This window comes from Magallana gigas, chromosome 1 (assembly GCF_963853765.1).
Source record: "Magallana gigas chromosome 1, xbMagGiga1.1, whole genome shotgun sequence".
In the NCBI taxonomy this organism is placed as follows: domain Eukaryota; kingdom Metazoa; phylum Mollusca; class Bivalvia; order Ostreida; family Ostreidae; genus Magallana; species Magallana gigas.
In genome coordinates this window covers 40567991-40640079 of record NC_088853.1, presented here as the reverse complement: position 1 = coordinate 40640079, position 72089 = coordinate 40567991, and the positions used below count along the sequence as shown (strand labels likewise).

At 31.4% G+C, this 72089-nt stretch overlaps 4 protein-coding genes across 5 annotated transcripts; 1 reads left to right on the top strand and 3 right to left on the bottom strand.

The window, feature by feature from the left end:
* Positions 1 to 15032: 15032 nt before the first annotated feature.
* On the bottom strand, positions 15033 to 29951 carry LOC136269723 (IgGFc-binding protein-like). Of its 2 annotated transcripts, none has more exons than XM_066079311.1 (5): positions 29794 to 29951; positions 27261 to 27421; positions 26383 to 26446; positions 23316 to 23381; positions 15033 to 17348 (listed from the first exon to the last, which is right to left on the bottom strand). In XM_066079311.1, the coding sequence occupies exons 2-5, from the start codon at positions 27360 to 27362 to the stop codon at positions 16099 to 16101; spliced, it is 1482 nt and encodes a 493-aa protein (XP_065935383.1). In that variant the 5' UTR covers positions 27363 to 27421; positions 29794 to 29951; the 3' UTR covers positions 15033 to 16098. The 2 variants fall into 2 exon arrangements, with proteins under 2 accessions (XP_065935383.1, XP_065935391.1); XM_066079319.1 differs by lacking the exon at positions 29794 to 29951 and adding an exon at positions 29642 to 29702.
* A 13509-nt stretch (positions 29952 to 43460) lies between these two features.
* LOC105340230 (IgGFc-binding protein-like) lies at positions 43461 to 47879 on the bottom strand. Its single transcript, XM_066067168.1, has 5 exons — positions 47768 to 47879; positions 47547 to 47606; positions 46452 to 46596; positions 46292 to 46363; positions 43461 to 45839 (listed from the first exon to the last, which is right to left on the bottom strand). Exons 1-5 carry the CDS (start codon positions 47798 to 47800, stop codon positions 44599 to 44601), a joined length of 1551 nt encoding a protein of 516 aa, XP_065923240.1. The 5' UTR covers positions 47801 to 47879; the 3' UTR covers positions 43461 to 44598.
* An 8013-nt stretch (positions 47880 to 55892) lies between these two features.
* On the bottom strand, positions 55893 to 58141 carry LOC117688307 (IgGFc-binding protein-like). Its single transcript, XM_066079309.1, has 3 exons — positions 57796 to 58141; positions 57434 to 57512; positions 55893 to 57176 (listed from the first exon to the last, which is right to left on the bottom strand). Exons 2-3 carry the CDS (start codon positions 57441 to 57443, stop codon positions 55933 to 55935), a joined length of 1254 nt encoding a protein of 417 aa, XP_065935381.1. The 5' UTR covers positions 57444 to 57512; positions 57796 to 58141; the 3' UTR covers positions 55893 to 55932.
* Positions 58142 to 63072: 4931 nt separating this feature from the next.
* LOC105340014 (IgGFc-binding protein) lies at positions 63073 to 71709 on the top strand. Its single transcript, XM_066067164.1, has 6 exons — positions 63073 to 63181; positions 64535 to 64570; positions 67244 to 67401; positions 68237 to 68299; positions 69216 to 69275; positions 70056 to 71709. Exons 3-6 carry the CDS (start codon positions 67257 to 67259, stop codon positions 71291 to 71293), a joined length of 1506 nt encoding a protein of 501 aa, XP_065923236.1. The 5' UTR covers positions 63073 to 63181; positions 64535 to 64570; positions 67244 to 67256; the 3' UTR covers positions 71294 to 71709.
* Positions 71710 to 72089: the final 380 nt, after the last annotated feature.

Genomic DNA, 72089 nt, shown 5'->3' with positions numbered 1-72089 from the left:
TGATAACAAATAAAGCAATACTATTGAAGTGGTATACACATTGTCTTAAAATAATGTTTATCATTATTATGTCGGGGAATGGGACCTTCCACAACCCTGAAATTCAATTGTCTTAAATTCACACAATAAATCAACCGTAAAAAGGCATCAGAACCCCCACCTTCCTTCCGGAAAACAAAATCAACTCTCGTTCGAAAAATGTCTGCACGGAAGCACATATCAAAACATATAAATTAAAACATCTTTCTCCGTATGCAATGATAGATCAGGTGTTCGGTAAATTCATTGATTAATCTTCAAAAATTAATCTGTCTCATTTATTATGAACCAAACATACCTCTTTTTAGTGATAAGAAAATGCAACAGGCCGTCAAAAAAATAACATTATTTATTTCTCAAATAATTTTTTTTTCATTTCATAATAAAAAAAAATTCATCTATATTCCATATATCTTTCACCTTTTTCGTAGTCCATTTTTTCGTGATTTTTTAAGCATGCACCTATAGGGATTGAACCTTGATTTTTTTAACCGTATAATGTCATTTTTATTTACTTCCTAGCTATCTCCGTTATCAATGTTGACCTCTCAAAATATATTAAGTGAACTTTTCAAGTTCAAATAGGATTGGCACACGGCTTGAGATATTTATTGATTACTCTCATTAATTGATTATGAGTGGTCTATGGATAAGAATTTCTCCACAAATAGATTTTCCTAGACGACGAAACCTTGCAGGAATAGCAATTCAACAATAGGGCAATTCAGAAATCGCTTCAGTCATTTTAAATTTGAATAGCAATTCAAAACGATTCAGAACCCATGTTGCTTATGTGATAAGTTAAAGCTATGCATTACAGGATAAAATAACAGGACATTTAAAGTACTTAATATCAAACATAACGGGAGTCTTTTGATAAGATAAATAGCTTTAGAACTGGTGGGACATCAACATCACATAAACAATTTGCGCCCCCCCCCTTTCCCTTAAAAACGATAGATATTAAAAAAAAAACATGTAATATGTATGTAACAAAGATTTGCTCAATTCTAAAACAATGCTTTATTGTAATATTTGTAAAAAAAAAAAATATTGCTTATTTGTGTTGTTTCTCTTTTGTTCCTTGTAGTTTTTTTTTATGTATTTACTTTTCTTTTTTTCTCTTTTTTTTATAAATTTTAATTTTTACATATTTTTTTCTGTAGGCTGAATGTACGTTTTAGGCATAGGTGCCCTTCCCTCCTATAAGGTGTGTACATGTAATTACCCATCCCCATTGATATGTTTGACCACATCCTTTATACAAAGAATTTTAAACTGTTTATTTGTTCTCATATGTATTTCTTATTTACAAAATATCGTAGCTGTTAAAGAAATCCGTCATTCCTTTTCACGATTGAATCGATATGACAGTAGGAATCTCGCAGTTTAAACTAAAATGTACTTCTTACGCATGCATGTAGCAGAAAGTACATATACAACTTCTCTGTACCATGGGAAGCATGGCGCAAGTTTGCGTTGACGTTGACGTAAACTTTAAACTTCCCTGTTCTTTGTTGAAGTTTTTCTAGCAGATTACAAGAACGAATGATGTGGACGCGTGTGATTGCGGGTTTTTTGTTTGTTTGACAAAGCGTGCGCGATACTCAAAACGAATATACAAACTCAACGTATGAGAAAATTATACATTTGAAGAAATATCTGTTAGATGAACATTTGTCGTTTAGGACATGTAACAGAAAGAGCCAATAGTGAAAAGCTATGACAAATATATATTAGATCAAACTGGACCATTAATGTAAGACCAAACCATACTTTTTAATATCATATAAAACTCTTTTTAACGAATTTGTTCAGGGAGTGTTTAAAATTTTTTAACAGCTTTAAAGTTTCTGAAAGAAAACATTTAAGGGACAGACCATTTATCTCCTGAATTGGGTAGTTAAACTTAGTTATAATTGTAGCATATTGTTAAAATAAGAAAAAACAAAAACAATAAACACATTATACTAAGAATCTCCTCTTCTAGATTACTTATCAAAGTTATCTCCATTTACAGACAGAAACGATCAAAGATTAAATGTTATAGTCCCTTAAAAATTGTAATATTGTAACATACGAGTTAAATGGTAATCATGCATAGTTCTGCTTCTATAGTCTATCATAAATGCACAAAAAGGTTTAAACAAAAGGTAAAAAAGGTTACTGCACATGATAAATGATTTTTTTGATAAAAGAGAAACTGTACACAACACGTTTAATCAAGAAGCATAGAGTTGCCAGAAAATCGTAGCATATTGTAAAAAATAATTTAAAAAATTGGATAACCCCCCCCCCTCCCCCCCCCAAAAAAAAAAAAAACAATAAAAACATTATTCTAAGAATCTTCTCTTCTAGATTACTTATCAAAGATATCTCCATTTACAGACAGAAGCGATCAAAGATTAAATGTTATACATGTAGTCCCTTGAAAACTGTATAATTGTAACATACGAGTTAAATGGTAATCATGTACATTTCTGCTTCTATATTCTATCGTAAATTCACAAAAAAGGTTTAAACAAAAGGTAAAAGGGGTTACTGCACATGATAAATGACTTCGTGTGATAAAAGAAACTGTAAACAACACGTTTAATCAAGAAGCATAGAGTTTCCAGAAAATCCGTATGCCTTGTAATAAGTAACTCCAGAAAAGACCAAACCGAAGCGTTCTCCGTTTACCGTAGAGGCCGTGAGTTCTCCCTCAACAACACGTATTGATCGGACGTTGTACGTAACGTTACCATTCGAGACATTTTCTTCAAAAACCACATCGCCCGCGTTTATTTCTGAACTATTTATACGCAGCGAGTCTTTTGAAAAATGCTTCATCATAATAGATACATACATGTAATTATGATCATATCCAGAAGGCACGACAATCTTATAATAATCGAGATACTGGTTCAATCCAGGGATGATTGTCATAGAGGGATCACCCAATGTTGAACTTCTTGATTGTAATCCAAATGCTGTTACTAACAAGGGTACGTCTGATTCTATGAAACAGGTCTGGCTGCTTGATATTCTGGTGTTGAAAAAATTAAATTTCATCAAGGTTAACGCTTGACTAACACTGCCAATTTTATATGTCATGTTCGAGTTTTCTATCGCTGTTATGCGAATGATAGTGTCTCGTTCATCTGAATTTGGGGGTACTAAGTATGTTTTGTCTACACTTGCAATCGGTGGTAGTTGTTCAATAAGATGATCACATGCGCCTGAACCCCCAAGGTTAACACAGTCATTGCCAGAAAATGCTGCTATTGGGACCGACGATTCAATAAACGTGCCCGTTAAATCGGTACTATGCTCAATCTGATACGTTTCAAAGCGATTAAGCGAGAGATTGAACACGTCGCCGCTGTGAAATGTTTTCCCTTCAATTATGAGAGGCACATTTCGTTTCATCTTAAAGGTTATTGATATCGTGGAATTATCTTCAATTGCTGACAACGCAACCTGACTGGTCCGAGTAGCTTCTGGTTCAGCCGATATCACAACATATCTGGTCGACAGTTTATGCAATGGAATATGGGTTGTACTTCCGACAGTGCCATATGCATCATCGTGACTAATAACAAAAACATAACTGGAAGTTTCAATCAAAACTGACTTTACTTCCTTCCGAAAGCTCTGAAGTTCAAAATCAGATGGAAGTATTATATGCTGACTTAATGGTATATTGACATTTCTATCAATTTGGCTCTTTATTGACGCGTCTAAATGTGAAGATGTTGTTATGTTCATGTCAACTCCGTTTTCGGAAGTTACATATACATTTTTTGTAGTAACTTTGATATTTTTGGTAAATAAAACTATAAAACCCTTTCCTCTGCTTCCTGCAAAAATTAAGCATACATTTCATATTTTCTAGAATAATATATCGCGCCAAACACTAGCATTTCTTTAAGCAAACATAATTTGGAATATTTATAATATATATTACATGTAATTAGCGTATTTCGAACTTTTTTTTGGAGGCGTATGAACCTTATTAGAATAACAACTTTTGTTTTATGATTCAGTTGTATTTTTGATAAGAAAATGTTATACAACCAAAAAAAAAAAAAAGAACTTGTTATCCTTTAGAATTACATTTGATTATAACAACCAATCTTTCATTTATACATGTTTGAAGGGTTCATTTTTTTTCTAAATTCTAAATATGTTTCCAATAATACCAGCATACTAAAATTAGATATGTGCTGACCATTTAATATTTGTTTCATTAACAGAAAGACATAACGTTACCTTACAAAAAAGTGTTAAGTAATGTATATTTACCAATGGTCATATTTTGACTAGATATAGGATGCGGGGTTGATTCTATCGGTGAGCTAACCGTTGGATCTGGTCCTTTAAAATCAAATCGTTATAATTCAGAAAGCTGTAAAAACTCTCAACAAAGTCTTGTATTTTTTTCCGTTTGTCATACATTCACTTTGAAGATCATTAAAAAAAATTAGATTTAAGGATTGCTAATCAATTTTTTTTAACAATGATGCATTTACAGAGACTTAGAAATAAAAAAAATGCATCACAAATATAAAATGCCTTGTTTAATACCATCAGCATCCTTTTGGATATACTGATACGTGTACCACAAGTTTAACTCATATCCTTGATGTACAAACCATTGTCTTTCGTTTGAAGAAGGAATACCGTAGCAAGGGCAGCTGCAGAAACGAGCAAGAGACCAATCATAAGACCAATCGGCCATATTCTCCTGTTAGAGTCTTCAACTTCTGGGATAATGACAATGTCAGTTTTAATTATATACTGAAATCAAAACAGACAAACTGTCATGTTAAGATCATTATTGTAAGCAAATACTGTCTGACGGACATGTTGTACACTTTAGATAATAAATGGTTGACTGTAAGTCATTTTTGAGCAATGGCAAGTATTCAATCATACAATTAAATTTTTTGATAAAAAAATTGTCATAAAATGATTACAATACAAATCGCCAAACTAATTTCTTTTTAAGGAAAGATGACTGAGATAGATAGATATATATGAAGCAAGGCTGGGTCTCGTCGGAAATGATATTGGCAAATTCGTCACCGTTTTAATGGGGAAATCGTTTATAAAGTTGACCTTTTACCACCTTTTTAGACTCATATAACAAAATGACTGAATTTTGTGGAGTACATTATTCTGAACAAATTATCTTCATATTGCTTTTCAAAACTGTTCTACTTTTAAGATATATTTTATTAAACTGTTATACAACTAGCACCCTATAGCCCTCAATGAATAAATTGTGAGACAATTAACATTATTTTGCTTGGTTAAATTACTGTATGATCTTTGAGATATTAGAAAATATTATTCAGTAAAGAACTATAAAAATACTTCATACCCAAAATTTGAAGGGCCAGCATTTGTTTCTTGATTTCAAATTACAATTTTTGTTAAATTATTTTTTGTTTTGCGTTTTAACAAAATATTTAGTACAAATAGATAGATAAAGAAAAGCGTGAAAAATCAACACTTCGTAAATCTCAGTTTCTGGTTACAGGCATACATGTAGTTCTGCGCTTTCCGCGACATTATTTTTCAGATCGTCATTCACAAGTTTAGTCTTTGGTCACTATCCCCGAAAAGTTTAGTGTTATACATGTATCTACAATATTTTAAGACGAGTATTGACGACAAAATACCCCTATGCAATTGACTAAAACATCATTATCTGAAACATTGAAGTGACTTAATCACTGACAATATTGCAATATGGTTGACGAAATTATATACCAAATCTGAAAATTTCATGACAATTGGTAGAGTAGTTTTCAAGAATTCGGTTGCATCATAAATGACTGATAAAAGAAATAGAGGAAAACCAAAAAAAATATTAAGATGTTATTCCGCAGGAAACTTGGGACCTTGATAATCGTAATAAGAATACTAATTATTCCATATGCATATTACACCCTGTTTAAATATTAGTTATGCAGCCAACCAACACAATTACTTTCAATACTGAATAGAGCCTTATCGACAAAAAGAAAAGTTAAAACGAATCCACGAAGGATCACTGAATTATTTATTGCACTATAGGTTTGCTTGAGTGATGATTATCTATGCTAAGAAAAAGATTATATACATATAATGGTAATCAAAATTTAGCATCGCACTGACTGGAAAATATTTCGTAAACAACGAACTCAAACATTTTCTTTGAGTTAACTTGCGTTATATACATGTATGCATCTGAAAACCCAACTACTTATTTACGATCATTGTAAAATACCTTAAAGTTCTTTGGAGTCGAAGACTTTTTTAATGGTAGTTCATACAGGAATTTGTTGTGCTAAAACAAAAAAACATAAACCAAATATATTTAAACTTTTTTTTTTTATTTTTAAAAGGTTTTTCAGAACATAAATATCAAAAAAAAAAAATTACAAAGGTAATAAAGGAATATAAACTAACAACTTACAGCTCTAATCGTGAAAAATGATCCGAGTCCCATTGTTGTCGTTTTTAAAAGTTAAGGCAACAATTCAACCTTGATTTAATACCACAGCCTTCAGCCAAAAAGCGAAATATTTTCCGATGTATGCAATGAAAAAATAACACACTTTCTTTATATACTTGACATATCAGGAAGCATGCCTTACCTGCCATGTGCCAAGTAATATATTTTGAGCTGCCTGATATATTAATTCCCTGATATACTGAGTGGCTTTTTTCTTCCTGATTTCTAAGACTCCCTTCATTAGAATTGCTTATAATGTTTACTGTTAAATATTTTTAATGTGGTTTTTTTTTTTAAATAATAACATTAGTATTTTCAGATGACGGTTTGATTTCAAATTTTTAAGAACGTGTAACAAATTTGTTTTGTGCTATAATGTTATCATCAGCTTAAAAGTACATCACACAAAACTACGTAAAAGTAGACTGTGATTTACTATGATTCCTGTTCGTAATTCTACGTTTTGTGGAATTCTAATCAACATTTGGTGTTGTAAAAGTACTTTTACGACAAACTAAATGCGGAATTACTAAAGATTTTATGCAAAGGCTGAATTAAATAAAAATAATTGACAACCCCCCCCCCCCCCCACACACACACCAAAAATTACAACAACAAAAACAAATCTCAATTAAAAAGTATTCTAAACCACAAATATCCAATGATAAAAAAAAAATCCTGACGTAGGTTTTAGCATATCATCATTGTTCCTTGGGAACCAATATCCATTGCTTTCTTGGGTAACACTTGCCCACGAGTCTACACCCCAACGAACCTATATACAAACATTTTAATTTTCATTAAAATCATCCTGATTACACTACTAACGGAGCTACGTCCTCAAAAAACCAGAACAATTTTGGCTACCTACTAATATTAACCCTTACGAATACAAATGACTCCACAGTAAATCTTCTTTTAGTATCTGTATATTATCGTACTTGTTGTTTTTGAATTATTTCTCCAGCGATCAAATATATTTCAACATTTGTTGATACTGTCCGGAGGTAATGTGTTGAACCCAAAGGCATAGGTTTCAAATAGAGCAAAAAGTTCTTGCAGATTGAAAAAATTAATGAAGCATTATCTCATCACTTTGTACCAGGAAGTACATCTCTAAGTTAATAATGAGTTTATAATAAGTTTAACAATGTATAACGGAGTGACTTATATAGTGACTGATTTAGAGGCAAACAAATACGATGTCAAGATAATAAACAAATGTTTGTAAATCTGCAAACGAGGAATATCTTTCATGGTTTTGACTTCCCAAAAATTTACGTGTTCCAAAATCGATATCCTATTTCAATTTAACCATTATGATCACCATACAGGCAAGATTAAACAGTTTTAGATATATCTTCAATCATCGCATATTTGTAGATAAGTTTAGAAAAACCAATCGATAAATGACGTTTTTCTGACACAGCTGTTTTTGAAAACTGATCTGCGTCCAATTTTTTGCTGTTTTCAGTGTTACTATAAGTTTGATGAGTACAACGTAAAATGCAATTCTGTAAAAATATCCTAACTTTCAGCCCAAATAATCGATATTTGCAATGAAAAGATAACACAGATTTTTTTTTATAATTAACATATCAGGAAGAGTGTTTAACTTTTCATGTACAAAGCAATACATTTTTATCAGCCAGTATAATCAAATGCTTGATATATTGACTTCCGGAGCTTGAAGGACAATTTTTCTTTTAGTTTCGTTTAAACCCCCCATCAAGCAGTGTTTATCTTGCTAGTGCCTGTATGTATGGAACGGCCTGGGTTTTTAGTGTCCAATTATTTTCTTTTCTTATACCAGAAAGTACACAGCTTATTATTTATCTCTTTTCATTTTCAAAAGTCACTGCATAAATGAAAGGCGTATATTTTGATTCATTAATATCAAATATTATACCGGAAAGAATCTTTTTAACTTCCAAAAAACGTACACGTTCCAAATCGATATTCCCCTTCGATTCCAAAACCATCTCAATTCAAATCCATTTTGTATGCAACGGTTAGAAAAGTTTTACATTGCACTTCGACTGTTTTATAGAAAAAAAAGAAACAAAAGGTGTTTGTTGATAAGTTTTGAATAAATAAATCATTAAAAGCCATAAAGCTTTATTTTTTTTTTTTAAAAACAATTTTTAAATATCATTTAAAACGTCTCTACCTTAACAATCATAAAAATATATAAGAGTAGAGAAACATTGGATCGACAAGAAAAAAGTGCTTTATACTGATAACCTATTTCTATTGATTTTTATTATCTCTCCCTTTTTAGACTAGGCAACGTTACCCTCTATTAATTATTTTCAGTCGAATTCTCAAACCAGAAGCCGCTTGCAGAACACATGAAATCAGTCTACGCTTTAGAATAGAGTGCAAAAGGTTTTCATGCAATTAAGTAAATATTTCTTTTTTCACACAAACACCCCCCCCCCCCTGGAAAACCACACATTTAATTTCTCTATGTCCTCTATTTATAACCATCTTCTCTACAAGAAAAATCGATCAAAATATTCTAGCTCAGGTTTAATAGTTGCAGCAATAGTGTGAATAAGTTACGTAACTGTAAGCACAACACTGTTGTCAATTCAGTTAGTGGACGAGCTCATTAAAAGGGGTTGAAGGTTAAAACGAAAGACAGCCCAGTCTGTCATATTTGAAAATTTGTAAAATTTATGTAAACTATCTGTCACCTGAATACTGCCGAACTCCATGCATCTAACATAACAAAATGAGCAAATAAGGATACAAATATTACTAAAGGTAACCTGTAGTATGGTTTTAAATTTATTTTATTTTTTTTATATTCGGCGACAGTAAGACTATAACTTTTCACGTGATACTTTAATATGCACTTTATTTGAATTCGGTAAATTGTGAAACCTAGAAATCTAAAACTTACACCCAAGTAATACTTAGCCCAATTCAATTATGTAAAAATGGTATAAAGAAGAATTGTACAGGATAGTTATTAGCACTTTAATAATGACTGACAGACGAAATTGTGACATAAACATCAAGTTTTGTTCGTCAAATAAATGAAGTTCACAGATTTATGTCTCCAATAAGACGACAAAAAAAACTGTTTTAGAACACTTTGATCACACACATAAAAATGATATTGAAAGTTTTATACAATTTCTTTGAAATAATGCCTTTAATAATATACACTGTTTTAACTAAAAAGAAAGTTTGGGGACAACCCCCACGCCCTCTGAAAAATTCAAACTAAACACTTTCCAGCACTCTCTCTCAACTTCCGGCAACAAAAATTATAGTTCGGATCACCATAGTTATAGATCACCCATCCCTCCCCACAAAAAAAAAGGATTTCTGGATTCCTACATGGTATACTCTGTATGCTAATGACAACAAGAGTATTGTTATCAACAATTAATGAGGTTTTGGGTTAATAATGAACAAAACGTAAACGTTAATCAACGAAAATAATATTTTATTTCTAAACACTATATCAATAAAAAAAAAAGGCTACAGAGGTTTGCCTACAAGTAGCGAAATTCACACTTCAAATAATAATGTTTCATTGTATAATTAAAATTAAAAGAATACGTAAGAACAAAACTCATCAGTATTTCGGATATTTTTGTTCAATCATTTCGTCTCTCAAATAGTTTTGAAGTATCTGCCTTCAAGGCCTGAACACTATGTACATTATGGATAAGTTACTTCTCTATTCATAAGCACTTGCTCGTAAATAATTTGTATCATTATTTCACTTCCTTTCTGTCGGCGTTATCAATGTTGACCACTCTCTAAATATACATCAAGTGCACTTTACGTTATACTTTAAAGTCAGAATACTGACACACGGATAGCATTTTTAGATAATGACTTTGACTAATTGATTCTGATTGGTCTATCATATTTGCAATCAATAGATTTACCTAGGTGACATAGACTTTTAAATAAAACGCAGACTTTACAATACAATATGATAGGACTTCAGCAATGATGTCATTCAGTCACTTTTTTTCCAGATCTTGCCAAGTTAAACATTCAGTTGAAAGAGTGGTTTGTATTCATTTTTTAAAAAACCTCAAAGGCTATTGAAATGCGGAAAATAAATGATCCATAAGATATAGTCCACTTTTCTCTATCCAATCGGCAGTCGTTAAATAATGTGATAAGTAATGCCTTTCATCGTTAAGAATTCATAAGGTTCAAAGTAACAGCAATTGTTAACTGGCAGTTGCTTCACAAATTATTTAAAAAATGCGATGTGTATTGTAATGCTAGATAATTAGGGCTTTTCGACTTTCGGTCAATACAACTTATTGTTTTTGTTCTGGTTTTTTAATTATTTTCTCGACAAAGTTTCGTCGGCATTTTTGAAAATTGGAAGACAAAAATAGAAAATTAATGTTTAATTCTTGTAGCAATTGTTTATTTCTCCCCCTTTTTGGACTTCCAGTGTATATATTTCCGGTTTACACACGCAAAATACAAAATATGAAAAGGATTGTTGTATGTTTTTTTGTTTTTGTTTTTTATCAAAAACTAAGAAATGTTAGAATAAGATCCTTTGTTCTATGATATACAAAATCGTAAGCGACAACTTCAATGGGTATTAAAAAGTAAAAATTGAAATAACAACCAAATTTTTAAAATGAGGCATGGGAAATGTTAAACAGGTCATTATTATCATAAATTTTAAGTTTTATTCAAAGATTTGAGAACTTCCGGTTTTTATAAATTGATTAAAAAAATTCGTCTATAGGAGTTCTAATGTTAAACTGAATTCACACGTGGCACGTTTTCTCAAACAGTTGTTAAGTAATTATTTCAATGTTTTATATTTATAATAAGGAACCTAATACGCAGACCGGTAAAGGTTTTGGGATTAAAATTCTAAAAGATAAGGGATCTAGTGGGGTCAACGCTGAAAACAGCCCTTTTGCTGTAGCTTTTTTTTCATTTTTTATCCGATTTTTAAAATCTTTTGGTTTTTCGACAACTTATTGCAGAAAACGAGGGTGACATGGATGCAATGCTCGAGGTGGTTTCTAACTGGTGTAGGAAATGTCGGCTACTGACTATCATACGGGAATGTCTTGACTTAATATCATCCTATAAATATCTTGCTGTTCTATTAGATGAATTTGCTACATTTAAAAATACTATAGAAAATATCGCTAAACCCGGCGAATATGCATTAGGAAGCCTTATTACGAAAATGCATTCAAACAAATCGATAGGACTTTACAAATACGAAAAGATGTTTAAAGCGGAGTTGTGACAATTCATGACTTCTGTAGTGAAGTGTGGGGGCACAAAAAAAATCGAATCCGTACAGCTACGGGCGCTGCGATACTCTCTGGGGGTGCACCGGTTTACTCCGATTTTAGCTATTAAAGGAGATAGTAGCTGGTTTCCTTCATTATATCGCCATCAACCTAACATGTTACGATTGTGGAATCATTTTGTTTCTATGAGTGATGACAGACATGTCAAATTAATTTCCATGTTGGACTTAGAAAAATCAACCAACCAAAACTGGTCACAACATATTAAACTTTTACTCCAATTTATCGATATGTCCAAAAAAAATTAAGTTCATGTTCGTGTGAAAATCATCACGTTCATGGATCACTATCTGACTCCCGATAGGATATACTAATGTATTCCTGGTTGAACCCGAGGAGTTAATACCCGCATAAAATTGCGATAAGCATAACTTGCAGGTTTTACAATATCCCTTTCTAAAAGTTGTAAACATGAAAATTAAAACAAATGGTGCACGCGATTCTATAACCTTTCGAGTTGGCCCAAAACGGCGGAATTATACTAGGTTAAATAATAAAATCTAAATTATCACTGACTTTTATATTCATATATTAAATTCTAAATAAAATATGTTTTTTCTTCCAAAATACACAGCATAAATTCTGTATGTTTTGTTTATCACATACATTTTCGAATTGATGGAAAGTATACATGTATGTATGACCCACAAATAAGCTGAGGGTAGGTTTGTTCATTTATCAATCATGTACACGTAACTGAATGTCCCTGTTTATTTTTGAAAGTGTTCGTATCAACTTACAGACATGAACCTCATTCATGTCTACCAATGGGCTGGTCTTGATTGAATGAAGAATTGAATTGACCGACTTCCATATCAAGCTTGCAATTATGATAATTCTGATACGGGTTTTAATTATGAGAACTGTAAGAATACTGCATCTCATTACATATATAACTGATGTGCAAAGCTGAAAGTTTGGGGGATCCAGGCACCCCAGCACCCTTAAAGATTCAAACTTATTTTGATTCAGACAGTAACCTTACTGAAAATAGGCTTCGAATCCTTCCACCAAAAATTATAAAATTATATATTATCTCTCAATGCACGCACCTCTTCCCTTCCTTGTCTCAAAAACATTTCATGATCTGAACAATATTTTTTGGGGCGAAATGACTTGATGCGAATCATCCTCATTTTTATAAAGCTAGCTGGTGTTAGAAAAGGTAGCACACACACTGCCGCCTGGCGTCATAATGCAGCATTAAATTCATATAACTTCCTATCGTCTTTATCGAAAGTGCTATATGGTTTTCGTGTTTGAATTCACGTTTGTAACAGAGATATAAGTCAGAATCTAAACGAATAAGAAGAAAGTATTGTAATATAGAATTAAGTAAACCATTAAGAATAAAAAAAATCAAAGTGAAATTCGATAAGCATGGATATGAAAACAACAAAGTGACATGCCAGTATAAATGTACTGAAGAATAAAGTATGATAAGAAGAAAAACATGGATACCAGTACTAAAACACGTGCAAATATAAGAGCTTCACGGAATATAAAAAAAAATGAAAGCCACTTCGGATAACCTTTAACCCCATTGTCTAGAAGTTTTGTGGTTTTTTTTTCAATCGCCCCATTTCGAGATAACGATAATTACTGTACATATGATGGCATGGGACAGTTTTTTGATACAATTCATTGTAGCCAAGGGATGCATGTCAACTCTGTAACTAGAATTCCATCAGTTCCCATTCGGCACAAATACCTTTAATTCACTCTTTATCAGGCCAATCACCGATTTCTGAAGAAAATTACAAGTCAAAACCTTTCATAATTTGCTATTCTTTCATGGTTTTTCAGCTTTTTAGACTTCCCCCAGCTAATTCTCTGCAGAAGGTTGAGCTTCCGTACCGTGTGCATGTTGCACTATCACATGTCAGAAACTTACCGGTGTATAGTTTACAATGTCACATCCACCTACTTTTCGTGTTATTTTACCTTCCGTCTGTAACTTGCAATTTCACTGTATAAAGTCAACAAAACAGTCATAGCCCCAGGTTTCGCAATTTACTTCTGATTCTCATGTACCTAACATAAGGGGCCTACATATTGCATATCAATGTCAACAAGAGACACCCTTTTAACTTACGATAATCATTAAAAATCATTTCATGAATTTTAGCAACACTCATAAGCCTTCAAGTACAGCAACTCTCAATTTTACAAAAATATTGACGGGTACTTTATCGGAAACTGTCCCTTGCTACCTACAGACACGGTCGCTTAATTCTTACTAAGTTTATTCTACATCATTTCCAGTGGCTACAGCTTAATGCTGACGTCGAAATATACGCAGAGATAGATAATTTCATATCATATATTTTTATTCAATTTATTATCTCTGGTAAATTAAACTGGTGCGATTTATCAGCATCTATTAACAAGCGTTGACGTTTTTATGCATAATATGCATAACACTTAGCAGCACAGGTATAGAAGTTAAGTTTAAAGTAAATATATATATTAACCGGGAATGGGAGAACAACTCTTGACACCGATGATCACCCTGACGACTTACCCGGCTTTTGCATTAATTCTTTCTACAAATTCTCAAGAGCAGAGAAAGTGAGACTGGAGAAGATGCACATTAAAATTGTCAAAATGTGAGATATTTATTTTCTTATGCGGTATGTTGAGTTATTTATAAGCTGTTTGCATGAGAAAAGAATAATCTAACATATTAACATATATTATCTTGCTTGCTATAAGACGTTTACAAAATCAACATATCTTAACATAATGAAGTCGCATTACATCATAGTGATAGCGAACACATCTTTGGATTGCTCATCGAACGATGGATTCTAACAAAAGTTAGAAAATGTACATTAGATCAAAACAAATTCATTTGAAAATAGGTTTATGATTTTAAATGTCCATGCACGTTGATATTGCTCGCAGTTTGAGAGACTGTATCCTGCATATACGGGAAACATACATCATCATAATGCTGCTAGCTTGGATAATGCAATCCATCAACAATGCTCGTTGCCATCATAAAAATATATATATAAATGGAAATAAGTTCATTATTTTAATAGGAAAATAAAAATTATCAACTTTAATAAATAAAAACAATTTATAGGAAGGTTTGTAAAGTACAAATATTATTCATGAATTATTTTTCCAGTTTTAACGATGATGTACAGGAAATGACGTTCTACATCGGCGGTACATAATTGAAACGTAAATGCGCGGATTTACGGGATGGAATTTACCTGCAATTTGACTTAAAATTAAGAGTAAATACGTCTATGGAAATATGTCACTTTTATTGCTTTAATTTCAGCACATTCATAATATTGTATTTGCTAGAAATAATAAAACTAAAAAACACTATCGTAAATAAAATTTTGATTTTTTTTCTTTTTAATTTAATTCCAAAAAAAAAAAAACGACCAGCAATTACCAGTACAATCTCGTTATTCAAGATTATCAATTTATCATGATTGTAAGGCGACAATTGATAAAAGAATTCATGTTTCTTTTTTAGAGTTTTGGACGACAACGGTCATTTTTTAAAAACCATGCTGAGCTGTGTGTAAAAGCTGATTGATTGCTAAACAAAAATTCAACACAAGTGAACGCTTAGTGCACAATGAATATATAAACACTTATGAATAAAAAACTGAAACTTCCATTAACTGTAGGCAACAATTAAATAATTCAGGTTGGAATGATATATCTGAATCAGATGCAGATTGGAGATACAATGTAACTGTAAATTCAACACTTTACAATTAGTTTTTGAAATAACTGCAACCAAACAAAGAACGCTAAATATAATCATCGCTATAAAATACGAACAACATTAACAAAATATACATGTATGTATAATATAAACACCAAAAAAATAAAGCCAATGCTTCAAAATTAATGCAATCAAATAATAAATATAAAGATAAATGCAAAAAGAACAACGATGAGTTATTGATTCTTAAAATACATGTTGTCGCGTACATTTAAGATAACTTTTCACAAAAATGAAAAAAAATATGAAAAAACAACAACAACAACAAAACTATGGATGCAAATAATTATCTAAAAGATCTTTCAGCTGATCGACTCGTTGTGTGATCTTTTTAAATTTTGTTTTAGTTTTTTCGACATATATGAACAGTTGAATGGTAAGATAAACAATTAGGAAAATGCTGTAATTACACAGTGTGACCTATTAACTTACATTAACATAAGAACAACTAGATAATGAAATAAAAAAAAACCCATAAAAAACACTCAAAGCAGCAAAGAATTTCCGGAAAATCCGTACGCTTCGTAATATGAAACTCCTGCAAACATTAGTCCGAATTTTTCGTCGTCCACTGTGTACGCTGTTAGCTCCCCTGCTGATACTTGAATTGTTCTCACATTGTATGTAAGATTAGCAGCTGTTACGTTTTCTTCAAAAACAATATCAGCTGGTTCTATCACTCTGCCGTTGATGCGGAAAGAATCTTTGAAAGAATGTTTGATCATTATCGATACATAGTCAAAGTCATATCCAGACGGTACGACGATTTTGTAGAAACTTAAATATTGGTTGAAGCCAGGGACAATCGTCATAGATGGATCTCCAAATGTGGAATGTGATGAAGCTAAACCAAAACTTGTGACTAAACTTGGCTGATCAGAAGCAATAAAACAAGTCTGACTGCTCGAAATACGAACGTCAAAATAATCAAGTTTGTTTATAAACAAGGACTGTGTAACGTTCCCGATCACGAAAGTTGTATTTGAGCTTTCCATCGATGTAATACGAATTAAAGTGTCTCTATCATTTGCGTTTGGAGGTACTATGTATATAGTGTCTACACTGTCTATTGGTGGTAACTGTTCACTGAGGTGATCGCAGGCGCCTATATTCTCGAGCTTATTGCAATCATTGCCTGAAAAGGCTGCGATTGGAGCCGATGACTCTATAAATGTCCCTGTTAAATCAGTTTCGTGCGCAATCTGATATGTTTCATAACGATTGAGTGAAAAATTGAATATATCTCCGGAGTAGTACGTGTTCCCTTCAATTTTCAAAGGCAAATTTCTTTTCATCTTAAAAGTTATTGATATTGTTGTGTTGTCGACTGTAGAGGCCACTGCAAGTTGACTTTTGAAAGAAAAAGAACTCAGATCTGGCTCTGTGGATATGACAACATATTTGTTGGAAAGTTTATGTAACGGGATGTGCGTTGTGATCCCTATTGTAAACGATCCCTTGTCATGACTTATAACAAAAACTTCAGCAGATGTTTCGATAAAAATAGATTTTACTTCTTTTTTAAAACTATTCAATTCAAATCCACGTGGTATTACAAAATTTTTGTTCGATGGAATGGTAACGCATTGGTCTATTTGGGTTTTCAGCGTGGGATCCAGATGTGGCGAAGTCGAAATATTTATTTGTACTCCATTTTCAGAAGTAATGAAGATTTTTCTAGTTGAAGGAAAATAATTCTTCATAAACACCACTATGAATTGTGTTCCCCTGCTTCCTGCAATTTTATAAAAAAATATATATAAATTGTTTATATACATTTAAAATTTACTTCTTTCATACAAATAATACACATCTCTTTGCAATTTGTAACGTATCGCCCTCTCTTGAAGAAGAGAATCACCAACCACCATTATATGGTTTTGCTGACAAAATGTCTAATGAGGTAAACATGCAGGAAACTTGTTCATCAAAAATAGAATTAAACTGAAACAAATCAAATGGAAATTATCAATTCCAAAAATGTTACTGACGATCAAATGAGTTTATTGAAATAGGGTATTGAATTTGTACCTTCTAGAGAAAAAGTTGAATTTACACAGTTAATAACAGATCTGCAGACTTGAGAACTTAGGATTCGGTTTCGGGAGTATTTTATCGACAAATAAAATGATTTTTCCTTTCAAGATGTATGAACTGTCAAACATAAACATTCTAAAAGTAATTAGACACCAGAAGAGGGAAGAGACAAGTGAATAAAAACATAAGACAAGTGAAAGAAGACGTTATGCAGGGGTTAAGTAGAACATTTTCAAGTAACATAGTACTTGTTCAGAAAGTAAAGCAAAGAGGGAATTTTTACATGATCAAAGCATAATTCTTAGACCAGCAGACAAACTATCTGGAATAGTAGTATCAGACACCAATAAGTACATCGCATTGAACAGTTGGATAACGAAATGATAAGCAATCCATCATATGAGGAAGTTAAAGAAGCAACCTAATCACTAACAAAATTAAGTGGCTAATAAACAACGTGCATAAAAAGGATCGATCACGTCTGAGTTACGACATTATCTCTTAACTTCAGATATATCTTCAGGAAAACTACAAAAAACAAGTTATAAGAAAAACCTTCCTTTTAGAGCAATAGTAAATGGTCGTCAACATCCAACAGAGAAGCTAGCAGAGTATGTAGTATCGCAATTTTAAGAAAAAACTGATCATTTAAAGGTGTCGTACAAGACACTACATTTTTTTTATGAAAATTATCTTCCGAAAATCAACCATTATCAAATTCCTCGATATCATTTTGTAAAAAGCACTGTATACCAGTATAGCAAGACAAGAAGAGCGAGAAGTAATAGCAAACATTTTAAATCAACAAGAGAAAAAAGGAGTTGACACAAATAACATTTTGGAATTGATGGATGCGCTCCTGGAAAATAACAATTTTAGAATTAACAGAGAGAGAGAGAGAGAGTGAGAGAGAGAGAGAGAGAGAGAGGGGGGGGGGGGTTAGGAACGTATTCTTTTGGAAAAATGTAACAAACAACACATTTTTATGTTAGATATATCTATGACATGTTGGGAATCTGGTCAGTAACATACTTTTTTTTATTTTCATAAAATCGCTTATGATATACATCCGAATATGTTTTTCAATATCCAGCGTACAGTTCCTAGATGTGAATATTTCTCTTGGAGAAGGATTTTTTCTCTACAGACCTTAACATTAAACCTACTGACAAACGTATGCACCTTATTAAAAAATATAGACACCCTGAATCTATAAAAAAAATCTAAACCGTTTTGACTGTGTGTCCGTGTGCGTTGAATCGCTCAACAGATAAGGGATATTTTAAACAACGGGAGAAAATAAAAACCAATTTAAGCTACTGTATATATTCGAACAAGGAAACAAGGAAGTCGAGAATCAACCTCTGAAGGTGGACAAACTCAACCGCAGTGATTTATTGAACTACAAAAAATATCAAAAATATATAACCGTGTTCCGTTTGAGTTAAGTTATTCCAGAGGAAAACATTCGTCAAATTTTATAATAACGTCCATAAATTCTAAGAAATTCAAACCGCTTGAAACTTGCTTTCAAAATGCATCTATAGTGGCATTCAGAAGAGAAAAGCTTGAAAGACATATAAGTTATAGAAAACATAATAACCTCTTCTTTTAGAAACAACACTTATGTGAGTTGGCTGATGCAACAAAATATGTTATGTGTAAATATATGATTTGTTCAAGTCAATTTCAAGAATCTAAGGACAAAATATAAAAGTTAAAAATCGTATCGATTGTAAGTCAAGTAATGTTGTTTATGGGGTGTTTTGCACGTGTATAACTTATAAATAATAGCGACACAAGTTTGCGCAAAAAAAGTTCATGCATTCCGAGTATTACGTGATATTTATAGTTCAAAATATAGTACTTACGATGATTATAATAATAATAATAATAATAATAATAATAATAATAATAATAATAAATGTATTGCTTAATCATATTAACGATGACAATATACTAGTGTCTTCATTTCAACCCATACTGACGAAATACCTTTCTTTCTTGCAAAATGCCGGGGTGATATGGACGTTATCTAATGTTTCTGACAAATGCAATATTTTCCAGTTTGACATTGTAAGCGTTGGGTAATCTGTGTTAGTTTAGGGGAGGTATTAACACAAATTAACTGAAAAGCTGGACTACAAAATACTTGTTCATACAACTGCAACATTCAAGCTAGTCAAGTAAATCTTACACATGGGAAATTAAACATTTGACTTCCAAACGCACACCCAAAAATAGTCTTATCGACCTTTACTTCAATTTATGACATAGGCCATACGATAACAACATTTGATATTTCTTAGATAATGAATGCACTTAATCATCAACATTTGAATTATATCAAGGGAAAAAAAATAACAGAAGACAAACAGACACACAAAACAGCCGTTATTTGTCAGGTTTTCATTTTCTTTTATCACGTTAAGTAATTATGCTTTTCTGTTAACTTTGTCAATAAGTAAATGCTTATATATTGTGTATTTCTAAAGTTATAATTCAAAAACTTTTTAAAACTGATCTGCTTGTGACAGCTTGGCCTAACTTCTCCCTCTTATAAATGATTTTAAAATAATATATATTATATATATTTGATTTAGGATCCGATAGCCAATGCATTTTTTTCTATTTCTTATTTCACATATCAATCTTTATTTTTTATTCACAAATATATATCTTACTTATGTACTTACCTATAGTTACATTTGATCCAGGAATTAAGAACAGTGTTGTTTGGATTTCTGTATTAGTTCTCATGAAATCGGTAGTTGTTTTTGCATAAATAATCTAATTTTGTTATCTTGGTGAAAATGTGTATAACTACTTTTAAATATGCAATGTGTCAGTTTATAATGATCTTATTATTATTTATCTTGAAATAAAAAGCCATGCAATTATCGATTTTATATTCTTATAGACTGCAGAAAGAAAAAAATAATGGCTACACTCTATTTAGGTCTTTCCACCTTTCAGGCGAAAGACTTCTTTTTTTCTTTATGTCTTTTCTTCTTCTTTTTTTCCTATTTAGCTCGAGGTGAATTTCTGTTATAAGGGTTATCCAAAAAAATTTTTTTAAATGTACTTGCTCATTAAAAGTTATGGTGCTAATTGATTCTGTGTCAAAAAACTTCCAAAACTTACAGAGTTATTGACCTTTGAGAAGGAAATTCCTGTTATCGCTACTCCTCTTTAAACATAAGAGATAGAGATTTGGAACTTTTACCGATTGAATATTTTCAATACACTTCTAAATGGCTCTTTAATCTATTCATACTAAATGGATCTTTCTAGCAGTTATTGTCCCTGAAAGTATTTAAAATTCCATAAATTTACTTTTTTTAATTTATCATAGAAACGTCGGACCACTTGGGATGGAAGCGTCTACCTTGGGCAAACAAAATGACTTAAAGGTCAAAGGTCAAGGCCATTTAGATATATGTTAATTACTGAGTATTTAGATCTTTTTAATCTAGGTTTGTACAGAAAATCTTGTTCATGCATGCAGTATGACATCTTAAGACTTTTAAAATATAGCCCATTGGTTCATACCTTTGAATCATTGTAGAGTTATTGTCCCTAGTTTACGAAATGTTCGTTATCGCTACTCCACTGAAACCATCAGAAATAGAGAATTGTAACGTTTACCAATGTCTTCAGTTCACTTTAAGGGTTCTTCAAACCAAACGGATCTGAGGCTCCTTCTACCAATTACATGTATTGCCCCTGAAAGTGTTGCAATTTCGATAAAATCACTTCCAACTTTTTTTACTATCTATCATAGAGATTACGGACCACTTGGATGGGAACGTCTACCTCGTCTAAACAAAATGACATAAAGGTCAAAGGTCACTTTAAAAACTGTTAATTAATGAATTTTCATTCATTTTGAAATACAGAATTATAGTAAGGGTTTCAATAGCTTGCTGGATTGCACAATACGGTATGGAATTTTGTTAGCCAGGTATCACATCAAGTATTGTGGTTACTCAAGTGGAAATTGTTTTTACAGTCAACCCATTCATATTGTACAAACTCAGATAGCCTCTAAAACACGCTCTTCTTTTGTTGTTTTTTCTGTTTATATGCTTGTTGAAAGAATAATCATTTGGAAAGCACATCAGTTTTGTTCAGAGTATATGGAAAAAATCAGAAAAAGTAGTTCAAAAGATATTTACGACAAACAACAGGGTATTCTAAAGTAATGACTTGAGATACCAAAAAAAAAATCTTACAAAATCATTTTTGGCTTTGTAGTTTTTTCCATTGTCTAGTACAACATATATCATAGGTAGAGTATTTTTGTATACCTTTTTGAGCAATATATAAAGCAATTTATAATAAAAAAATATTAGGGTGGAAAGACCTCTAATTGACCGAGAACATTTAGACTAAAAGTATAAATTTTATTTCCAATATATTCAAATACAGCTGTTTTAGTCTTCAAAAGATATCTAAGGACTTAAACAATTTAAAATATTTTTTATATAATAACAATCCCAATATTTTACAATATAATTTAGCTGTTACGTTAGGATTCGGTTGATCGTATGATGTTCTTTTCTTAATTTCTCAATTAGTAAGATATCACAATTTATTTGCCATTGCCCGTTTAGAATATTCACATTTTTTAACAATTAAAAATTATTCTGTGGAAGTTAGTTCAAAAATATGCAAAAAGAAATTACAAGGTTTTCATAAAATATCAATAAAAAGAAAGCGAAACAAATGCACTTCTTAAAATTTCCTCTTTGTATCTCGTCCTTCTCTGAAAGTATTTGTTCTTTGTATTATGTTACAATTAAGTCATACATTTTATTATTATCATGAGATAATTATTTGACGAAGGAACAACTGTTCTTTTTTTTTTTTTTTTACAAATTTACTTAGGTTTGCCGTAGCCGATCCTAGCGGGGACGATTTGGGGTATCTAACACATATTTTTTTAAAAACGTAATCTTTGTATCACGTTACACTTCAAAAAACGTGTGCATGCTTTGTCAAAATCTGTTTAGCATATTTGTCCCCTATATAGATATGAAATATAATGTTGTAGATGCTTGGGACTCAATTGTTTAAACTGGTGTTTTGAAAGAAAATGATATGGTTATTAAATACTGAAAGCAATCCGTAACAGAGATTGTTAACTATAAATAAAATTGGCATAACTTTGGGCGTATTTGGAAAGCGATAATGCTGCGCCTTTATTATTAAAAAGGCGGTTTTGAACTTAGAGTGATGGTAGGAAACGGTATAACTTGAATCACATCGTGTCAAAATTCAGAAAAATTCAGCGATTAGATCTGATTTTGCAATTCTGGTTTTCGCAACAGATCGCAAGATGGAGGAAACCTAGCATATGCAGGTGTAACTTACGATTTCGCACCGTTTTGTTTTGTATTCTAATACAAATGATTGTCACACATACAAATCCATATCAATTATCTATAATGTGACTTTTGTATCATATTACAAGCAAATTGAAATCAGACCGTTCATTAATGTATATGTACCAATACTTATACCGACTTGATATAAGGCATTCTGTATTTATAACTTATAAAGCACGATTGTTCATGTATTTTTTTTCAATAATCATACATTTAAGTGAAACAGAAAAAGAGCAATATCTTAATAAAAATTATTTTAATTTAAGCATATTTACTAAGGGTTTTAATCTGACCAGACATTGGATTTGGTGATGTCAGTTTTTCCATAGATGTTTTCGAGTCTGATGATTCATGAAAAATAATAAAGATATTTTTGAAATGAAATGAAATGAAATGAAATGAAAAATATTAACACAGAACTTTAAAAATTAAACGTGCAACCTTTGTTTCAACTTGATTAATAATTTATAAAGTTAGGAATACCAGAATACACATTTGTTTGAAACTGTTGTTCTCATAAATCTTACAATTTCACTGCTACGATTATATTAGGTTTTAAAGGAACATATTTGTTTTATTTTCAATCACTAAGTATGATTTTCACTATTTCTTATGGAAATTGATTGCAATTCAAAGCTCTGTAAAAACTGACAGAACTGAACATATATTTCTTTATCTATTACATATACATAGATGATTAATATTTCAAAGGATATCCAGTCTTTAATACATTTCAATTTATGTATTATTACCAAATGAAACATTCTGTTTGGATATAAAATATAATGTTGTTGAAACTAGTGTTTTGAAAAAAAAATATGGTTATTAAATTCATAATTAAAGCAAATCTGTAACATCGATTGTTAAAAATTGTAACTATAAATAAAGTTGACATAGCTTTGGGCGTATTTGGAAATCGATAATGCCGCACCTCTATCATTTAAAAGGCGGTTTCAAACGTGTTGTGGTGATAGTTAACGTTTTAACTTGAATCACATCGTGTCCAAATCTAAATTTTCAGGAACAAAAACGCAATTAGCCAAATTTTACAATTGCAGTTTTTGCAACAGATCGCAAGACGGAGGAAACCTAGCATATGCAGATGTTACTTATCAATTATTTATAATGAGACTATTGCATCCCATTACAAGTAAATTGAAATCACACTTTCAATGTATATGTATCAATGTTGATACTGAGCTAATTTAGGACATTGTGTTTTTATAACATAAAAACACAACTGTTTGTGTATTTTTATCAATAATCATACATTTTTAGTAAAACCGAAAAAGAGTAAGCTCTTAATTAAACAGATTATAATTTAAGCATATTTAACACGAGTTATATTCTAACCAGGCATTGGATTTGGTGATGTCAGTTTTTCCATAGATGTCGTCGAGTCTGATGATTCATGAAAAATAGTAAAGTTATTTTAGAAATGCAAAATATTATCACGGAAATTATACATGCAACCTTTGTTCAAAATTGATTTATAGTTTATATTTTTAACATGATTATTTAAAACTATTGTTTTCCTCATAATCATACAATTTCACTACTCTGATTATATTAGGTTTTCAAGGATGCATATTATCATATTTACATCCACCAAGTACATGTATGATTCTCACTATTTCGTACAAAAATTGATTGCAATTCACAGCTCTGTGGAAACTAACAAAACTGAAATCTACGCCCCGTTTATTGATTGATCGAAACCTTCATCAACCTTAAAAAAGTCAAGGACAACACGAAATATTCATGGTGATACCAAACTTCCATAAAAGACGATTTCGCTGTTTCTTTTATCTAACGAACTGATATACATGTACAATAATTCAGTTGATATTACTTAATTCTTTAAAGATGGATCTATTAGTTTCTTGAAAAAAAGATTTAAATATAAACAAACAAATGCTTTTTTGGATTGTCCAAGCGGGATATGAAGGTTGCAATCATTGCAAAAAATAAAAATAAAAAAATAACCCGCTAACGCAAGTTATTACTTTTTTCGGCAAAGTCGAAAAATTCATATCCTATGATATGACCAAAGAAAGCATTTTATTGTTAAAAATTCCCCATTAAGCAAATAATGTAGTTCTGTTGAAGAAAACATGGATTTAATGAATTTTCTATATATATTTATAAGAGTTCGTTTATCAATATTATAAATTACGCGTATAGCAAAGTTATCCCACTGGTCCTAAGAACTTCATTTTAAGTTTTGATTACTGAGTGAACATGAGTATACAATTATAGTTAGCAAATGTTTGATTATACACGTACATATACACTGTATCCATTTCGTTTGTTGTTGTGTATTAACACTTGTATATCTTGTTTTATTTGTTTGTGAATATCTACTCATATTATATCGTTTAACCAGAGAAAAAGCCTGACAAAGCGTGATCAAATCCAATAACACCCGACCGCATTTCATCACCTGAAAAGATCTAACAAATTATTCCTTATTTCTTACATTTGTATAAATTTAGCAACTGTACGATTAAATGTTAAATTATTCATTAATAAAATAATTGAACTTCACTTTATCAAAACTATAAAATCCAACACAGACGAAAACACTGGAAAATGTATTTATAATGTCTAATAAGTAGTGTCTCAGCTGAAGTATATGATTTTAGAACGTAAATGTAATGATATGTTTTTGCTTGAATTAGCTGAGGTGCCTTAATTAGTTAGAACAACTTTTCTATATTTACATGTTCGATTGTTATTACAAGAACACTGTGCTTCTTTTAGGCATTTTGTTTAATTCGCATTATGCGATTATCTGTATTTTCTGTTTACAGGGCGCGAAAAAGTTACTCTCACTATTTACTTATTAGCTCAGTACATGTCTTGCTTTGACTTATGTTGATTAATGCTGACTTCATGCCAGTTTTGTTTCTTATTGACAATGATCTTTTAATAAAACTAAAATCTTCGTTTTGGGGTATAAACACCATCATTGTCCTCGTCTGACTCATAAGAAATTTGAATATGGGGCATGAAGCTATCTTTAGTCATATCCGACGCAATGTAAATTGTTTTATCTTATGTTAAACACTCTCAACGCATCCATAGGTACAGTGTATTTGTTGTTTTTAATGATTATATCGTTAAGAAATATGATATACCTATCAATTTCGTTCGGCCCCATGGCCGCATTAACTGCATTTTGCATCTTTTTTGCCGGCTGTAACTCACTTTGGTTTTTTTTTATGCAAACAAAAGATGCAGTTGGTGACAACTGACATCGAAAACCAGAATAAAAATATGTGGTATACATTAAATTGTACATTATTATATACAAAGAAAAACTAATAGCATTTAACCTACCTGTGCAAATATCTAGCTCCTTTTTAAAATTGTTAACTTGGTTTTCAAGGAAAATCTCTCGTTCTAGATAATGATAACACATATTTAGAGAAAAGAATAAAAGCCAGCTTAATAAAAGGTGTGAACAGCTGATCAACAACTTTAATGTACAAATTATCTCGCTCGGATCTTTTTAAACACTTTTTGTTTTGAATTTTGGGTAGAATTAAATACCTTAAACATTCAATAGGTCTTCATTTATTAATAAAGATAACCGATATGACTTTTAGAACTCAATAATTGGCGAAAGGCAAAAACAATACAAAAATGATCATTCAAATCGAAAAAAAAACTGCGGCTAAAACTAAAATATAACAATAAAGTTTTATTTTCCCATTATTTTTCGTTAATGTCAAGACACAACAGTAATTGTAGGAAATATTTTTGTCTCTTAGAAATAAATCTGTGTTCTAATTTTTTTATAATATTTCAGTTATGATTTCAAATTGCGGGCCAAAAAAAAAAAGAAAAAACGACAACAATAAAAAAAACCCCATCAAAAACAAGCCAAAAAAAAAGAAGAAAAAAACCCCAGAGAAATAAAGTGCAAACATGCATTTTAAATAATCAAAATCATAAATTAAAATCAATGCACATTCATACATTTTCATGCATGCATGTTTACGAATTGCGCAAATGTGTGCATATACTGGTATACTTTACTAACATATTTTCACAAACAATAAACTACCATGATATGTTTAATACAAATGCATTTTGCTTTGGGTTTTTTTTTTGCATAATATAAGGCAGCTGTACTAAACAGATCACCCAGTTAAAACCAGTTGCATTCACATATTGGCACAGTATCAACTATTATAAAATTGTTATAGTTTCCCATAGAGTTTCTGGTAATAAAACTCTGTCTGCTTAGTTGTGACTTGGTCTTCCCGGCTGTTTTCGTATAAAGGTTGGCTACTGATATCACCATACAGAATCATAAAAAAATATAGTCTGAAACATCATGGAACAAGCTAATTTGTCCATCGTTGTTTTACAACTGAAACTCATCAATTACAAATATTGTATAAATATGTTCATACTTATTAACGAAAATTATTATCTAATAATATTAATTACGGGTGGATAATTTATACTGTATTTATATTTTATATACACGACTTGTGAAAACGAATACATTATTTCTTTAACTCGTCTTCAATAGTCAGTCAGAGCAAAATAATAAAACCTTTGCAGCTATATAACGTCGTGACAAATACGGAACATCAATAGATCATGCTGGTATATTGAAAAGGAATAGAGAAAGAGAGAGACAGAGGGACACACAGAGAGAGAAAGAGAGAGAGAGACAGATAGGGAGAACACACAAGAAATAATACAACAAAAAGCAGGTCGACACTTTAAACAACGTGAGATAAGGTACACGTCACCGCGAGTAAATCAGGTTTGCAGCCAGGAAGAACTTATTAAATTACATGCACCCTATGTATTGTACTTATATCAGATACGACATCATAAATCGTTTTAAAAATGTTGTTAATCTTTAAATCAGTCTTGTTTGAATACCTTACAACACATACAGAATATGGCGTGTGTTATGTAAGGTACACCCGCACATTTGGTCATTTAAAGTTCTAACTGCATTGTGTCAAATTTTAATTTCAAACGCAGAGGGGTATTTAATAGCTATGTGACCGCGTAGATTTGACGGTGCTAGAGAATTCTTCTGGATCTGCATCGGTCGTGTGCAGTACGAACCGGGTGAGGGAATGTTGGTGTAAAGGGTATAAGGTGTAAGCGCGCTGTAGGCCGTAAGGTAATAACGAAGTGTAGCTTTGTCGTATTCCCGAGGGTCTACCAGTATACAGTTCCAGAGAAATAAACAGGCAATTGATGTAGGATTCCATTTTTATTGGTCGAGACTCAACGATGGCAACATTATAACAACTTAACAGGCAGGCATATTACAAACAAGTCGGATATGGCCAGTAGTTGCCTTCAGACTCAAACTCTGGGTGAGTCGGACGTGGCCGAGGCTGGCCGCCGTATTCCAGACTGCCGAATGACAATTGTACATAACTATATATAAGAATCTGAACAATGGGTGATGACATAAGTAAGCTGAGTAAAATGTTGACAGTTATAAAATAATTAAATAAACTCAATGATTCTTTGATGTCCAAGAAATGAAAAACCGATAATTACACAATGTTGTTTTAAGAGATTAACAGTCCTTGAGACATGGCACTCTGTCTCTTTGAGATCACATATAGAGTCCGAAAAGTGTCAATCAGTAAATAACTTTGTAAGAAATAAATTGAGAAATAATATTATGAAACTGGGCTGCGTTTTACAAAGGAACTTACGACTTACGACCTTATTAACGGATGGTAATTGATGACAAATCAATCAGTGTTTCAATTTAGTTCCAGTGAAATATAATTATAGAAATCAAAATATTTGTGAATGAACGATGTTATATAAATTTTGTTCATTAAAGATCAATCCATAAGACTAAAGATATTTACGACTTTGTCGTAAGTTCTTTTGTAAAACGCAGCCCAGGTGTTAATTTTTAAAAGTAAAGTCCAATATAAAGTTATAATTGAACAGTGAATTTTGCACTGTGATAGCTACATACGAAAACAAAATAAGTAAACATACACAAAAACCATGATTTTAACTTTAACTTCATGTAACATCAAACTTGGCTATTTAATGATCAAAACCAAACATAAAAAGTGAATGTGCCTCCTTCTCTACCAGTTTCTTACTTTGCTTTTAGTTACATGTTCAGTTTTATTTCGTTTTAAAACGGAACGTATGTTTACAGACCCCGAAACATACTACTACACCTAAAAAGCGTATAGGAAGCATGCGATTTTCGTATCATATAAGAATCGTATAGTTCCGTGCGAAAAACGTATCATAAAAGAAACGTATTATATCATTTGAAAAACGTTCCGTACCGTATGAGAGCGTATCGTATCGTACAAGCGAATAAGAACCGTATGAAAAGAGTGCGAAAAACTTTTTATGAGAACTTTACTTCCCGGTATGTAACGAGTAACGATAACTGATTCCGGGGGGAGGGGGGGGGGAACACATGGCCTGATGATTTTTTTTCTACAATTGCTTTGGAGAAATTCTAAAATGATAAATTTATTTGATCACAAAATATGAGTGCATGCTTGATCATACACGAAACGTATCGTATCACCCAAGAAGCGTATTATATCGTATGAAAAACGTACCGTACCGTGTGAGAAAAGTAACGTACAAGACACGTTTCAGAGTCTGTAGCATATCACATATCCGAGGACTTTCTAAAAAATGATTACGTACAAACCAAATTTGCATTTTTTTCTTTAAAAAAATAACCCTCATTGAATTACGTTTACGCAGACTTACTTTTTTGTAATATCGTTGAATTTATTGCAGTATCTTGTCGTAATGACTTCACTAAAATACCTACAAAAACTGAACCTCCTATTGGTCTAACATGACATATCTTGATATTTAAAGATTTATTTTGTCTTCCTTGTCGGACGCTTCGATGGTTTTCTTTGCAAAAGGCTCACAGAGCAGATGACACCTAAACAACACAATGAAAACATAGTTTAAAAAAAGTATTTATTTAAACTCTCGCTAGAGGAATTAAATAACATTACCAACATTTTAAATCATAAGTCTTTTTAAGAACCCGCAACGATATAGGTCTGATGTTATATAATGTCTCTTTAAATCCGAATGGAGGTATTTAACTATTTATTACTCTTCTCATGTTCTGCTATCTGCTTTACATAGATCAATAAAGTCCATGGTCTTGAATACATTTATTTAACAATAATATGCCCGTTGCGTAAACACATTTTCATGTAGTGCATTCGTTTTCTCCTGATCGGTATTCTAATAATATCCTTCTGATTACCTACTTTCATTCACAAAAAAATAATCGTTCAGGTCTGCATTGAGCCCATAGAAAAAATTACACCAGTTAAATTATCATTTCTTTTCGGTCTTAGAATATTGCTTAACATTGCCACCTAGATTTGTAGAAAACATGCGAATGAAAATTAATGACAAGTAAAGGTACATAAGTACGTGTATGGATCATGTCCCCAACCAACTATAAAATATGTGAACATTATCACATCATGAAACAAAAATGAAGTACATAAACAAATCACGCAGAGTTACTTGTGCAAAAAACATAGGTCAAGCATCATGTCATTTTATAGCAAATTGCAAAAAATTGCAAAAAATGCACACAACTAGAAAGGTTAACAAAAAATACTGTACATCATCAAAAAAATCCTCAATTGGCCAGCAGATCATAACCAAATACTAGACATGAATGAGTACCGTACATACACCATACCAGAAATCAATAACAATAAAGTACCAATATGGAGGGTGCTACCCCCCCCCCCACCTCCCCATTCCTTTTTTTCTGTGATTTATATATGACATAATAACACACATTACCTATGTTGTTGCATGTTCAATAAGCTATGCATAAGAATAATGTAATACATCGATATTGGGTGTTCTTATATTAAAATAAAGTATTTTAAGAGATTTTGTATGTCATATTTTAGATTTTTATACACAAAATGTAGTATGTTAGAATGTGCATGTCAGTGCATAGTTCATGTTCATATACTGATGAATGATTTATGAATATAATTCTTGAACTAATTTTAATAAAACATTTTATGAAGAAGTAATGAAGATAAAATTGGACAATTCCTGATGTGTTTAAAATAATGAATATTCATGAATATTTCTGTTTATGAACTATTCATGAAAGATGAAAATCCATGAAGTTCATCAACTTCTTTTCATGAACTCATATTCATGAATCAAATTGCTCAATTTTAACTTCATATGATCTTCATGAACATTTCCTGATCAAGTTCCTGAATATTGTTTATGAATTATTTCAATCAAATCGTGATACGTCATTTTTCACCAACAGTGATGCTATTATAATGTGACGGGTTTTAAAACCAATTTTGTCGTGAAAAATATTCCCCATTTTTAAGACTGATAACTGAGGCTGAGTGGTATAACATGTTCTTTTTTATTCTATAAAGTTTACCTATATTCATTGTACATGTGTAAGACCCATTGTTTACTCATTTTAGTAATTTGTTTTAACTTGTCTTTGATTAAATGATTTTTAACACTTTCCCCGTACCACCCTTCCCCAATTCAGCAAATGCTATCAATGTTCTTTTGTTTAACTTCCTAATGACTGGGTATTACATGGGTAAATCCATCGTTTACATTCATATCTTTATTCACATGTTTATCAAAGAACAAGGGTTATTCAGAAATTATTGAGACAACACGAATATGTCCCTTTTTAAGTGACGAATCAGGAAGAAAATTAGCAAAAACATTAAAGAAACCACAATAGATAATAAAACAAAGTAAAATGAAAAATTAATATTTTGTTTACAAAGGTAAATAAATAAATTCATGGTCGGGGTATCAGTTGCAGGCAAAAACTCGAAGAATAAGAAAACATTTTCTTTCTAAGTGTCCGTAGATTTAAAGTTCATGAGAGAGAAAAAAAAATTAATATAATTATGTTCCTTTTTTATTATATTTATCGTTACTACCTTTTAATCAAATTTCACCAGTGTTTGAGTTAGAATACGAATATGGCATAGATATATTAACTAAACAATAGAGATCTGACAGCAACAGTACATGCATATTGAATTTTGACCTCAAGGCGGCGTAGCGAATATAAACCAAATTGGTGGCAATCTCGGAAAAATACCTAAAACTATACGATGGCACGGAAAAAAGAGAGTCAGTTTATTGTCCTTTTTTCACTGATTGGTTAACTAGAACTGAGAGAAAAGGACTAATTTAAAATATCAACTATTTTTTACACACTAAGCGATGTCAACAGATGAAAAATATGTACATGAAATGTCTGAAGTTTTATTTCACAGTAATTATGACTCTCGGTTAGAAATAATTCGATTTTTTTTTTCACGAAAATCGAGAATGGAGTGAATATGAAACATTTCACCTCTTGAAATGAAACAAACGATGGCAAATGATAAACAAATTCTGATTTCCGTTCCTTTGTAAAGTGTTTAAAACATAGAAGCAATGAGAAGCGTTATAATAACATTGTGATAAGTTTGCAGTTGGCCAGATCACTGGGCGAAGGCAATTCGGTTCAGGAATGCCTTAATCATGCCATGGACAGGAAACTTTTCACATTGATAAACACTATCCTGATGTACGTTTTTGTAATATATCAAGGTTTTATATTCCCCCCCATGGATATAAGGGTAAATGTCTCAATAATTTGCGAACAACCCTCGTACAACAGTTTACTTTTGACCTTTTGATTATTTCGATGTGGTTCACTGACCCCGGCATTACGTAATGCAAATAACGATAATATTAAAATTTATATCGACACCTAGAATTATAATAATCTGCTTATTAGGACATAACCTGAAATTCCATGCATTGTCTGATTAACAAGATGTGTAGAAAGCAATCGCATTTGTACATATCGAGTACGTTTATCTTTTATATTTGGACTGATATACTACATGTATTATATGATTTTATTTAAGCTTTTGAACAAGAATCAACCTTTTGTACGATGCATTTACTACTTTTGTTATTTCATGTGCAAATTCAATGCACAGTGACCCGTTTCTTGTAAAAAGTTTGTATAATGAAGTGTACCGTACTGTGCTACCAGCTGAAGGATAATACAATTTTTTGCGTTTGCCCATTACAAATGTAGTAAGATCTTGTGCATAACTCATTTATTCCACTGATTTGTAACCATTCAGTTTGATAAGTCATACTGGAAGCAGAGGATTTTCTTAAGTGTATTAGTCATGTTTAGTTCATCTTGTGCAGAAAGTACTAGAAAATTCGTACGTTTAGTCAACTGTTACTCCAGCATACGTCAATCCAAAGCGTTCACTCTTCAATGAAGATGCTGTGAGTTCTTCCTTCACAAGACCCTATTGATCTAACGTTGTACGTAATGTTACCACATTTTATTTTTCAAAGACTACATTGCCCTTGCTTATAATCGTGCTATTTATATGGAATTCATCTTTCAAAGAATTCTTAATCATTATAGACGCATATAATGGTCACATCCACCTGATTCGACTTTTCAAATAGTTATCGAGGTAATTATTGAGTACTGGCACATGTACGACAGTCATATATAAGCCACCTAACGATGAACTTTTGAAATGTAAACCGAAGGTTGTATTAAGGTGTCTTTGATTCAATAGAGTATGTCTGACTACTGAATATTTTGGTGTCAAAAGATTCAAATTCGTGCCAACATCGAGTTTGAGTTACAGTTCCGACAATGTAGGTAATGTTCGCGTGATGCAAATAAGAGTGTCTTTGTCATCCAAACTCGGCGATAAAATAGCTGTACTATCAAAGCTGTCAGTTGACGGTAACTGTTCGATAAAATATCACAGCCACCATTATAATCAAGCTTGAAGATTGAATGACGTTTCTGTTAAACACGAAATGTGATCAGTTTGATTTTTATCAAAACTCCAAAGCTGCAAACTCAATGCATCAACTTTAAAATATGTGTTCATTTCAATATTTGGAGACAGGTTACGTTTTATTTCGAAAGTCACTGTCACGGCTGTAATTTTTTTTAATAACCTACACTGCAAACTGACTTTTGAAACCGTAAACTGGCTCTGTCGAGATTACAACACCTGACCAATATTCTATTACGATCCTTATGAGCACCTACTCTTATACAAAATATTGTTTAAACTAAATATTTGGTCCTTAATACAGATGTTCTTATTAACCATGTCCTAAAACATCATTTTTTTCAAAAATTACAAGGCAACAAAGGGTTGCCTGTTATTCAAAATGACCGCCACCATTGTTGACAAATAGTTAAATCGACATTCTGAATTGGTTTTGGATTGTTTATATGAATTTAATCCTAATCAAGAGTCAAAGTCGTACTATACCATTTTCCAGGGACAGTAAAGGTTTCATGATGGTAGTAATTTTTTTTTAACAATATCATTCTGCTATTTTAACACTTTCCATTTCTAAGACTAGTCGTTAAGGCCAAATGGTATGATATGCTAGTTTTTCCATTCGATGTACATGTAAAAGATCCATTGTTTACTTCATTTAACAATCAACTTTAACTTGTCTTTGGTAATTGCTAAAATGCTTTAAAATAGCTTCACCGTAACCGTCTGTCCCTCATTTAGCAGATACTCTCAATACTTTTACATCCCAAATTGACTGGGACTTTAATGTTTTTATCTATCCTAAACATTCATATCTGACATATGTTTATCAAAGTACAAAGAGTTTCACATTCAACATATTGTTTATTTTGAAGTGTTTCACTAACCCTGGCATGATGTAATGCTGATACTGGAAAATTATAATTCATATCAACATCTACATTTCTAATAAACAAATTACTGAAACTTTAGATATAAGTTCTTGCCTAGTCCCATTGTATCGCGTCAAGAGTATACGGTAATCATTTAAGTTCAGATCATTTTATATCGAAACAGTAAAATGCACATGGAATTGCGGCTTGCGGCGGTTGTAGTTTTTCCTCTGTATGTTAAATTGCTTGCCCTAGCAAGCAATCACGTTTACATATCAACTACGTTTGTCTTGTGAATTTGACGAAATACATTTTTTGTATAAACGTAAACGTGACTACCGGCTAAATTTTTGTGTCTGGCAGTTGAGAATATGTTCAACGATATGGCCGACACTTTAAATGCTAATATCAATTTTTAGTTGTGATTTCAAAGCGTTTGCTAGGAAATGACAAATAAATTTATTTTGAAGATTTAAAAAATATACAGGTTTATATATTGATTTCGATATCTTATGTTGCTGAAAAAAGTGACCTTGAAATATTTGTCCTCCACTTAAATGCGTCCTCTGCAGATGTTATCACCAACTAGGTAATTTCCGCTTTCTTATACATAAACAAATTGCCATTGACATGTCAATAATTTGATTATAATAGTAAGGATATATATTTTTTTGTTTTTTTTGTTTTGTGATATTGATATGTACAGTATTGAGGTCAGTGAAGGAAGCATCTGCACAATTAAGCGTCTTACTAAGACTGTAACATCAAAGTTTGTAAACTATTATGTTTTGATTTCAACCAAGCACCTGGCATTTTTTCCTTTCTTAAAATTAAAACAGTAAAATTTGGTATAACATGACAGACACCTCGGGGAATTATCACGTGATATGCATCAATAAAAATAAAATAGAAGAAAACAACTCAACATAATAATGAACATATCGATTAAAACACAACATATTTTTTAATTAAAAAGCTTAGGTAATAAGTTTTTTTCCGTCAAATGGTTTTTACTTAAGTTCTAATTAAACATTCTGTCTTTCGGCTTTTTGTACAGAGGACGGTATGTTGCACCAAAGCAATACAGAAAATCTTATTCTAGCAGCACTTAAAATTATGTACTTACATGAAATAACGTTCAACTCTTGATACGTTTTCAATGTGACATTCAAAATGAATTGTCGTTTAGTCAGATTGTTTTCTATGTCGGGAACGATAGAAAATAGCTTAGCCGGAAATAAGCTGAATACACAACTTTCAGTAAATATACAATTGAAATTAAAAATAAACCAAATAACATAATAACAAAAACCCAAATAGCATATCTATGAGAATTCTTAAGAAACCTTAAAATTCGTAGAATTTTTTTTTTATATTTTGATTTGTTTTCAATGCTTTCCAATTTAGTTCACAGGCATTCAACTTCCAGCCATGACGTCATATGTGTGTGTAAATCTACGCTACCTAGTAACAGAGTTTGTGATCTTTTTTTATTTGTTTGTTTTTTGTTAGTATGTCGTATCTAAAACGTTTTATCCATAAGTTAATAATTGGTGTGTATTTCTCTAGAACGTGAATGCTTTGAAACATCCCTTAGACCAAGTGTTGGTAGAGTAAGACATGCATTTGTGTGAAAGAAATGTTGTTTATGATTATTTATTCAAACATATGTCGTTGTCTTTCACAGGTATTCCATCCACCTGTTGATACAGATATTAAGACACATTGCCTTCGTAGCATCCGACATTCAACCTTTCAATTATGGAGTTTACTGAGTGAGGCTGTCTTCATGTGTGCCTCGAGTCTCCTATACCCTACTGTGTATTTACAAACAGGACCTGCACCAGGACATGGACCGTAATCAGTTACTTTGTATTACAGAATATGTACTCTGTTAAAGATGTCAATATTCGAGATCAAATAATTATAAAAAAACAAAAACAAAAACAGTCCAAGGTTATTAATTTCAAACAATTTTTCGCTCAAAATCTCCGACACAAATGACCCCGACTTTAAAAAAATAAAGGTCTGCGAACGATAGCATTGTCTAGCCGCCTAACTAAAAGTCAGTTTTTGAAAGTTGTCTAATTAAAGTATTTTTTTTATAATAATGTAAACATTTATGTATATTTTCATTTAATATAAATGATTTGGTCAAACAAAGAGAGATAACTTTGTATTTTGGGTTTAAATAGTTCATTTCATAATAGAAAATAACGGAAAACGGAAATGAGTTTTAAAACACATTCCCCCCCCCCCCCCCCCCCTCGAAACAAAAATTCCTTTTGAGGGGTTTTAATAATTGTTATTTAGCATATTTTTACCAAAGGGTTTGTTGTTTCACGAGGGGGTAACATATGTCTACAGACCGCAATTTATTCCAAAAAAAGAATTTTGCTTTGTAAATTTTTGAAAACTAATTAACAGATATGAATTAATATGCAATTCTACTTTAATATATATCGTAAATATGTTATTATTAAGTTGTTATTCACAACTTGGCCACTAAATAATATTTTCCTCTCTCATAGAGATTGATTTCAATGAAAAAAAAAATCTAGAGCCCGTGTTAGCAAAACTTTTGTTTAAAAATGGATAATTTGAATACAAATTTTATTTTGATATAAATTGATTAGGATTTGATTATACTTTTTAGTAGAAAACTTAGTTTTTGAATATCTGACAGGAATTCCGAAATTTTTGGATGTAAAATGTAGGCGGAAAACAGGCGTTAGCGTTCGCAGTTCTTCAACGTCTAAACTGTTTTTTTTAATGGAGAAAATATAGATAATATTAGATTTATGAGAAAACAAAATAAAGATTGTGTCATACAGTTCGGCTAAGAAATCACTTATCCCTTATTGAACCCATTACTTTTACTTTAAGTATCATTGTAAATATCACGCTCTATATCTATCAAATCACTGAACCTTCTACCCGCTAGTCCTTGTTGCATTAGTTTGGAAACAACAGTCCAGAGAGAAGGACAAATTCTATATTTCTATTGTATTAGTTCAGATGACTCCTGATTGTTGTGGTAATACTTTTCTACTATGAGGTTTTTATTTTTTAGTCATTTAATTTTGTATGTTCTGAAATATGAAAAAAGGATACATTCATTGATTAGTTTTTAGTTGTATGCATATCTTTCATTTGTGATTAGGGTTAAACTTAAAGCATATCATTTTGCTCATTTCAATTTTTCCTGAGAATAGTGTTATGCAACATTGCATTTGCGTATAATTTACGTGAACAATGTATGTTAGAATATATGTTTTTGCAGTTTGTCGTATCTAAAACTGTGTTTATTTGTAAGTAAGCAATGACGTGTATTTGCCTCTTTACCTGGATTTATGCCTTAGACTAAGGTAATACAGCACGTTTTTTATATATATATAATTCACTATAGCCATGGGGTGTGTCTCTGGAACTCACTAGTTAGAAATTCCCATTTCCCATTTAGCACCAGCCTCAGTTGCCATTTAGCATCAATAGCTTCAATTCACTCCTTTTTGAGGACAATCATCAATTTCTGAGGAAAATTACTACTCAGAATGTGTAAAATTTTCTACATAACTGGTATTATTGAGTATTCGTTCATTTCATTCAAGACTGTTGAGCTTTTTAGACGTCTTCCAGCTAAATCCCGGCAAAGGGTTGACATTCCGCACTGTGTACATGTTGCACCATCACATGTCAGACATTTACTAAGGTAAAGCTTACTATTTCCCATCCACCTACCTTTCATGTCATTTTACCTCCCGTCTGTAACTTAAAATTTCATTGTGCAAAGACAACACAACCGTCAAAGCCGCTACTTTCACATTTAACTTCTGATTATCAGGTACTGTACCACCAACGCAGATCCCCTATTTTCTGTTCATCCCCGCAGTCCAAATTGCAACGCGGTTTAAAACATGTGTCTCAGGTAAAACCGCGTACCCCCGCGGTAGAGTTGTCCGGCAAATTCACATTGCTGCGGTCTTGACGATAAATTGCAGGTGAACAAACGTATTGGACTGAAACGCGAGTTATCTCCCTCGACTGAAAAAAATTATTTAAAGCTACACGACACTACACCTATATATCATTTTAATTAATGGGACTCTAGAATAACATACGGAACATTTTGAAAATGTTAAATCTATGGTTGTATTTAAAACCGTTATCCAACGCTCTTTAAAGGACATATCCCATGTTTTTTTAATTATCAGAATTTTTCAAAAGAAATCATTCTATACTCATTAAAATGTTGTTTATAGTCGTTTATTTAAAATAATCTGGCTAATTCGCTAGTTTGAAAGCTATGAAATTCAAATGTCGCGATATGCATATTTTCTCTCTCGATCTACCGGCCATTATGTATGAGGTCATATGCGACCTCGAGCGAGAAGGTGCTGTTTGACATCTTTTTAATTGGATTAGATTTAGACCACAATTAAACTAATTATCACCTATAAAATTGCCGATATCGTGAAATGATGGTGTTTTGAGTCTCATATAGATAAATACGGACATGTGATCTTACAGAGAAACAACTATTCAGAAAAGCAATTTTTTCTGCTTTATATATTTATACAGGGTGATATGAAGTAAAGAACCTTCGAAAGTTGTGACCACTCACGAACGAAGAAACAAACTTCGATTTTAGATTTTAGATTTTGATATAATAAACACGTTACCGATGTTTATTGAGCTAATATCAATACTTATTAAGTTGTGTTTACCATGTTTACACGTCGACCAATCTGATTATTTTTGCAGACTTCATCGTCACTTCATCGGTTATAACATCGATTTTTATCCGTACTGGTGGCTTAAACATGTACGACTGAACAGTAACATTCTTTTATTTTAGTTAACGTCGAAAAAACCAACATTGATGGTAAATAAATGTCAAAACTCTAAGGAAAATAGTGCTTATCATACCATTTGTTTACAAGTAGATGTTCGATGAAGGTTCGCTCTTGATACCATAGTTGAAAAGGTCGAAAGACTTAAAGACATTGTTTAAATGGAAGTAACTAACATATATTCAAATTGAATTCACGGATGTAAAGATTTTTCAAACAGTTTTCAGGAAAATGTTTTATATTTCATATTTACAATGTGGGACATACTGCACAGACCGGAAGAGGTTCTGAAAATAAGATTCTGAACAATAAGGAATCTGAAGGGACCAAAGCTGAAAACATCCATTATGCTGTTACTTTTTTATTGTTCATCCAATTTCCAGTATTTTCAGTTAATAGTTAAGAAAAGAGTACAATTTTAAAATTATGGTCCGAGGAGCCACTTTTAGATTACATGTATCATTATGACATGTATCACAAAAGCTAATGTCCATAAATGGATGATCTCAACTTCGCACAGTGTCAAGCTTTTTCCGTAAAGTCTGTTGTTTGTTGTGTTCAGATATTTCGAATCGGTGTTTGTATAAAGTGGTTATTTGTCCTGTCCATCGGTTACATGTTTTAAAAACTACGAAACCTGGAAACAATACTGCCATCTACTATATAAGGAATGTACATAACATACTTAAATCTCTAAATACACAGCATTTGCAAACAGAAAGGAAGAAAAAAAACTGAGGAGTATCGCAATTCTAATTTTCTGGTAGAATACTTGAGTATCTAAAAGTGACAAATTTTGAACATGATAGTTATACATGAACAAGCCATTTTACCTGAAAAAAGGGGGATCGTGGTACTTGAAGTAAGTCTGGGTAAAACAAAAACATATCTCTTATAAACTAAAATGATAATTGCATTCAAGGCCGTGAAATGGTCTTATTAACAAAGAAATTGGATTTACAGTAAAAAGTGAGGGGACGGTAACATTGTCTTCTTTTTACTGTCCATTACTGAGAAAGAAATCCTTACAACAATAGTTTACAATAAAGAATACTAGAAACTGTTATATCTTGTATCTATGGGATTTGGAACGGATAATTAGAGGATCACCTACTAGCTAAAGTTTATTTCAATTAAATGTAGGTCCCAAATGACCTATCTTTCCAAAACCCCAAACCAAAGTACAAGTAATCCCGATATTTTTCACAAACTTGCTTAAAATGTGACAAAAGTGTGGACCCATTTTAGTCTAGAATTTACTCTTAAATCAAAATGATCTTCAATTTGACTCCTTATAAGGATTTTACATGTAAGGACCTGAAAATGATAACTTTGTTATAGTTCAAAAAATTTAATTTCAGGAGTTACCCCGCTTTGCACAATGATCGATAATAACTAGAGCTATAATCATACGAAGTTTCTTAAATGATAAATGAGTCCTTTCTTAAATATCCTTTTTAAAAGAATTTCTTCAAAAAAAAAAATAAAAGATATATTTGAATATAAAGTTCTGAAGGTATATTTCTTTGGACATTTAAAGATCTTACAAGTTCATAGATGGGAATTTATTAATTAATAACATATGTTCTCGTTTTAAATAATACACGATCTTTGAGAAACAAAAAAGTGGGGCTTAAAGGGCTGTTGAAAAGCCCTTCCTATTTGTTAAAAACAAAAACAGTTCTAGTTGGTTTAATGTTACAACCCTATGATTGTACACATTTAACTAACGGCTACTTTTAAAAAAAAATGAATATACATTTTTATTTTCAAATGAAAATAACCAGAAACAAATTACGTGCAACACCAGTGCAGTTACACTTCTCGGAAAAAAAATGTTCAAATACCCAAGTAAGTTAGAATTAAACAGACTACAAAATTATTCTTCAGATTGTTCTGAAAAGATATGTAAAGTACGCTATGCATTTAAATAAAAAGAAATAGACAATTTAAGATCATGAACTTGCATTATATTAACTGATTTATTCTCAGTTATTGCCTTGATATTAAACAAACGAACAAAACCCATTGGCAATCACCTCGGGGATAGACCATAAACATGGGACAAAGACTTAGTACAGTTCCACGACAGTTCAATAACTCTGATAAAAATATATTTTATTTATTACCTGGTGTGAAACTTTATCAGAATCATTACAGGTACTTTACGATGATTTATGATTGTTTACAAAACACCTAAAGCTAACGTTATCATCTTTTTATTATATTTAATCCTTCTCAACTCCACTTGATGACCATGAGAGGCATTATATGATTGATTTAAATCGAAAACAAACAGGTAAGCAAGGTATAGTAATCACTTACCTAAATGTTTGGTTCTTTTTACCTATTTTTAACCTATTTGTTTTAAATACTTATTAAAAGATATACACAGCAAACATGTTTATCATAAAACCAATGATTATAATATGGGTTTTGGATAATAGCATGGAGATGGTACAGGCTTCACTAACAATTACTTTTCTAAAGCTATTGCGTCTTATGAAAATAATAGAAACTTGGTGCACCAATATAGTTGCATTTCTAGTTATCATAAAAATCACAGTTGTTCGCATCCGGCTATGTGGAATTTAAATAAACAACAATTTGCTATTTAACCTGGCCCGTGATCTTAAACGTTATAATACCATACCCCAAACATACCATCCAATAACATTAACGCGGATCCCATATTTAACTGCGCCCCCCGACCCCCCCCCCCCCTCCTTGCGGTTAAGTAATCCTTTCCGCGTTACACAATCGCGGTTAATTCATCACGTTTGACGCTTCAACCATGCTTAAACCGCAGCGATGTGACCTTCCATTGAACAAGGTGATCGGAGATTTTTACCTGTACGCTATTAGACAATAAGACGGCCAACTTACATTAAGAGTCACTCTTTACCGGCCATGTTTGATGTATTGCTTCATTTCACATATATAATGATTGCGTCTTAAATGCATGTTTTTAAAACTCTCATCTAATTATTATAGAGAAATGTTAATATAAGAATCATCTGAACACGTAAAAATTTCCATGTAACTTTGGGAAATGGTATTATTTCAAAGACATTTTAATTATGTTCTTAATATAATCTTCATGTATAGTAAGATAAAAAGTAAAAAGAAAATACCGATTTATTAAATATTTGAAACATTTTCGATTCCATATGAATTTTTAGCAGGTTTTACGGCACAGTCTTTTGATGCTCAAGAAAGTTAACCTAGTCTCTTACAAGCACAGGTATAAACTGAAAATTTTAAATTCTTCATAATATTGATATAATTTTATGTGTGGTGAATATGAAGCTACGACACGTCTGTTGTATCAGTTGCGATTAACGTTTTTTTGCAACTCCCCCTCCCAACCCTATCATCAACGTTTCAGCACTGTCAAAGTAAACTGTATTTTGCTATAGCCACAATTGCTTTACACTAACGTGTAAAACCATCACAAAAACAGGAGGAAATCAATCTACGCTTGAACGCACAGAATACACAGGTATGATACCGGTGATTAGTCCCTGCAACAAGGGATCGTAAGGAATTCATAATACATCAAACGATTTTACTAACAGTAACAAATGCAATTAACAACTGTTTCATTTTACTACGTTTCTATGCTATAAAAAAATATTTAAAATGTTTCATTCTGCAGAAAATCAACGGATTAAAACCATCAATTAAGCTAAAGAAGAGAGAAAGAGAGAACAATTGTTTTTTTTAATTTTAATTAGTATACAAATTAAACTTCACAAACAGTATATCAGTCTTTAAATCAAACATTACAAACACTGAAGAATACTTTATTGTTAGGCATACTCCTTTTCTATTTCCTTAAAACCAAACATCACAAACACTGTATAATACTTCATTGTTAAGCATACCTCCTTTCTCTTTGCTTGAAATCAAACATCACAAACAGTGTGAAATACTTCATTGTAACGCCTACTTCTTTTCTCTTTACTTGAAATCAAACATAAGAAACAGTGGATAATACTTCATTGTTAGGCAATCTTCTTTTATCTTTAGTTAAAATCAAACATCACAAACAGTGTAGAATACTTTATTGTTATGCATACTTTTCTTCACTTGAAATAAAGACTTGTAGAAAGAAACTTTTTTCCCTTTTCTTGGAAGGAACACGTGGTGCACCTCGCGCGTTGTTTGAGTGACCGGGGTAACACGTGGACTCAGACTTTGATACTATCTTTACATAAAAGACAGGTTTGGGGTAGGAATAAAAATTCATTCGGGTAATTTAGAATTATTTAATATTGATGATGATCAAAGATAGTTAATTTCAACCTTTTTTTCTTTAATTTTCTTGACAGAGCAATGCGTTTAAAGATGTATAATGAAACATTTCATCACTTTATGATAACGTCTTCATGATATTTAACCCCCCCCCCCAAAAAATAAATAAATAAATAAATAAAGATTATGTAATAGTGACAAGACTTTCATTGATCAAAACGCGCTAGATGGGTTATCTCTTTATCTGTCCATCTGGGTTATGACATCCAAAATTAAAAATCCAAGGCTTAAATTTATATTGTATTCTAGCAACTTACAATTTGAAAGAAATCAAATCTTTTTTTTTTAAATAGTTCATTATACATTATCGATCGACAGGCAAACCAAGCGGTACATGACAGTTTTTAAATGACACCATGGAATTGATTTGTAATAAATTAGCAAAAATAAATGGTTTTTTTTAATGATCATATACTTCTATAATTCTGGTGTACTGCAATTGTAGTGATTGTTACATGTACGTTGTAGCGTGATGAATCATAAGTATTACCTAATATTACCTAACAAAAGCGGCTCACTGTACAAGAAGGAAAGAAAGACAACTATTGTTCTTTTTCCAACACATATGTAAAGACAATTCAAAAAACTATAAGTTCTGAGTTAATATATCGGGCATACAACGAATTTATGAATATTATGATAAAACTTTCAAAGAAGCATCGAGTTGCCCGAAAATCCGTAAGCTTCGTATTCGGTTACTCCGGCAAACATCAAACCGAAACGTTCTCCATTCACCGTGGATGCCGTAAGCTCACCTTCCGGAACACGTATTGATCTAACGTTGTAGGTATCCTTACCAGCGGAGACATCTTCTTCAAAAACTATATCGCCAGTGTTTATAAGCGCGCCGTTGATGCGTAAGGATTCTTTTTCGGAACTCTCAATCATTATAGACACATAGTTATGGTCATATCCAGCAGGTACGACTATTTTATAGTAATCGAGGTATTGCTTTAGTCCTGGTACGATTGTCATAGATGGGTCACCCAAGGTGGAACTTGTTGATTGTAAACCAAACGCTGTAACTAAAATAGGTGTCGCTGATTTGATAAAACATGTCTGACTGCTGGATATTTTAGTGTCAAAAGAATCAGATTTGTACAAAGATAAAGCTCGAGTAACACTACCGATCATGTAGGAAATGTTTGCGTTTTCTATTGCTGTAATACGTATAAGTGTGTCCCTGTCATTCATATTCGGAGGTACGATATATGTATCGTCAACACTGTCAGTTGGCGGTAACTGTTCAATCAGATGATCACAAGCGCCGATACCTTCAAGCTGGTTGCAGTCATTACCTGAAAATGCTGCGATAGGAACAGATGATTCAATGATTGTTCCTGTTAAATCCGTACTGTGTTCAATCTGATACGTTTCAAAGCGTTCGAGCGTAAAGTTAAACACGTCACCGTTGTAAAATGTGCTGCCTCCAATGTTCAAAGGCAAATTGTGTTTCATCTTGAAAGTAACTGAAATAATCGTGTTATCCTCAATTGCAGACAATGCAAGCTGACTGTACGTAGAACTGACTGGTTCTGATGATGTAACGATATACTTGGTCGATAATTTATGCAGTGGTATATGCGTAGTGCTCCCGACAGATGCAGAACCATCATCGTGACTGATGACGAAAACATCACTTGACGTCTCAATCAAAACTGACTTAACTTCTTTTTGAAAGCTTTGGAGTTCCAACGCAGGTGGAAGAACTATATGCTTACTGGATGATATATTAACACTTCTGTCAATTTGGGCCTTTATTGACGGGGCAAGATGTGGAGATGTTGTCATGTTCATTTGTACACCATTTTCTGATGTAACGTACACATTCTTTGTTGAAACAATGCTATTTTTCATAAATATAACAATAAACCCTTTTCCTCTGCTTCCTACGAAATAAAATACAAAGAAGTTAGAATAGAAATACCCCATTCCATTTTTAATTCACATTTTGGCTTCTAATTATGACAACAAGAATGCATATAACTATGTCATTTAGGTATATACACGTTAATCCACCTTATCATGGTTACACGTGTGTAGAAATTTATTTCGGAGACGTAAAATCTTCATCCTTTTTCAATATGATTTTTGAGAAAATGTTAAGAAAAAAATCAATAACGACACTTTTAAATCCTTAATGATACATTTATATAACTGCTTAGGGTTGTTAAACTGATAAAGCATTCATCAAGGGCTACACAAATGTTTTTACATTATATTTTAAAGAGAAAAAAAGTTAGTCTAACATGCATTAAGTAGTTATAAACCAATTGTTATTCTATAAGTAACAATAACTGAGCATTATTTAGAAAAAAAGTGTATAGCGTTGAGTTTTTACCAATGGTAATATTTTGTCCAGATATTGGATTAGGTGTTGTAGGTATCTGCAAGTCAACAGTTGGATCTGGCGCTGTACAAAAAAAAATGGCTTAACAATTAGAACAGTTCAACTAACTGGCTTTCATATTGTTCAGCGGGGTCTTTCATGTTGTGCATACCTGTTTCGTTCGTTTTAAGAAGGAATGCCGCAGCAAGGGCAACTGCAGAAACGAGCAAAAGACCAAGCATCAGAGCAACCGGCCATCTTCTCCGCTTTGAGTTTTCGACCTCTGGGATGATGACAATGTCTGATTTAATGATATACTGAAACCAAAACAGAATATCATGTTTACATTGTTGCTGTAAGCATTCTATATGTAATGAATTAAAACTGGTCTGGCGGCAAGCACGATTTATAATAAGATGGAATGAATAATTTATCAGAGTATTATAATTCATGTTCGAATGTGTTTTAAATTTTAAGACGTGTTGGTTCTCACAGCAGTGAACATTATTGACTGTATTTTACTAAAGTAATATACACGTTTTATGCGCAGTCATTTTACGGTCAGTTCTGTATCCAAATGTTATCAATTGGCGTGCAACAAAAAGCAACTACATTTTAACTTTACTTATGAAAATTTTAACATGTAACTGCTACATATAACATAAGTTGTTTACTTTAAATGCGGTATGGTTAGTTGCAATTCAGTACTAATGTATTGTATAAACACAGTTCATAAAGTCACATTTATTGATAAAATAATTGTTTATCGTTTCAAGAATTTTACAATATATTTCGCCTTACGTGATTTGTAACTTCCAATTCAATTTAAGGACTGATATTTACCTGTTTAATATGACCTTTTAAAATTGATATTTGGGGTTGGATATTAAACATACAGCATAAAATAAAATACAAAAAGATACTTATGATATACTTAATGCGTATTTCATATTGTTTAAATTCAACTAGCACAATTCCTTTAAACAGTGAGCAAAGCCTTATCGACAAAGAAATTTGGAAAAAAAAAACAAATAAACGATCATTGATTTGGTCCCTGCATTATACAATTGTTTGGGTGATGATCTTAAAATAAAAAAAAAAAAATGATATACCTGATACGGTGGTATCAAATCTAAACGTAACATTAAATTGAAAGTGTTTGTTGAAACAACAAACTCAAATATGTGCTTTGGTTTAACGTTCGTAATACAATTATCTGAAAACAACTTATTTACGGAACATATATATTATAGTTATACTTATATACCTTAACGTTCTTTGGAGTTGATGACTTCTTTACTGGCAATTCATACAGAAATTCACTGTTCTAGAAATAATTGATAACACATTTTTTTTAATAATCCGTGTAAACGGTTTTTCGCTTTATTCATTGTCTTTATAACAACAATCTTATTATTGATAATGGCAAAAGTGATAAAATAATATTTAGGTTTAATGATCATGATAAATAAAAACACACACACTTACAGCTCTATTTTTGAAAATTGACCCGAGTCCCATTCTTTGTTTTCAATATACACTGTACGTATTTGTAAAAACAAGGCAAAAATACAACCCTGTCAAATATCACAGCCCAAAATATGAACTATAGTTCGATATATGTAAGGGAAAGATAACGCAGCGTCTTTTTTATACTTGACATATCAGGAAGCATTCCTAATTGGTCATTTATTTTTAGCAGCCAGTTAAGTTGAACCAACATTTGAATGATATATTGATTTTAACTACTGGCGTTGATGTTGCTCGTTTAAATACAATTGTTTCTATTAGTTTCTTTTAATGAGGCGATTTATGCAAAGTTTACTTTGTTACATAAGAATTGCTTGATCCAAAAACCTTTGTAATTATTTTTCCTTAGCAGCAGCTTTAAAATTATATATTTTAAACTAAACTACATACAAGTACATTTAAAATGTTATCTACAAAAATAATCCAGTTTATATATTACAGTAAATAAATGATAAAAATAGCATGTTAAAAAAATATGCTGTATTATAATCTGAAAAAAATATGCAATGAATGCTTTTTGTGTAGTTATTTGCCCCCCCCCCCCCTCAAAAAAAAAGAAAAGAAAAAAAAAGGGAAACAAAGCAAACAAACAACACAAAAACAAAAAACTAAACAAATACGAAAACATGAATTTAAAAGACAAACATAAGTAAAGACAAACATTGCAAAAACGAAATAAAATCCATGAATAAAAAAATAACACTAGCTGCAAACCCCAACATAACTGATGAAATTAGAAGGTTCTATCAGATAATAAAACATTATATCATTACTTTGTACCAGAAGATACATTATTATGTAAATACCTTTGATAATCCTACTGCATTTAGAAGATACGTATAGCTTGATTGATTTACAGCAAAACAAATACTAACTAAATACTTTAAAAACGCTTGAATCTCTAAACTTGATATATCTTTCATGGTTGTGTCCTCCCTAAAAATATACGAGTTCCAAAATCGATATCCCCTTTCAGTTAATCCTTATAACCATTTAAAATGCAATGTTTATAAGAGTTTTAAAAATCTCTTCAGTCATCGCATTTAAAGAGAGAAAAAGAGGCGCTTATAGATAAGTTTAGGATAAACAAATAATTTAAAGCTATTAAGCTTTTTTGGCAATATGATTTCATCAAAATGTATAATCGTCACTACAATTTCACTTCAGATGTGTTCATTTACTTTTGAAAACCCCCAAAAAAGTCTTCGATCAATTCACATTTACCTTCTTCGTAAAATTCCAATTTCAAATAGTAAAGCTTTCAAAATCATCCTGTCTGTCGGACATCCCCTTACTCCGCAAACGATTTCTGAATCTGGGAATGGTACACTCTGTATGCAACTACAAGCAACCCTTACACATCAAATTTTGTATACTTTAAAAGAATTTCTCTTGATCAAACAATCATTTGTATATTAGAATTTCCTCATTTCCCATTTAGCACAAATACATTAAAATTACTCCTTATACCCACCAAATTTTGATGAAAATTACTTGTCAAAACAGTTACTTCTTTTGGCTCATTCATTGTCGCCCATATTTTATGATTTTTTAGCTTTGAGGGTTGACATTCCTTAACATTTCATAGTTTAATATGTCATATCCACCTACTTTCGCGTTATTTTAACCCCTATACCTCACAATTTTACCGTGTAAAGTCAACACAATAGTCATGCCGCAAGTTTTGCAATATTGCTTCTGATTCATATGTACTTAACATTAGGGGCCTACATATTACATACAGATTTCAACAAGAAATGTCACTTTAACTGATGATCATCATTAAAATCATTTCATGAATTTTAGCAACACTTATAACCCTTCAAGTACAGCTACTCTCAGTTTAACAAATATATTTACGGGTACTTTATCCTAAATTGTCCTTCGCTACCTTAGGGTTAACTTGTTTGTAATATGGTTCCTTTTTTATTTTTATTTTAACTTCATTTAATAAATGATGACGGTACTGAAAATATAATGATTGCACTTTACGTTGAACTTAAAAGTCAAAAAGCTGACCAAAGGCTGGGGATTTAATTTTTTTTTTACTATTCTAAAAATAATCTGGTTGGTCTCTTTTGATCATTTTTGCAATATATATTATTTTCCTATATGACATTACCTTTTAAATAAAAGACAGACGTAGCAATGCACAAAGCTCATGATTGTTATTCAAAATTGATTCAGTTCGTTTTATATCATAGTATCAACACAATCTATATATAATGTTTACAATCAGTGTATATTTCCCCTTATGTCTGCATTGGAAATCTGCGACGTTCAATTTCCCATGAATACACTTTACTAATTCATGCGCAATAAATTATGCACAACAAAATTTATCGTTTTAAGAATATCAAGTTTTTTTAAACAATCAATACGCCTCGTCAATTTTTAAACGGCAGACATCAAAGCGAAACGTTCTCTTGATACAGTTGATGCCATCAGTTGTTCATCTTCTGTAACAACACGATCTAACGTTTTATGTTACGTTACATGCATCAGTTGATACACTTTCCTCAAAGACAACATTGTCCATATTTATTGTTGTGCTATTTTTCAGAATGAATCTTTTGAAAAATATTTCATCATTATGGCCACATTCAGGATGCATTCTTTTAAAGTCTTTGATGTAGTTAGGATTGCTAAAGTGATAATCATTTAATTTTAGTAGTATATGATGTGCAACAATGATAAATTCAAACCTCACATTGAACTGAGAGTGTCTCATGAAACAGATAACTGAGATATTTACTTTATCGAAAATAAGTTAACTTTCGTAATTCATCTGAAAACATGAAAACGTATTTATAAATCATAGTTATAATTATAAACATTGATATTCTTTGGATATTATGACATATTTAATGGAAGTTCTTATATACTATGCAGATATAATTGATAAACAGTTTTTATAATAATCTACGTAAACATTATTTCACTTTGAACACTGGTCTTTCAAACAATAATGGTAATAAAGATAATGGCAACCATGATAACGGTATATATTAAAAAAAAAACACGTTCAGCTGTTTTTGAAAACCGAATCTAATTCTCATTTTTTTTGCTGTTTTTAATGTTACTACATATATAAATTCAAAAAATACAAATTTAAAATATAATTTTGTGAATTATCCCAACTTTCAGTCCCCCCAAAAATCGATATACATGTGTATGCAATGAAAAGATAACGCTAATTCTTTGTATACTTGACATATCAGGAAGATTGTTTAACTACCAAGTATACCAAGCAATATATCTTTATCAGCCAGTATAATAACACAAAACTCTGCTTGATATATTGACTTTAAACTTCCGAGGCTTGAAGGACAATTGGTTCTTTTAGTTTCGTTTAAAAACCACACCAAACAGAGTTTATCTTATTAGTGCATGCTTTATGTTTAGGGGCGGCCTGGGCTTTAAGTGTCCAATTATTTTCTTTTCTTATACCAGGAAGTACAACTAATTATTTATCTCTTTTCAATTTCAAGGGTTAAATAAAAGGCGTATACATGTAGTTTGATTGATTAATATGAACAATCAAAGATCAAATATGAATAATGAATAAGATAAGTGAAAAATATTTCATGGTTTTAACTTTCAAAAAAACGTACGAGTTCCAAAATCGTTATTTTTTTTTTCATTTCCCAGCTATCTCAATTTATCTCAATTTCCATTTGTATGCAATGTCTAGAAAAGTTTTACATTGCACTTCAACTATTTTGTTAAAAAAAAAAATGAAAAGGTGTTTGGTGATAGGTTTTAAAAAAAACAAATCATAAAAAGCCATCAAGCTTTTTTTCCCTTTCAAATATCGTTTTCGAATGTTTCTACCTTAATAATTCTAAAAATATAAAAAACTAGAGAAACATTGGATCAGAAAGAAAAAGTTGCTTTATATTGATAACCTTCTTGTATTGATTTTCATATCTCTCTCCCTTTTAAGATGGGGTAACGTGACCCTATACTAATTTATTTCAGTCGAAGTCTCAAACAAGAAGCCGCTTGCAGAACACATGAAATGAGTCTACGATTTAGACAACAGTGCAAGAAGCTTTCACGCATTTCAATATTTTTTTTTAACCCCCTCCCCCACCCCCCCCCCCACCCCCTAAAAAAACACATACACACATTTAATTTTCTTTGTCCTCTTTATATTATCCACCTTCAGGCTTCTTGAAAAAAAAAAGAATACCGATCAAATTATTTTTGCTCAGGTTTAATAGTTTTGGCGATTTGTTGGATAAGTTACGTAACTGAATGCACAATGTCCTTGTCAATTCAGTAAGTGGACGAGTTCATTAAAAAGGGTTGAAGGTTCAAACAAAAGTCAAGTTCACCGCGCAGTCTGTCATATTTGTAAATTTGTAAAATTTATGTAAACCATCTACCGAACTTCATGCACGGGCTTAAAATCTGAACGGGGTATACACAGCTGTCTATTATATTAAAAAGTGTGTTCATTCTTTCTCTTTCAAAAACTTCCAGTCTACTTGTAGTGTGGCTGCTGTTCATCTCTCAAAGATTTAGACATAAAAAATAAAAATAAGTTTAAATTTACCTTCCAGTTCATTGAATCTTAAATTTAACTGAGTTCAAATTTTGAACAATGCATTTTAAGAATCAATATATACAATATGTTTTGAGTGATCGATACATCAAACAATATACAATCTTTTAGACTAAAAACAAAGTTAGATGTTTTTGTTCATGTTATTCATCCAGTTTGGAATTTTTACATATTTAGTTTTACTTGTTATAAGACATAACCTTATACTTTACTGCCGTACTTTATAACCTATAAAACCGGTCTCATCCATGAATAAAATAAGTTCTTCATCAATATCTTTATGGATATCAACAGAAACGCAACTGATCTTCCTCAAATTGCTGAATATCTCACTCCAACAATTAGACTGATGAGTTCCGATATATTTCGGAGGTCGTTTATTTTATTGTTTGATTTAATTATTTATTTTGTTTAAGTTTTTATTTTTTTTAAATGTTGTTCTTGAAATTAAATGCTGTTATGTCAATTTTCTAGATTGATAAAGGCCGGAATTTAATAAAGAAAAATAAACAAAATATCAGACAAAAAATCGCATCTTAACATAGATTGAAAGTCCCATTTCAAATTCATATTTTTAAAGCACATTAGAATAAAACGTTGATAATTACAAATTCAAACTTTCAAGAACCCATCTTTCACTACTCTCAGTTCTTTGATATTTGAACCAACCTTACGTGGTTCTCCGATTATAAGGCCCTTAAAGTGACGGATAAAACAGGCTAAATATCAGTTGTTAAGTAAATAAGACAACATACGTATATTACATAACAATATGGGGAAAAAGGATACAAATATAACTAAGGTTACCCGCCCCCAGGGCCATAAAACTGAGATTATCTCTCTTTTACAAAAGGAATATATATGGAAAAGTGAGACTGAGATCAAAAGTGAGCTCGTCTAACTTTTATGGCCCTGGAGGCCGTACTATGGTTTTAAATTAATTTTATTTTTTTTTATATTCGGCGAAAGTAAGACTTGAACTTCACACGTGATACTTTATAATGCACTTTATTTGAATTTGGTAATTTGTGAATTCTGAAAATCCGACACCTCCACCCGAGTAATCCAAAACCTAATTCAATTATGTACAAATGGTATAAAGAAGAATTGTACAGAATAGTCATTAGCACTTTAATGATGACTGACAGACGAAATTCACACAGCTAGCATTTTAATTAATGACTTAGACTAAATGATTCTGATTGGTCTGTCATATTTGCAATCAATTGATTTACGTAGGTGACATTACCTTTTAAATAAAACGCAGACTTTTCAATACAATATGATAGGACTTTAGCAATAAAGTCATTCAGTCATTTTTTTCCAGATCTTGCCAAGGTAAACATTCAGTTGAAAGAGTGGTTTGTATTCATTCTTTAAAAATAACTCAAAGGCTGCTGAAATGCGGAAAATTAATGTTCCATAAAATATAGTCCATTTTTTTTATCCAATCAGTAGTCGTTAAATACTGTGATAAGTAATGTCTTTAATCGGTAAGAATTCATAAAGTTCAGAGTAACATGAATTGTTAACTGACGGCTTAAGGAACCGTAAACAAATGCGAATTTATGATTGGCACACAATTGTAGTCAGCCAATGAAAAACAGTGGGTTATGTTCTTACTTAGTTATGTAAATAAAAACGATATTTTTTCTAATAAAAATAAAAAAAATCATTATCGGTTAAAAACAAATCATCTTCATTCCATATATTTTTCATTTTTTTCGTAGTCCATTTTTTCGTGATTTTTTAAGCATACACCTAAAGGGATTGAACACTACGGAAAATTAAACTGCTCCGATCATTAACGCTTACTCATACGTGATTTTTTAACCGAATAATGTTGTCATTTTTATTTACTTCCTAGCTATCTCTGTTATCAATTTTGACCTCTCTCAAAATATATCAAGTGCACTTTTCAAGTCATAGGATCGGCACACGGCTTGAGATATTTATTGATTACTCTCATTAATTGATTATGATTGGTCTGTGAATAAGAATTTCTCCACAACTAGATTTTCCTTGACGACAAAACCTTATAAATGAAATGCAGAAATAGCAATTCAACAATAGGGCAATTCAGAAATCGCTTCAGTCATTTTAAATTTGAATAGCAATTCAAAACGATTTAGAACCCATGTTGCTTATGTGATAAGGTAAAGCTATGCATTACAGGATAAAATAACAGGTCATTTAAAGTACTTAATATCAAACATAACGGGAGTCTTTTGAAAAGATAAATAGCTTTAGAACTGGTGGGACATCAACATCACATAAACGATTTGCGCCCCCCCCCCTTTCCCTTAAAAACGATAGATATTAAAAAAAAACATGTAATATGTATGTAACAAAGATTTGCTCAATTCTAAAACAATGCTTTATTGTAAAATTTGTAAAAAAAAAATTAAAAAAAAAAAATATTGCTTATTTGTGTTGTTTCTCTTTTGTTCCTTGTAGTTTTTTGATGTATTTACTTTTCTTTTTTTCCTTTTTTATAAATTTTAATTTTTAGATATTTTTTTCTGTAGGCTGAATGTACGTTTTAGGCATAGGTGCCCTTCCCTCCTATAAGGTGTGTACATGTAATTACCCATCCCCATTGATATGTTTGGCCACATGCTTTATACAAAGAATTTTTAACTGTTTATTTGCTCTCATATGTATTTCTTATTTACAAAATATCGTAGCTGTAAAAGAAATCCGTCATTCCTTTTCACGATTGAATCGATATGACAGTATGAAACTACCATTCCCTTATCTAAGCTATTAAAAAAAATAGGAAAAACAAACTAGCGGAGAAATCTCGCAGTTTAAACTAAAATATCGTGTACTTCTTACGCATGCATGTAGCAGAAAGTACATATGTATGGCCAACTTCTATGTACCACGAGAAACATAGCGCAAATGATATGGACGCGTGTGATTGTGGGGTTTTTTGTTTGTTTGACAAAGCGTGCGCGATACTTAAAACGAATATACAAACTCAACGTATGAAAAAAATATACATTAAGGCAAAACATCTGTTTAAATGAACATTTGTCTTTTGTTTATGTAACCAAATAGTCATCAGTAAAAAGCTATGAAAAATAGACATTAGATCAAACTGGATCAATAATGTAAGACCAAACCATATTTCTTAAAATCAAATAAAGCTCTATTAAACATATTTCGTTCAGGAAGCGTTTATGAATTCTTAACAGCTTTAAAGTTTCTGGAAAAAAACATTTTAGGGACAGACCATTGATCTCCTTAAACTAAGTTATAATTGTAGCACAGATAAAAAAACAATAAAAATATTATACTAGAAATCTTTTCTTCTAAATTACTTATCAAAGTTATCTCCATTTACAGAAAGAAACGATCGAATATTAAATGTTTTAGTCCCTTGAAAACTGTAATATTGTAATATACGATTTAAATGGTAATCATGTACATTTTTGCTTCTATAGTCTATCATAAATTCTAAAAAAAATGTTTAAACAAAAAAATTAAAAAAGCCTTACTGCACATGATAAATTACTTTTTGTGAATTGAGATACTATACACGACACGTTTAATAAAGAAGCATAGAGTTGCCAGAAAATCCGTATGCCTCGTAATAAGCAACTCCAGCAAACACCAAACCGAGGCATTCTCCGTTCACCGTAGAGGCCGTGAGTTCTCCCTCCACAACACGTATTGATCGGACGTTGTACGTAACGTTACCATACGAGACATTTTCTTCAAAAACTACATCGCCTGCGTTTATAACTGTGCTATTTATACGTAGCGAGTCTTTTGAAAAATGCTTCATCATAATAGATACATAATTATGATCGTATCCAGAAGGCACGACAATCTTATAATAATCGAGATACTGGTTCAATCCAGGGATGATTGTCATAGAGGGATCGCCCATCGTTGAACTTCTTGATTTTAATCCAAATGCTGTTACTAACAAGGGTACATCCGATTTTATGAAACAGGTCTGGCTGCTTGATAATCTGGTGTTGAGAAAATTAAATTTCATCAAGGTTAACGTATGACTAACACTGCCGATTTTATAGGTCATGTTTGAGTTTTCTATCGCTGTGATGCGAATGGTAGTGTCTCGTTCATCTGAATTTGGAGGAACTAAGTATGTTTTGTCTACACTGGCAATTGGTGGTAGTTGTTCAATAAGATGATCGCACGCGCCTGAACCCCTAAGGTTAGCACAGTCATTACCAGAAAATGCTGCTATTGGAACCGACGATTCAATTAATGTGCCTGTTAAATCGGTATTATGCGCAATCTGATACGTTTCAAAGCGATTAAGCGAGAGATTAAACATGTCGCCGCTGTGAAATGTTTTCCCTTCAATTATGAGAGGCACATTTCTTTTCATCTTAAAAGTTATTGATATCGTGGAGTTATCTTCAATTGCTGACACTGCAACCTGACTAGTCCGAGTCGCTTCTGGTTCAGATGATATCACAACATACCTGGTCGACAGTTTATGCAATGGTATATGGGTTGTGCTGCCGACAGTGCCGTACCCATCATCGTGACTAATTACAAAAACATCACTGGACGTCTCAATCAGGACTGATTTTGCTTCCTTCCGAAAGCTTTGAAGTTCCAATTCAGTCGGAAGTACTATATGCTGAGTGGATGGAATACTGACATGTCTATCAATTTGGCTCTTTATTGACGCGTCTAAATGTGGAGATGTTGTTATGTTCATGTCAACTCCGTTTTCGGAAGTTACGTATACATTCTTTGTCGTAACTACGACATTTTTAGTAAACAAAACTATGAAACCTTTTCCTCTACTTCCTACAATATTAAGCATAAACATGATATTTTCTTAAATAATACATCGCGCCAAACACTAGCTTTTTCCTTATAGTTACCGTTGCTTAGAACGAACAATCTTTACTTTAATAAAGTTTGAATATTTTTTCAAAATTGTGATTCTGTTTTCAATAATACAAGTATACTAAAAATAAACATGTGCTGATCATTTAGTATTTGTTTTAATAATAGCCAGACATAACATTATCTTATAAAAGTAGTAAGTAATGTATATTTACCAATGGTCATATTTTGACTTGATACAGTGTATAGGATACGGGGTTGATACTATTGGTGAGCCAACAGTTGGATTTGGTCCTTTAAAATCAAATTATTACAGTTCAGCAAGCTAATTAAAAAATACAAAGTCTGACAATTTCCGTTTGACATATATTCGGCATTCACAGATCGTTCAAAAAGAAATTAGATATAAGGATTGTTATTCAATCATTTTAACAATGATGCATTTACAGAGATTTTAAAGTGAAAAAATGCATTACAAATATTAGTTGTCATCAGTATCTTTTTGAGATATACTGATAACACAGTATACTGATAATACTGATAACACAAGTTTAACTCGTATCATCGGTGTACAAACCATTGTCTTTCGTTTGAAGAAGGAATACCGTAGCAAGGGCCGCTGCAGAAACGAGCAGGAGACCAATAATTAGACCAACTGGCCATTTTCTCCTGTTCGAGTCTTCGACTTCTGGGATAATGGCAATGTCAGTTTTAATGATATACTGAAACCAAAACAGGAATACCGTCATGTTATGATCATTACTGTAGGCAAATCTGGTCTGACGGACGTGTTGGACACTTTACATAATATATGGTCTACTGTAAGTCATGTTTGTGCAATGGAAAATTCTATTCATAAAATTAAATTATTTGATAGAAAAAAATTGTCTTAAAAACTACAATTTAAAGTCGCCAAGCTAATTTCTTTTTAGGGAAAGATGACTGAAATATACATAATTTGATAACAGGGCTCGGTCTCTTCTGGGAAAATGTTTCAATGGGGAAATCGTTTATTAAGTTGACCTTTACCACCTTTTTAGACTAATATAACAAAATTGTTATGACTGAACAAATTACCTTCATATTGCTTTTCAAAACGGTTCTCCTTTTGAAAATGTATTTTATAAAACTGTTCTACTACTATCCCCCTATAGCCCGCGATTAAGAAAATGTGAGAAAATTGATATTGTATTGCTTCGTTAAAATACTGTAAGATGAACATTTTTGCTTCTTTGGGATAATAGAAAATATTCTTCAGTAATGAGCTATAAAAATACTTTAAACCCCATATTGGGATGGCCAGCATTTGTTTTTTGATTTTAAATTTACAACTCTTGTCAAATTATTTTTTGTTCCACGATTTAACAAAATATTTAGTACAAATATATAGATAAAAAAAGGATGAAAAATGAACACTTCGTAAATTCACAGTTTTAGTCTTTAATAATCATCCCTTAAAAGTTTAGTGTTATACATGTATTTACAATATTTTAAGACAAGTATTGCCGACAAAATACTCCTACGCAAATGACTAAAACGTCATTATCTCGAAAATGGGAGTGACTTCATCACGGACAAAATTGCCACATGGTTGACGATATTATGTATCAAATCTAAAAATTTCACGACAATTGGTCGAGTAGTTTTCAAGAATTCGGTTGCATCATAAAAGACTGATAAAAGGAATGAAGAAGAACCAAATGAAATTGCAAAATGTTATTCCGCAGGAAACTGGGGACCTTAGTAGAAGTACTGAAAATATTAAAATTTCAATATGCATATTACACACTGTTTAAAGATTAGTTATGCAGCCAACCAACACAATAACTATCAATACTGAATAGAGCCTTATCGACAAGAAGAAAAGGTAAAACGAATCAACGAAGGATCACTGATTTATTTATAGCACCAGAGGATTGCTTGAGTGATGATCATCTACGATAAGAAAAATATGATAAACATAAATGTTAATTAAATTTAGCGTCGCATTGAATGGAAATTATTTCGTAAACAATTAACTCAAACATTTACTTTGAGTTAACTTGCGTTATAAATGCATCTGAAAACCCAACTACTTATTTACGATCATTGTATAATACCTTGAAGTTCTTAGGGGTCGAAGACTTCTTTAATGGTAGTTCATATAGGAACTTATTGTGCTAAAACAAAAACATAAAACAAATCTATTTCAACATTATTTCATTTTTAAAAGTTTTTCCACAACATAAATATCAAGAACGATAATTAAAAAAGTAATAGTTGAATATAAAGTAACAACTTAGAGCTCTTCTCGTTAAAAATGACCCGAGTCCCATTTTTGTCTATTTTAATTTTAGTTAAGCCAAAAATTCAACCTTGTGTAATACCACAGCTTTCAGCCAAAGAAGCGAAATAGTTTCCGATCAATGCAATAAAAAATAACACTTTCTTTATATACTCAACATATCAGGAAGCGTGCCTCACTTGTCATGTGTCATGTAATATATGTTTAGCAGCCAATTAAATTGAACCAGACTTTGCCTGATAAATCAATTCCCTGATATATCGAGTTTTTATTTTCTTCCTGAGTTTTAAGACCCCCTTCTATACAATTGCTTGTCATTTTTACTGTAGTATTTTCAGATGACGGTTTGATTTTAAAGTTTTAAGAACGTGTAACAAATTTGTTTTGTGTAATAATGTTATCATCAATTTAAAATTACATCACACAAAACAAGGTAAAAGTATACTGCGATTTACCATAATTCCTGTTCGTAATTCAACGCTTTGTGGAACTCTAATCAAAATAGGGTGTTTAAAAAATATGTTTTAGACAAAAAAAGCTGAATTACTATACATTTTATGCAAAGACTGAATTAAATAAAAATAATTGACCCCTATCAAAAATAACAACAAAAAACAAAAACAAATCTCAATTAAAAAGTATTCATTACAACATATATCCAAAACAATTTTGGCTACCTACGAACATTAACCCTCACGATTAAAAATTATTCTACAATACATCTTTTTTTAATATTTGAATCTTATCGTACTTTGTTATTTTTGAATTATTTCTCCAGCGATCCAATATTTTTCAACATTTGATGATACTCTCCGGAGGTAATGTGCTCAACCTAAAGGCATAGGTATCAAATAGAGCAAATAGTTCTTGCAGATAATGAAGCATTATCTCATCACTTTGTACCAGGAAGTTCATATCTAACTTAATCATGTAAATACCCTTTAAAACGCCAATGTATAACGGAGATACTTATATAGTGACTGATTTAGAGGCAAACAAATACGGTGTCAGGATAATAAATAAGCATGTAAATCTTTCATGGTTTTGACTTTCTAAGATTGTACGAGTTCCAAAATCGATATCCCATTTCAATTTAACCATTATGATCCCCATACAGGCAACGTTTAAACAGTGTTTAATATCTCTTCAATCATCGAATAGTTGTAGATAAGTTTAGAAAAAAAACAATCATTAAATGCCATTATTCTGACATGCCCATAACAGAGAGAAAAAACTAAAATAGGACCAACATTCCGGAATTCATATCGTTGTTTGTATCGAGGGAAATAGGATAACCGTTTTTTTGTACTTGGCATTAAAAAGAATAGAACTTCTTACATGGTATATAATTTTATGGATATTTTTGTTTTAATTTGAAGGCGGAATGGCGTGAATTCTGGGAATCCAAAACTGACACTTGAATAATGCAAAACCCAATCTAATACTTCCAGTTATGTACAACTGGTATAGTAAGAATTATACAGTTTCATATGTTAACACTTGAAAAACAGATGATTTCAATTAGTGTGAGCCAATCAAATCAAGTCCACCGTTTAAGGTTTGATCTTGGACATTACAGTTTTAATGTACTTTAATGATGTTATGACGATTAAAGAAAAAGGGAATAACAATTTAAGTCAGGTACATGTGCAATCTGTCTTGAATAATGTTGATAAAAAATTGTGTATGTAATATGCACGAGTATAGAAAAGAGTCGATAATCACACGCCCAACCCATTCCCTAGATACCAATTTCGAATGGCAAAGTTTTAATAATAAGCCCCTGGAACCCTTCCCGCCTTCCGTTAAACATAATCATCCTCCGCGAAAATTTTCTGGACCCTATCAATTATAAATCGCGTTTTGATTTAATGCATTGATTAATCTAAAGAGATTATCAGTGCAAACTATCAACAGATTCATTTCAGATACCCCTGTTTATCGAAATATGCAAATCCTATACCTAACAACTAGCAATATATATTTCTTTTTTTTTTCCAGACATGTACGTATGATAAAACAGTACTCAGTATTTAATACATTTGTTGGTACTTTCTTCGTTCATGTTTTCGGTTTATTGAAGTGTCTGCATACAAGGACTGATCACCATATTTCAATGAAAAATATTTGGTCCTAAACATTCGTTCGTATGTCCTTTTTTGAACGTATAATGTTATCATTTTTGTTACTTCCTATCTTGTTATCAATGTAGATCACTTAAAGAATAAACATATACATTGCACTTAAATTTGAACTTTAAAGTAAGAAAATTGACACATGGCTAAGGATTTTTATTGATAAACCTCACTAAATGATTTTGATTGGTTTGTCTTGAACATTTTTTCAACCAATTGAATTACCTTGACGACATTGCATTTAAATAAAACGCAGGCATGATTCCACAGTAGTGCTATTCAAAAATCCTTTTTGTCGTTCAAAATTTGAAAATCAATATTAACGTTTTAGAAGCAATGCCATTTAAGTGATAAGGTAAAGCTTTGCAATTATAAAGTTTGTTACAGAAATCAAAGGTGAAAATAAAGAACACGTCGTAATATCAAAACAAAATGGAAAGAACCATTTTTGCACAATATAAAAGGTATCAAAACGGGTGGCACATCCACGTCTCATCGAACAATGACTATTTGTCCAAAACAATCTTAAAAAAAGATAAAGATAAAACAAAAGTTAAAAAAATGAAATGCAGTGTTTCATTCAATGTTAATGGGCTGCAACATGTTCACGATAATTCCTTTGTAGAAAATGTCTACTTAGCTTTGATGGTTTTTCTGTTAAATTTTAGGAATAAACCACTCCTTCCTCTGGTTGTATTTCCTCATATAAACGACTGTTATTTTCTTTTTCGCTGTCTTACTTTGCACAACCTAGAAGGTGCCCAGACACGGGTAAAGTTTACTAATCAGTCAAATCAGAGAATTGTCATGTCTGACTCAGATAAAACTCTACAGGTGCTTTCGAAATATTTAAGCACGCGTTGACGTTCTTGATGTGCAATACTTAGTAACACAAGTAGATAAATTTATCCACATACGTATGACTAACCTGGCTTGAACTTTTCAACACCAAGAACAATAAAACCAAACGATCAGAAAGAGTGATACTATTGAAAATGTAACATATATCTCTGTTGACCTTCGAGGTGTGAATGTTTACATTCATTCTAATGAAAATAGTGTATCATGTTGACATAAACATTTCGCATGCCAACATAAATAGCTTGCACAGTAACATAAATAAGTTTTATATACATGTGTGTGAATTATTTTTTTTCATTTATGGCTAATTTAACATTCACCGAACAGTGCATAAGATCTCTTTGGTTAATGTAAACCTTCCTTCTAAGCCACTCATGTATTTTATTTTCTTATTTCGCCATCTGACGAATGGATTTCAAATTTAAAATACTTAGCATACATCCTTCCATTGATGCACATGCTAGTCCTACATCATTCAATGTACTTATCATATATATAACTGTATCAGTATAAAATTATATGAATTTGGTGACAAGCTCATTTACCAATTATAAACTGTCACTTAAGAGTCTGAAGAACAAATACTTCAGTTGCGTGCATATTCTGAATAAACAAAACTCTACATATAAAAGTACGGGGTCATTAAGGCATAGTTTTGTTTTACAGACGGCAACGAGGAAGGGGTAGGTCATCTTTTGATTAGAAAACACAGTGCGTTCTAAGCTATATGGCATATTGCTGTGTTGAATTTGCAAAGTGTCGTGGTAGTGTGCAGAATTCATGAAACGGATTTGATAAGTAGTTTAATTTATTTTGTAATAAGAACATAATTAATTTGTGCGAAAGTTGTGTCTTGTAATTGCCAAAATCAATGCTTAGATTTTTTTCTAAGCCATTTTTGAATTCTCAGTGGATATTTTAATATATAATTTAAAGTAACGTTCTTATTATATTCTGATATGATATGTTTATGATTGAACAAGCTTAAAACACAAAAAATCAATACAATAAATTTAAAGAAGCCAACTACATATTGATTTGATAACGTTAATTTATGTTGTTTATTTGTTAAAGCGAGATTGTTATCAGTGACTGTTTTACACGTTTTTAATGTCATGTGTTAAGCCAACTTTTTTATAGAGGCGAAATAAATTTACTTTAGTCTTAGATTGTCGTGTATTTGTAGGTCAGCGAAGTTAGTCAACTGACCTATTGCACATATTTTAAATGTTTTTAATAAGCTCTTTGTATAAAATATCGATATGTCAAGCTTCTCTTCTTATAAAAAAAAAAAGAGAAAGTAAATCATTTCGCACCACTTTCAAGTGTTTCATGCGTCTTAGTAAGACACACAACGCTTTACAAATAGGCTTAATTTCTGATCCAGTTGTATGTTCAATACTGTTGTTCTGTAATCGGTCAAATGAGGCGACATGATCGTATTTAAGAATAAAAAAATAGTCCAAACATGAAATACACACAAACAAGTCACAATTGAATCGAGATATCTTTTACGTCAGTTTGAGCATTAGCTGTTTAATCTAAATAATACGGGCCCCTATCTTAGCTTGAACTATAAGACGTTTATTTTGTTAAATGTGTCTTATGTATTTGATATCTGCCGGACTTGGTGCCCTTTTGCATCGAATCACCCTCTCCTTAAATAACAAAACCATTTTTTTTTAATCGTGCACTTTCATGAAATCCTTTCTAAACCATAACACTTTGCACTCTCTTTCTATACATGAATTAAAAGCACGACACAATGCATTGCGATGATTTAATGATATCTACGTTAGATAATATTTCCTTTTTATCTCCCTTGGGGGAACAGTAATAGTTGCAAGCAAATAGGCGTTCCAAGCAATCTGATCCCACATCATTCAGGTTATTATCTGTATCAATATCATCAAATTCTATTTCATGAAAAAATATGTTACGAAGATTTAATTGCCTTTAAAGAACATAAAGACTGTCTTATTATAAAAATTTAGACGAAGACAAGTTTACATGCTGATTTTTTTTTTTTTAATCAGAGTTTCTTTTAACGACCGCCGACACCAAATAATAAGGTAAGAATTAATCTTTTTTTAAATAATAAAAAAAAACCCACTTGATTTCTAACAATGGCGGAATGTTGTTTATGTAGAATAAAAAAGCATTAAGAGGTAGTTTGACAAATTTGAGATAAGAACATAGTTCCTTCTTGTGAGTGATATGCCTATTCTACAGGTTTTGGTTTTTGCAATGTGTGTGTGACAATCTTCCTGCGTAAAACTGACTGGTCTAGCTTCTTTAAAAAAAAATAGTCATTTAGCACCACATTTTTATGCGCCACAGTAATTGATCTTGTTGTCTGATGTGTGCCTTTACATTCTAATCGGTCAAATGGGCATTTTTTTTAATTAAAAAAAATTAATTAATCACTTGCTTGTAAGCAAAATACATTTTAAAAATTGCAGAATCGTCTGTTAAATATTAAAGGTGGTATTTTAATATAAAGATTAAAGGAAACAAAACAAATGGTTTAATTTTCAAGTAAATGTTTCATGTTAGAGTTGTGTTTCCTTAGCGCCAAAATCGATCCCTAAATGTTCTATACATTTTGTTTATCATTAATTCAATACCATGTTTGTTTTTTTTTTTAGTTTATTGTAACTCTTTGTTCATTCCTGATATATGACAGGTTCATATTTCAAAGAGCCTGAAACAATAAGAGTAGAAAAAAGATGGCTTGAAGAGTCTCATCAAGATGAAGTACTTATGTTTTTGTCAAAACAACCTATTTTTAGTAACTTGTCTCATTTGTTTTGAAATGTTATTTGCTTAGCTGGTTTGTTTTTCAACAGAGTGGTAATATAGACTCTTGACATTGACTAATCAAAGTGTTATACATTTGTATACACCCAAGATTGTACTGATTGTTAATGATATTTCTTTCAAAGCACTTCTAATTGGAGTGTACGGATCTGTCGTCTTGAAAATGGATAGTGAACGTCCAAAAATTAAGTACCGTTAAGAATATATAAGAAGTATGTTGAATAATATCTGCGTTGGTTAGCTGCACCGATACAGAATTATCGGCAAAGCAATTAGGATCTAACCAGTAAATATTTGTAATTAAATATCATAAGTATATTACTATTTTTGATATCTTTTGCAATGTTTACTGGTTTACATTTTTTTTTTCATTAGACAAATCCTTAAAAAAAATGTTAGCTCTTTTGTAACACTCGTGTCGTAAAAGGTTACGGTTATTGAAATAATAATATATACAGGACGTATTTAAGACCAGTAATTCACTCTCATAAAACTGATATACTGATTATTTATTAGCACGTTTTTATTTAAACTGCTGCTAGAAATCAATTGTTGATGTAATAAAAACAGAAGTAGTGCCATTGTGTCATTGAAACCTCATTAATTTGTCCTTAGTGTCACTGAAACAAAATGTTTTTAATTTTAACAATGCAAACGCGACAGTTGTCAAGTATTTTAGGTTTTGATACTGGCTAAGACATCGCTTTTCAAAGTATGTTTGGTATTGTTACACTTCCGACTTTTTAGTACATACTGACTGTGAAAAGGACATTTTAATACCCCAAACGCATTTAAAATATAAAGAAAAAAAATATGCCTCCGAGCAACCAATTACGAATTCATTTGATGGTTTCAAAAACGTAAAAGTAGCGTTTTCTGATATAATTATACCTTATGTATTCCACTGCATGTGAATTAGAGTTTATTCAATTAATTTACTTCGCAGTGGAGTAAGGAAGGATATGCAACCGAAGTTAAATGTATTTCCGCGAAATGATAAATTTACATATATACCTTTTCAAATATCTAAGAAATAAATGCACTTTTAGTGGAAAGCTTTGGACATTTAAATGATACCTTTTCAATCAGACACGCTATTAAAATACAGACAACTTAAATGTTTTTGAAATAAATAAATATTCACAATACTTTAGATTTTGAAAATACAATAAGAAAGTTGAAACAGAACAAGTGTAGTCTTAATTACATGTACATACAAATTTATAAGGCTACGATTAATTTGAGATTAAAAGATGCACAGCTTCATATAGGGTATGTCCGCAAACAAACTTTTACCTGGTAAATATGTCTTGTTTGAAAACAAATTAAACGACCAGTTATATGTCGGCCAAGTTACATGTAAATATGCATATATATATACTAAAGTAGGAAGAGTTTTTTTTTTTTTTTTTTTTTTTTTTTTAAATTTCGTCCAGTAAATGAAGTTAAAGACAATGAAATTGGACACTAATAGGACCACTTCGTTGATGCACAATAAAGAATAACATGTGTGCTATGATATTTAATCAAGATAAGTTTTTAAAATTATGTGCCTTGTTATTTTCATTTGTACATGGGATCGTTGCATTCCTTCCACATGGCTTGCACACTCATGGCGACGTGAAGTGTTTCCTTCTTTATTTTTTTTCCATGCAGCTTTTGATTTTGCAATGCACTCACAAATATATAAATATAAATATATATATATATATATATATATATATATATATATATATATATATATATATATATATATATATATATATATATATATATAAAAGACAACAACAACAAAAATAAAAACTTTTTTTTACTCTGTTTTTTTTTAATATAGAATGAACAATATGGAATTTCACTCTTCTGTATGTTGATTGAAATAATATTCTATATTGTTCACTAAATATGTATCTAATTATTGTGTTTAGCCGTACAGCAGCGATGGACAAATCAACTTCTTTTTTGTGTTGGACAGCGATTTTCATCATTCTGCATGGTGAAATAAGAAGCCAACCTATTTATGAAAACTACAAGGAAGACTGCTTGATGACCAACAGGACGGATTCTTATTACAAGGAAGTTTATGGTAAATAAGGAAGTATATTCTATTTATATGTTTAACATCACGTAGAAACCCAGTTAAACTAAACAGATCACCTCGTTTGTTTCTTTTTTAGATTCGCGTCTACATGTATATGTTAGTGAAGTAAATGAAGATCATGTACATACTGTCAAGTTAAATATACACGTTTTTATAGAAGTGGTATATATCTTTCTTTTTGTTTACCCCAAAAAATAGTATTTTGTTATTAGTCTGCATTCATTGTCTCTCATTACATTGTTACTGGTATCATACATATTTATACATTAATGTACAGCCATCGAAAACTCTCGCCTTACTTTCAATGGACACTTTATCGACCTTCTATAAAGTTTCCGTTCGATGCGATTTAAAAAGTTTGTCCCCCTTCTACTTAAATTGTCTTTATGTCACTAAATACCAAATGCCATCAACACGACATTTTGGAAAATATATTTATTAAACATGCACAGATCTTCAGAATTATGACCAATTAAAATAGACATGGAATAAACAATTACCATTTCTTAGTATCATTCTCCTACACGTACAATTATTTCAACAGCAATGTTTTATTGTCGTTTTAGGGTTTAGTCATAGTCTTCTTTTTAATTTTCTATTCATTTTTTTTTTTATGTTTAAAGTTTCTATGTTGCCTTTGAGTTATTAAGACATACCTTTGCTATTATCACGAACACATGTTGAATGTTAAAATATACAAGATTGAAACTTATATATTAAAAATCTGAATTAAATAATAGATTCTATAAATGCAACTGTTTAATAACATATTATTATCTTTGACTGAGATATTATTGTCTTAATATATTATCGTTACCAGACAGAGAAATTTTCCTTGAAAACTACGTAAACACTTTGGAAAAGGAACTAAACATATGCAGAGGTAGGTTGCATTGATGTACATTAGTGTTTAATCATAGTATATTTAATTTTTATTCATATTGCTTGGGATATCAATAATCTTCAACATCAAATATTGTTTGCCAAATATAGTATTAAAGGAGATTGTGCAGGAAATAAGAACAAAAGTTACGTGTATATTCACCATATTTCCTAACATTAAACAGGATAGAAAATCGCACATCATTAATTAATATTTTTAAAGATATTTTTTTAGGGAGGGGCGAGCCTAAGAGATGTAGTTGACAATGATTCGTTAAATGTGTTGTTCCTGTTGTGCTCGCCGCAACGACGACACCGTAAACATATCATCATTGGTCAGTTCATTTAAAGTAATGCAAAACCATTACGGTACATGCAATGAACATGATAAATAGGATATATCGCACCGTTTTATCAACTTTCCGAAACAGCAAAGGCATGAATAAACTTAACTCTGAGTAGCCGAATTGTACTTCCGATTAATATTCTTACTCGATGTGAATCCAATTGTTACTGTATTAATGTTTTGCTTTCAGAGCAAACGCATTAGAATAATGTATTGAACAATCTACATATAATTGAAGAATTGCATGAATTTGTCACTGCATAGTAAACACTGCAAGGCACAATGCAATTAGTAGAATTTGCCGGTTACCTTATACGGACACAGCTGTGATTGGCCAAAGTCGATTACAAAATCTTCAAGTTTAAACACAGTATCATACAATATTATTGATACTTTGTCATACGTAAAACATCATATTGTAATATGTATTATTTTGCAGAAGAATGCAAAACAAAACAGTGAGGTTCATTGAATACGTGTTCCATTTGATAGAAATTCATAAATATGTTTATAGCATTCATTATTCTGTTGATAATGTTTTACTAATAGAATACCATTTTTTATCAAATAGATGCACCTGCTGAAACCTTTACACCACGGTCCACTGCATCTGGTCACGATTTGTCATTAGGTAACAGTCAAAAATGATTCAGACTTTGTAGCATTTAAACGCTAGGTCATACCATTAGTTTATTTTGGTTTATCTTTAAATTCATGTACGTAACCGTTTTTGGGGTGTTTGGTTTTTTTTTAATTTTTGCTTATATTGTTCATTAAAAATTGAAGAAAAATAACGGCACACTTTTTCTATTGGGCTATTGTGGATATGAATTATATTGCACAATTTAAAACAAAGAAGATATTTATATTGTTCTCTTACAGAAACGCTTTTCCCAATAAAACTCATTTGAAAAAGAAACGTAACATAAACACATTTTGAAATCAACCCTCCTAAAACTTATTTGTTATATATACTATTTTTTGATTGATTTTGATATATTTTCAGTAACTCTAACTCATACACTTAAACGACTTATGTTTAAATAAATGTATAATGTATTGGTTTTGCAAGATTTAAATCTACAGAAAAAAAAATCTTTCGTTTGATTTCTTAAGGATGCAATTTCATTTCAATTTCTTTTTCGAATATTAAAATTATTTTTTTAAAAAGTTTAGAAAAAGCTTAGATCATGAATAGTTTGTTGCATGAAAGTATCTGGAAATCAACGATTGATATATATGTATTTCAAACTGTTAAAACTAAACTTTATTCAGAAAATACAAAGACTACAACTAAAATAACAACACAGATAAGAAACTGTTCTGTGTTAAGAAAACTATTATCATTATGTATACTTTGTGAAAAGAGATCCAGATCTCATTAAACAACGTTTTATAATTGATTTTGCAGGGTCTAGGGGAAAAGGATTTCTAGTATTATTCATGAAACATTATGAGGGTACACCAAAGAATGTTTACGTTACTTCAGAAAAAGGAGTTCAGATTAATATTACAACTTCCTATCGTCTAGACCCTTCGTTAAAAATGCAGATAGACATGAGTTTGAAAATTCTTTCGAGTCATCATTTCCTATTTCCGAATAAAATTGAACTAAAATATTTTCAAAAGGAATTTAAGTCAGTGTTGATAGAAACTTCCGATGACGTCTTTGTTGTTAGCTTAGATGGCGCCTATGGTACCGCTGACGGAACAACAATCATACCAATACATAAACTATCTACACGATATGTAGTGATAACAGCACAACCATTATCTCGAAAAAGCCAGCTGGCAGTGGCAGCACTGGAAAACAACACAAGAATTTCAATCAGATTTCGAATGAAACAGTATACGTCAATAAATATAGAAGGTAGCACATACTACAACGGTGACGCATTTATCTTTTCTCTTGATCGTTTTGAAACATATCAAATTGCGCATAGTACTGATTTAACAGGAACTTTCATCGAATCTTCGAATCCAATTGCAGCTTTCTCGGGAAACGATTGCACCGAATTTAATGGCGGGAACTACATTGATCATCTTTTGGAACAATTACCTCCAGCTGACACAATAGACAAAAGTTATATAGTACCTCCTAATTCGGATGGAAGGGGCACAATAATACGCATTACAGCAACACAATTGTCAGACGTATATTATATGATCGGAACTGTTATTCGAACGAGGTTATTAGAGAGATACGGTTTTTTCGACATCCGAATCTCAAGCAACCAGACTTGCTATATTAAATCAACAGAACCCATCTTAGTAACCGGATTTGGCTTGCACTCAAATTCCTCAACGCTGGGTGATCCATCAATGACAATCGTACCGGGAATAAACCAATACCTTAACTACTACAAAATACCTATTCCCACAGGATATGTCCATAATGTTGTATCGTTTATGATAAAAGAATCCTCAAAAGCTTTTATCCGGATCAATAATGCAATACTAAATGCAGCTGATATTGTGTTTGAAGATAGCTTGTTAGCTGGGAATATTACATACAGTGTTGTATCAATCCTTGTAACACAGGGGGAGTTTAAAGCGTTTACGTTGGACGGTGAACGTTTTGGAGTTATGGTGTCTGGAATTAAAAAAAACCAAGCATACGGATTTTCCGGAAACTCTTTACTACCATAAGGAAACGCAATTGTTATTTTTGTGCTTCAAGTAATGATGAATACCCAATGAGCGCCATCAATTAAAAGTATTACCTAGGGAAACGTTGCTGTTATCAGCTGAGTGTCGCCTCAATTTGTTGCTGTGTAACGCTAAAATATTGTGAAATACTTTAATATGTGTTCTATCTATTCAACTAATCGCGAAAGTAGTATTGAAATATGATTATAACTGCTTAAGGAAAACATATAAATGTGAATAGAGAAGGTTGCTAGTTGCTAGTTAAACTAAAAAACAATCAGGATTAACATAAAATGTTTAACAGTAGCAGACTGGTAACAATATAATATATGAATGTTACGCGTGAAATTCTCAAACGATCATTTTTTTTTATGTTTTATGTATAGTTATAAATATATGATTATGTTCTATAAGTTTTTTTATACCGTATAACCCCCCCCCCCCAAAAAAAACAAACAAACAAACAAACAAACAAAAAAAACAAAAAACAAACCAAAAAAAAAAACGAAAAAAAAAACAAACAAACGAAAAAAACAACAAAACACAAAACAAAGAAAAAAAAAACACAGAAAAAAAATCTAACAAACATTACTTTCATTGACATTTTTTTTATTGGGAGAAAAGGTGTTTGTAATCAATTATCTCATTATTAGTTTTTAGCTTAACCTTTTGATGTGCATGTAGTGTCTATGTATACTTGAATGTAGCTTTCATAATGAAATTAATTTAATGATTTATTTTGATTGTTTTCGGAAGTTCTCACTTTTCCAAAACCCCATAGCATGAAGATTATTAA

Coding starts and splice junctions, on each gene's coding strand:
- LOC105340230 (XM_066067168.1), bottom strand. CDS start 47,800: ATGGGACTCGGGTCAATTTTCAAAAATAGAGCT. Junction 47,607..47,767: donor CAATTTTCAAAAATAGAGCT/GTAAGTGTGTGT, acceptor AATTATTTCTAG/AACAGTGAATTTCTGTATGA. Junction 46,597..47,546: donor CAACTCCAAAGAACGTTAAG/GTATATAAGTAT, acceptor TTTTGGTTTCAG/TATATCATTAAATCAGACAT.
- LOC136269723 (XM_066079311.1), bottom strand. CDS start 27,362: ATGATTCTGTATGGTGATATCAGTAGCCAACCTTTATACGAAAACAGC. Junction 26,447..27,260: donor TTTATTACCAGAAACTCTAT/GGGAAACTATAA, acceptor TATCATTATCTA/GAACGAGAGATTTTCCTTGA. Junction 23,382..26,382: donor GGAGCTAGATATTTGCACAG/GTAGGTTAAATG, acceptor ATGAATCATCAG/ACTCGAAAACATCTATGGAA.
- LOC105340014 (XM_066067164.1), top strand. CDS start 67,257: ATGGACAAATCAACTTCTTTTTTGTGTTGGACAGCGATTTTCATCATT. Junction 67,402..68,236: donor TTATTACAAGGAAGTTTATG/GTAAATAAGGAA, acceptor TATCGTTACCAG/ACAGAGAAATTTTCCTTGAA. Junction 69,276..70,055: donor TGGTCACGATTTGTCATTAG/GTAACAGTCAAA, acceptor TTGATTTTGCAG/GGTCTAGGGGAAAAGGATTT.